The following is a 70831-nucleotide window of genomic DNA, read 5'->3' as shown; positions in this document are numbered from 1 at the left end:
TGCTAAAGTAACAATAGTAACATCATCCCGCACAGCCTGCTGTAGTCTGTGAAATTAAAAAAAGAAAACTGGAAAAAAAATGTAAACAGATTTCATAGGGCCCTGTGTAATTTTTTCACAAAACTCAAGACAGCTGTCTATTGTCAAATGAAATCAACCATAGATTTATTTTTGGCAATAGTACTCTTAATTTATGATCCATCATTGGCAAGCAGTTGCCTTAATGTTTTCTTGCCTTTTTGTCATGTAGCTCCTTTAGAAATTCAGACACTTTAACAGAACAAGCCTCTCGGCTAAAGTTAAATTTGTGCTTTGCACAAAATAAATTAAATTCCTGTTTTGTATCACTATCAACATTAGATGGTTAATGGGTTTGATCTATGAAAGAAAATTGCCCCACATTCTTCCTCAGCAAATTAACTGAAGCGTAAACTTCACGTTTTAAGATGAATTGTAGAACTAAGGTTCACTTTCAATCCTTTATCAACAGCTGTCTCTCGCAGCAGCATGGAGTTGAGCCTTTTCCTAGCATTATTTCTTACTTTAAAATTAAACTATTTCAGGATATATCTTAAAGCAAGTGCAGTGGTCATGATGTCAACATGGTTCATTGTAGGGCATCGTATCAGGTATAGTTTCAAGAGGCCTCCTACTACAAACCTGTATTATTTAGGACATCAGAAGACAGCAGACAATCTGATCAACCTAACAGACTGTTTCAGTGTCCTTTATTAACAGTTTACAAGGACTGGCATTTCAACAAGCAACTCCCAACAATTCTCATCAACCTGACCTGACAAATGACTAATAAGGCTAATTGTGTGTTGCTGATTTTATCAGTATATAGTAAGTAGTGACAGCACCAATACATCACAAATACTGTGGATGTATCAAAAGAAAACAAGGTAAATATACCACATAAAACTTCTTCTCTAACCAGGCAAAGTCTCAATACATCACAAACTCATCTGGAGAAATAAGAAATAAACTATTTGAAGGAGAAATTTTGACCACATTTCATGTTGAAGCAGTTTTAAAATGTCAAAATGTTAGAGCAGATTTAACATGTCCAGACATGTCAAACAGAACAGTGGAAAAAGGTCACACGTTTTTAAGCATTTTCCCTGGTTCTCTATTTTTTAAACCTGAACCATGCAGTCTTCATAACATAAGTAATTCATACAGCGCCATCTAGAGGAATAAATGTGTTATTACAACATGAAATTTAGTATTTTTTTACCCATGCACATGCATTGAAGAAAAAAATAATTAATTATGAAAAAATTAATTAATCTAAATCTGACATGATATCTTTCTGACATGATATCTTGTCTTGTACATAGCAAATAATGTAATAATGCCAGTTCAAACATCATTTAGCTGTGTTTAGGGATTGGAGGCATTGAGCATTATCAATCAAATAGACACAACCAACTCAAAACTGTGTGGTTCCTTAAATCCAGATGTTGGTCATGTGGAACATCAGATATAGTTACCAGTCCCAGATATGAAGGCACTGGTTCAGATGCCTCTTTTTATTCTTATTATAATTTATAAATATGCTGAACTTTTATTGTGATTTTTCTAAATTATTGTAACTACCTTTCTGTCTTTCTACATGTTCTGTTGTTTTTTGTTTTAGACCTCGAGTCGGTAATAGAGTTTGAATTGAGCTGAATTGAACTGAGAGCCTCAACAGTAACTTTGTCTGTTTTACTTTGTGGTTACTTAAAGGCTTTATATCACTATATTATTTTTTTGATCCAGCAGATGTCGCCCTTGAGCACCAGCATGAAACCAAAACAACTCACGCTGCATTGTTGTGTTAGCATCTTTTTTATTATGCTCGTATCTTCACACTGCATGTAAATTTACCTGAAATGAGCGTGATCTAGAAACACAGTTAAGCAGTGAGTACAGTATGTTATTCTTCTTTTCTCTAGTCCCTCAATTAAACAACTTTTATACGAGAGGGGAGGAGTCAGCCGGCCGTCCAGGCGATGTAAACAAACTGAAAATAGGACTCGGAAAACTCAGAAAACATCACAGACTGTGGGACTCGGGTGTTACACCCATTGTAGACAGTCATGACTCACAGTTATTTTCAGAGGAGATACTTGATTTCTATTACATTTAAGTGTGAAAAATCACATATAAAGCCTTTAACCTTAACACCATGTGTTGTAGTGTGTTATTTCTGTCTGGAGAGGAAATTTGTAGTCTGTATAGGATATTTAGAACTAGACAGAAATCAGATCAGGGCTTGCAAGAAGTAATACATGTCCCAAAACAAATAATTCATAAATATCAGTATTTCTTTGGAGTTACTTCGTAACCTGCAGCTTTACCATTCATCCTCAGAAGCTTGCATAATACTGACCTTATCTGGTTAAAGGGGTGATTCAATTCTCTCACAGTCATTTGATTTATTTAATCATCCTTCATGAGGAAGGTTTCTATTTTCTCTGCTTCAGGTTTATTGCTCTCTTCTTTCAAAACTATTGAAACTAAAGCTCTTTCAGAAAGGATGTTTGCCTTCTTATGTGGTTTCAACTACAAAAGGAAGAATGTTGACCATCAGAATGAGCTGAGAAAATAACATGAGAAAAATAATCTGCTGCAGCAATACAGAATTATTCAGAAACTGAAAGATCTGAGTATATAAATATTCATAAGTCAGAACCCAAACTTCAAGCACTTCACTGCACTCACAACTTATTCAATATCTTTAAAATAAAGAACAAATCAGTAGGCTACTCTCTCTTTGAGATAGCACATCAAACAGCTGATTTAAAAAAAATTATAGCCCACATTAATCAGACTGTCTGATAAACAATAATCTAAGCTCTCATCAAGCCTCTGAATATACAGCAATTATTATTAATACTGTAACATAATCATATGTGACAATTCACACAATGTTTAATATTTAAAACATAATCAATCATTTGAAGACAACCAGGAGAGCTTAACCATACACAGCAAAAGCAAGAGGCAATGTGACAAACTAAACTTGAGGAAACATCTGCTTCATGCAATGAGAGCATGTAAACCCTCTGAAATATGTGAAACATTCAACACCATGAAGCAATTACATGTATACCCCATGAGACGTGTAGTACAAGAAAACATTTTATGTCTGCAATGTTCATACACAAAAAAGAAAAAAGAAAAATGCAATTGTGCATCGTATCATAATCTTTCTTTACCATAAGAGGTTATTTTCCTTTTTCCCCCTCTTCTTTAATTTGTCTCTTTCTTGTTTTGCTTTCTTTTACACCTTATTGAGTATGTGTTCTTGTTAGCTTTATTGTTTTTGCTTGGACTACATTAATAATATGTCTCTGTGTTACATGTTTCTCTTTAGGAGGGCCACTCGACGAGCCCCTCTGGGTTTATTCGGCTCCTCCAGCACATTTCTTTCAAAATGTATAGTTTGTTAATTAACAAATCATTGTTTTTCCATTGATGTATTATGTTGATGGGTTGTTTTTTTGTGCAATAAATAAATAAATAAATAAAACAGTTGCAGATACACATCAAAGGAAACACAGTAATTTCATCCATGCTCAGCATAAAACAACTGTAGGTATATGACATACATGTCCTCAGTCTATCAAAAACCATGTGTCCACCTTTTAAAATATGAATTAGTCAAACTGGCACTTCAAACTCATCACATATCATAACCAGCATAGGATGGACGACACAAAACTTTTAGACAACTCTTTAAACCAACAACAAAACATATTACAACGAGCGGTCTTACCTTACACCAGGTGTTTGTTCTTTGCCTTACTTCATTTACAGATGCCTCCGTCACCATTAGGTATGCTAGTTCATTCTCAAAGTGCACACTTTAAATGGTCGGTGCACTTGCTAGTTAGCCAAGTGGTTGGAAATGCGGCTAGTATGTTCACACTGCATGTAAATTTACAAAGAGTCAATATGAAACTGCAGAGCTAACGTAATAAAGTCAGCTAATGTTTCTCCATCTTTACTCCTGTTATGGTTCGCCCAAGTGTTCATAAATTCTGCATTTATCAGCCAGCGAAAAGTGCCGAAATCTTATTTTCGTGTCTTGTTCGTTACTCCGCGTACTTGCTGCTGTGCCCACCTGTGGCGGAAATGGAAAGCGTATGCGCATGATGTCATGTTTTTCTAATGGACGTTTTAAATAGATATTAAGCCTGTAATAATAGGACAATATTGTTATGCTAAAATGCATGCTGACTCGCTTGCATGCATGGCTGGGGATGTATCAAAGAATGGTGTCCTCATTAATTTCATTAGCAACACCTGTTGTTGTTTTTTTCTCAGATAATACAAGTCAAAGTGGCTGCTTGAAAATAATTCTCATGCATGAATAGAAGAAATATAGTCTTGCAGAAATACATAAAAAGACCACAACATCTTGTCAAAGTAACTCATTATGTCTCTGCACCAAAATTACAATGCCTATACAGAGTTCTTGAAAGACATTAAAGGTGCAATATGTAGACATGGTTGTGAAATTTGAACGTTGGAGAAGTGAAACAATTCTATGCTTTATTTTCTGAACTAAATACACAAAATGTATTCAAAGGAAAAATGGGTCCCTGGATCACAGTTCGGAGTTAAAAAAAAAAAAAAAAAAGCTACCAGGAGAGTTACGGTTTCATTGTTGCGGGCCCCCCTCTATAACTTCTCGTTTAGCATTAATCTTCAAACAGTGTTACAGGGACCAAATTTTCCTCTGAGGACAGTTTGTGTATAGAGTTATGAACATATAGAACCTGTACATTTCTCCAACTTTCACATTTCACGTTTTCTCTACCAAAACTCCAGTGCACCTTTAAAAACTAGCCTTCCTAACCTAACTTTACAAATAAATTAGGCTTGGTTTAGAAAAGAGGTTATGGCCATATTATTAATTGTGGAAGCCAACCTGATAAGTTTTCACTGTAGCAGTAAATTAAAATCCATTATAATTGGTACTTAATTCTAAACTCAGTCAAAACATTCCAAAATAAAATTAGTTTGGATTCTGCTTTGAGCTATGTTTTCAACTTTAGGACCTAGTGATGAAATAAAAACTTTTCAAATAACTTTTTGTTTTCTTGAAAAAATATCCATCAATTCACAGGCAGCTTACTCTTTTTGGTCGGTGGGCCTAACGTGACAAACACACAGTTGTACTTACAAGATTAACCCAATATGTCAAACTGACTTTAGCATCATATGCACTTTATGGGGGCTTGACTAAGAGGGGCAACAAATATACTGTTTATTTTCATGCAGTAAATACAGTGCAGCAAACATAGTTTTGTGCTGATAAAAACAGAATGTCACCATACATTGAGAATAAATAGGCCCAGTATACAGGTACAGTAAATGGTTGTGTCACAGGATTATTAGACAGAGATTGTTTCTGATATGACTGGTGTTCATAAGGTAACATCCTGTGAAAAGAACCCGCTCTTGGGTCTGGTTGTTTTGGTGCACAGATCTCTGAACTACCAACCAGAGGAGAGAAGTTTGAACAGGTCGAGTCCAGGTTGTTATGATAAGGTAAGACAATAAATCACTAGAACATGTCATGGTGTTCAGTCAGTGGAAATGGCTGCTGTATATAACTTACTTTATGTTACTATAGAAATCAATACTTGTTGTGTTTTTTTACTGCTACAGGTGTGATAAATTGAATAAGGCAATCCTTGAATTTATATGAATGTTTGATAAATGAAGACCCCAACAGACAAAATAGTTTGTTGCTTGCTTACGTGAGGTACTGAAAGAGGCCTGGATGGTTATTTGATTTGTTGGATTGAGCAGCATGCAGCTGGAGGTAGCATGCTAGATGGCATGCTTGATGCCATCACAGTTTGAGCTGCATTGTTTTGGCTGTCTTGCAAGATGATTAAGATAGTCAGATGTGTGGCATTTGTGCTTGCAGGGGTGAGCAGAATGCTGCTAGAAATGGTGGCCTTCTTTGATAGCAAGCTCAATGGCAGCTAAGAGTTATTACATAGACCATGAATCTACATAGATTTGTATGCTGCATTGTTCTTTAAAGTTAGGTAACCAAAGAGAATTGTTTCGTATTGTGACCGAGGATAACTGTCTGCCGCTTGCAGGATTGAGTCAAATGCCAGCCATTCATAGGGTGACCATCCAATGACCTTGTAGAAATAACTTCAATTTGACATGCTATATTAAAAATGTTTATCTTTCTTTGTGAGACAGGTCAAAGGGATGACTCATGAAAGTTTTTTCATACACGAGGTGTTGACCATGAGTGGCTCTAAGTAAGACTAGCTAAACAGTGATGACTGTTGAGTGAGTCATTCATCAAGCTGTCTATTCAAGCCTGTTAGGCCACATATTGAACTGCAGCCAATGCACAAACAATGTAAGGCCAGGTCATGGCACTGAGTCTCTTCCTTTCGCGTCAGTGAGGATGTGATTTGAGTAAGCATCCCTTTCAGAACAGTATTGACACTCATCTGACACAACTAGCTGTTATTTTTGTAAGAGTGGTGACGCTAGACAAGCAGGGATCACAAAGGTCATAGTTGATCAAGTGAACAGGCTTTGGCCCTCGATTGAAACTTCCTTCAAACAACCTATGCAGTCTGAAATCACTGTCAATTTCAAAGGACTTTTCCCTTCAAGACTCTACATCTGTTTTTAAGAAAGTCATTGAAAATTGTTCCTTAAAGTCCAGCACATTTGTGCATGCTAAGGCCAGTCTTGTTAAAAGATGAAGGTAAAGGGAACAGTATGCAAGAGTCCTTCATGGGGAAGAAGCATTTTTTCCTTCCAGTGCTGGGTTAAAAATGGTGAAGATGTAAAATCCACATTTAAATAGGCACATTGCATGCTGAGGAAGGTTTCACATCTGATTCAGTTCATGTGCAAATGAGTGGGAATCCCCTGGATCAACACTCTTACTGTCACTGGTACAAGATTCTAGGTCAGGGATGATAAAATCAGCACAACTTAAAAAACAGCTAAGAGATCACAACCAAGACTACATTTTAGGTATAACTGTGCCCACAGAACAATTTTTTACACTATGGAGAGAAAGGTTAGCAGCATGGGAGGTAAACCACAGGAGTCCAGATGTCCTCCTTACCAACTATGGTGTGCAAGAGAATTTAAAGATGACAACATATGAGAAAAATAGCAGATGAAGCAGAGTGAGGAACTACAGAGCTTAAAATTTGGACTGTCTGAGTGTCAAGTAGAGACAGTCAAGGTTTATTGAGAGATGATATCAAAAAAGCAATGCCAATGGCCTTATGTTACATTGTAATAATGTAATTTCTGAAAAGGATACACTAGAATCTTTTCATGACTTAAAAATCTAAATTTCTTGACAGTAAGTTGGTTTGTTTTTCTGCCAGTAAGTGACACACAATGTTGAGTTGTTTGTTGTTAATTCATGGAGTCATTCAATGTTATTTCCAATTTGTTTCTTTATACTTACCCTTGTCTCTGTCTCCTAGTTCTAGCTGCCTGTGATTCCTGTCCTATGTGTCTTGTTGTCCTCTGATTGTCTGTGTATTTAATCCCTGTGTGTCCTCCCTCATGTTGCCAGTTAGTTGTGTATTCCTTGGTTTTACCCCGTTTTATCATTTTTTTGAGTTAGTTCTAGTTCCTATATTTTGACCCTGTCTTTGCCTGCTCCTCTAGCTTTGTTTGCTGAATACTGGATTTTTTTTGTGTATCAAACCGAGTAAAGACCTGCCTGCTTTAACTTCATCCTTGTCAAGTCCTTCATTTTAATCCATTGTGTTGAGTTTGTGATGTCAGTTCACAGGATATCAGAAACACTGCTTGGTTGATTTTGAACAAAATTGTTAAACACTTTTTCAAGGACTAGGTGATTATGTTCTGTTCCAGCCCTCCATGGCAATTCATATCTTACTTCACATTTTGGCTTACAACCATGAAGTTGTTTGGTACATGATTGGATGAGCACAAAATGTAAATAATTATTTTGGCATATTTATTTGCACCCTGTGGATTGCTGTGGATTTTCAGTTTATTGAAGATTTTGAATAGCCAGTGTCATATTGCTGTCACCAAAAATATTTTTACTACTAGCAGTTAAAGTAAATATACGACTGCTTATTAGAAACCAAAGTGAAAGTAAGGTGACATTATAATGAGCCCCAAAGCCTGCTGCATGGATTGATTAGTCAACAAAATGTGTGTCTTTCTTTTCTTTTCTTTTCTTTTCTTTTCTTTTTTCATGCTCATGATGTTTTTCTATCCTTAACCCAAAGTTTAATATTGAAAACATGTTAAAGAATGTCTCCTTAAATAAGCCAAGTACCAAAACCACAATGTTAATCCTGGACCTAACCAAATCCTGTTCACACCTAAACTCAAAGAAACCTTGACCATAGTGATAGTTATTTGAAGCAGCTTTGAAATAAAAGGTTAAATCACTCACCCACTATTGAAACTGGCCCCAGTAAAAACACGTGTTTCATTCTAGAGGGGTGTATCAATAAACATATTTGTGATTTAATTAGGAGGACTCTTTGTATGACTTTAATTGAACTTAATTTAATTGATTTATTTTATAGAGACAATTCAATTACACACAGTTTCAATAAAAAACATGAAACTAATGTGCTTACTGAGTTTATAGCTATTGCTAATTTCCATTTCTTATCCGTAGTTTGGCCTTTGATTAAATCATGTATAAAATATACAACATCCAGTTACATAAAACCACATAACGCAATGTTATAAACATTTGGGTGTAATGATTAACCACCTGTTGTCCTGGAAAGCTCACATTGAATATATCTGTTAAAAGACAAAACAAATAATTTATTTCCACAAACTAAACACAGAATATGAACTATTACAATCAAACCGGAGATACAGGATCCCAGGTTTGAATAAGGTCAGACTGAAACACTCTTTTGTTCACCAGTCAATTTTAAAATTGAAAATGGAGCTGAGCCCAGATCAAAGCAAGTTCAAATGCCACAGAATATTTGTTTGGTGTTTGAATGTTGTGTCTTTGTATCTCTTCTTAATTCTTATGTTGCAAATGGAGCAGGTGTGACGCAAGACAAATTTCAGACCATGTCTGATAATAAAGGTTCAAAAACACTATTGATATGAGGATATCATAAAATACATATACCATAATATCACAATAATAAAACATTATAAACCAGAATGTAAAATACAACACTCGACTTGTCATGGAAAACCAAGTCTTACACACCCTTGGGCGTGACATTCTGACCCACAAGGTGTCAAGTTTGTTGTTTGGCCCAACCAATCGCCAAACTGCCACCACACACCAAAATCTACTGTCTTTATACTCATAGTTTTTGTTAGCTTTTCTTAGTGTATAATATAACCTTGAATAGTCTTACACCTGACATGTAGACTGTAACATAACACGAGTAAATTTAATAATCAACATTGATCACGTAAAACATTTTTAAAAAGCTCAAAGGAGCAAATGTTCGTCAGTCTATGCACTGAGCATGTTTACATCACCAGACAAGTCACAGTCTCACCTGTCACAAAAGAAAATAGAAACAGGGTCAACATTGATGACAGAGGGAATAACATCACTGTCACTATAGGAAGCATCCATTACACTTTTTCACACATGAACATTACCTGTATCATTTGACAGCACACTGTTTTGTATGGCTAATGGCTGCATTTTATCTATAAAGTGAAATATGCTCTCAGAAACTTCTATCCAACTGTGATGTTTTAAGATATTTTCCCAATAACCAACTATCTCCTGAACTTCAGCTTACTGCAATCTATCCAAACAACACTTCCTGTTTTGTCATTTCCTCATCCTTCCCACATATCAACAGAATAAACAGCTCTTCAATTACGAAACAGGACAAAGGTGCTTTTAGTGGCAATGCAACAGCTTGCTTTCAAATTGCCTGGAGCTGGTTGATTTCCTCCTCTGTTACTATACAAGTCTGACTCCATTAGAAAGGAAAGTCCTTTTGTCCTTTCCTCTCATTCAAGAACATTTCCCTCCTTGACTTAATAGGGCACATGATCAAATCTCCAGTAGCTCTTGAAGAAGGATTTATCAGGAGAATTGAATTGTACTGTAACAGATGCCTCGCTTGCCACATAAATGTTATCACAGCATCCTGCATCAAAACACTGTTATAGTCTAGATCTCCCTTCTGGTGGGGAAATCGACCACTTTACTTGGACAAAAAATCTGTTTAAAAAAATAAAATTTTACATTTTTTGTTTTTTTTAATCCAGACTCTAATTAAAAATACACTGTTTGATCAATGTGAGGTTCTGATGAGGGGCTTTAAGCAATCCAGCTTACAAATTAACTTGTTTTATTCTGTAGAGAGATTTGCCAATGTCAGCCAACATTCTCCTAAAAAGTTACTGAATAGTAAAAATAACCTGTAAGCATTATTCTTCTGCATTAATGGCCTTCTGCAACATCTGGCAAATAAAAAAAATCAGATTGTTGTTTCTATATTTGGGCTTTTATAGCTGCTGAAAAACAGCTCAGTGTAACATTTCAGAATCCGTCTAACCAAGCACAATTCACATTGTATCAAATAAAGGGCAGATAAAGGCAACATTGCACACCTCTGCTGGGATGTCAGAGTGGTATGTCAGAGTTTTCAACAACCAAAAAGTGCTAAATTGTCTTTGTTTTAGCTCTAATGTCCTCTAGTGTGGACTGGAGAACAGTTGGGCATCAAAAGCACTAAGCTCCTTTCCCTCTAGATCTTAGTATCCAAATTATGAAACAGGATTCATGCTCCAAACTCAGTAATGGTTGCCAGAATGACATCACAATGTTGTGTAGTTTTCTTGAAATGTGTGTTTTTTTCAAAATTACATTTAAGATATCCATTTCAGTGTGTGGTGTTAAATCATGGCTGCTTAGTTTGAATTTGTATCTGATCAACTGTTTGGTGTAGTGTGTTTTTAGTTTTTTTTAAAATAATGAGGGAAAGAAAGAAATATTATCTTAAATATCATTCAGTCTATTTTTAAGTACATCACCACAAAGTTATATCAACCCCTTACACATAAAAAAACTGTTCTTTGTTATTTCAATATGGGAAATTGTTTAAGGTTTTTGATAATTTGTGCACATTAAATTATTAATATTGTGCATTGCAATACAAAAAGAACTAAGAAAACGAGACAAATACCACAGTGAATCAGCTTACACTAGTGTATAGTAGACTATATTTACTTATCACTCTTTACATAATTCCTAAGTGATTGGTGACCTCCAGCACACGAAATATAAAAATCAATGGTGCCTTGTGTTATGAATATTTACCACACGGGCTATAGTATGCAACACTGTTGTGTTTTTGAATGGCCTAACGGTGTCCTTATTGCTTGAGATCTAACAGGGCGCATCAGTGTGACTTATTATAAAATAACATATTAAGATAACATCATTTCATAACATCATGTCATTTGAATTGTGTATTTTTGCATTGGAAAAAAAACATTGTTTAATTTAATAATGAATACATTTGAACATTCATTTCATAGGTAATTTTGTGTTTACACCTTCAAATGGGCTATTAAGAACATCAATAACTAGCCTATAGTTTTGCAGTTTTCTGCTAGTCATAATTGTAACTTCAGATGATTTGCTTTGGGTGATTAACTTTACATGCAGGTTAAATAAGATCTAAACTGGCAGTGAAGTGAACACGCAGAGTGGGTCACCGACAGAGAACTGTCTCAGCTGGTGTCTCTGAGCACATCTAGCATATCATCTCCTGTTGAGTAGACCATCAGGCTGTGCATTCTTAGCCCCGGACTCATTTTCAGTCCAGCACTTGGGTCTGAGTAAACAGCACCGCCCCGATGGTTGTTTGTTTTAAGTGTGGAGCGATCCATCGCACAGCGCAGGGCTCGATTGACACTGTCTGCTGATCTGCTACTGCGGATTGCTCAGAATAACAAGGCTGCTCGCTAATTCCCGTCTATCGGGGCTTTCGCCGAAACACCGAGAGAGTAGGGTCCAAAAAAAGCCAACAAGGCAAGGCAAGACCGCCGCGCCGCCGGAGTCCGCACCCCACAATGGCTTCAGGAGACCTTTACGAGGTAGGATAAAAGCGTGTCCACGGAAAAGGCTGTGTAATATTGACGAATAATGGAATTAGGAAGTAAAGGGGAGGGCGTCGCGTATGTAAAAAGCGGTGTACTAAGCCCTTTAACAGGCGAAACTAACCCTTCTTGAAGCTTCGTGAAGACGAGGTTGTGAAATTCATGCGTTTACTTTGTGACGCTTCTGATATACTTTGACACAGGCTATTTCTTCGCAGCTGTCGGGAATAGATAAGATGTATTTTACGGGCTGAACTCGACGAGTTGAAAGTCGTGGTAAAGTGACAGCAGTGCGAGCGGACGGACATGGTGAATAGCTACAGACGGAGTGATGGTCCTGAAGGTGCGCATACATGCCAAACCATATTTTGCCATCACAGCCTTTTACAGCGACGGGACTGTTTCACGGGCTGTTCGGCACTTAACATGAGACAACGGTTTATTTTTTTATTAAGCGGTGTAAACAAGTGTGAGTGAGCGTCTTTCATTTGTGGATTTGGAAAATTAGGACTCCGGACCAGCAGCACTGGGCGTAAAAGTTGCCCAAATGGGGGGGCAGGAAGGTCACGCTACCCTCGTGCGCAACATCACTCTGGAACCGGTGCCAGAATTTGCATGAAGCCTGGTTTCCACATCAGCTTTACTTGCTGTCATTAGCTAATGTGATGCTGACCTGATGTTCTGTGTTTCAGGTCAGGGGGTTGGGTGAGATATGGGGGAGCTTCTAGTGTGATTATGTTTTACTTTCTTTATATTGTTGGGTAAACATTAAACACGAGCCATAAATGTCCATTTGGAGAAAAGAAACCTTGCAGGTAATCTCATGAGTCTGTCATCATATGATCACAGAATAACTATGATGTGTCTTATCAGGGCATCATTTAGAAGACAGTGGATTGTTTATCTGTTTGTTCAGGCTCGTTGACTGTAATATCTGTCCTTTTTCTTTTTATCCCTGCATGATATTCATATGATAAAGTACTGCCAGAAAGAAAAGGTGCAAATCAAATTGAAACAAATCTTCAAATGAACCTCCATCTATCACACTTCTGAATATTTAAACAAAGGAAAATTAACCAATTGCAGAACTTAGAGGTTTAATGAAACAAAAGGAAAAACAAAGCTCTTGTTTTCAGGAGTAAAAGAAAACCCCACAAATGTCCAACAAAACCCCAAGATAAAAAAAACAGAACAAGAAGCAACAGGAAAAATGAAACAAATAAAGAGCATGACAGCATTCAAAAGTACTTAATATGAGGGATGTTTGACATATGGCGACACAGAAGGGAATGAACACAGATTCTAAATAGACATGGGTCATCAAAATCAGGTGTAACAAACAAGACAGGTGAAACTGATGAGGGCAATCAACCTGGAGGGAAACAGACAAGGGGTGCGTTCAAATTGTGCCTCCTGTCTCCTTTTACTATCCACTTTACCTTAACCCCGGAAGCATTTAAGTGGCGGCCATGATAAGAGCCGTTTGAATTCTCTAAAAGTTAAGGAAAGGTGGGTCAATGCTTCCTTTATAACCTCCTTTAGCATAGGATACACTGGACCATCCTTTACCAAAGGAGATGAGATATGACGCCCCACAATTCCTTTCGGTCGCAACATTCAAAGCGAGTCTCGCATCTGACCGTTCATGAACATTAACGATGATCGTAAAGTGACACAGATCATGTAAGAGATAAGAGACATTTTTATCAGATGATGTTTTATTCAACATATTTCATTCTCTTAAGAATGTTTTGTGCAGTTGTACATTTGTATTCTTAAAACATTATGTGTAGGTTATATCTTGCAGAAATGTAACAATTAATTTCATACAATCATATTTATGTTGATGTTGATTTCTGATTGGACAGGAAGCTGATGGTTTCACTTTTGTTACTTGTAGCCTGGTGGTCTATATTTCTTTTATTTCAATCCCAACCTTGTGGTAATTAGGATTATTTCACCGGTAAGAAGGCATAGGGGAAAGTTTTTTTAGATGCGTTTTTTGTAGTCCATTTTCGGAACATTGTAGTTTCATCACAGCAGACTCACGTCATTAACTTCCGCCGGCCCATCACATTTAATGACGTCGCCTAGTGGAAATGTGGTCGGATTGTCAGAGCAACGAGATCGCCTTTCCCTAAGTCCTTTATGAGTTCTCCTAACATCTTTCCTTAACCTCATGACGTTTTCCCCGGGGTTAAGATAAAGAGGATAGTGAAAGGAGATAGGAGGGACAATTCGAACGCACCCATGGGCAGGAGTTAAAACAATGGCCCTTTCCGAATAGTCACAGTTCAGTATGCAGTACGTACTATTCAGTATGGAGTTTCAGTATACTGAACCCTCGTGGTCAGTCAGTATGCATGTTTTGGGTCCACCTCAGTATACTGAACATTTCAGTATGGATACTAACTTCCAGGTTTCATGCAGTATGGATAGGATGCATCCTTTCAGGAAATGAATTGTATTTTACCACCCGGAATGCTGTGCGAAATTAAACGTAAATCATCACCTCACGTCACCTCTCCAAATCAAAACAAACGAGCGTGGATTAATTGAATCAATTTTTAATCTAGAGTTAAAGTTCCGACTGAAATCACTACTTTTAATTAACAACAGAAAATATAACAAATATCTGCATTATTATAAAACCTTTCCCCCTCTATTTAAATTGTACTTTCCTTTATGTACTGTATGTTATTTTATTATTTAATCTTTTACTTGATTTACATTGTGATATTGTTTTTTTTTTTTACCTGACTGTATATGTGCATTACTCTTCATGAATAAAGCTAAACAAAAAATGGGTGGATGCGGCCGGTTCAGGTAACGTAAATGACGCCACTTCCTTACTGAACGAATCAGACGAAGTAGGAACAAATATCTGCCTGCTGTGCGCACCTACTGAATAGTAGGTACTAAACAGTATACAGCACGGATAGTAGGTACTGCCTACTGACAGATTGAGTATGTACTTGGCAATTCGGATGCACCAACTATATGAAACACTGGGGAGAGAGCTACAAAATAAAAAAGGAAACAATGACGACCAACAGGCAACTCAAAGATATAACAGTAACAACCAACACAAGGGAAGGAAAAAACAAAATAAATCACAAAGCAATATCAGATAAATAAAAACACCCAGAAACTCATGGCACCATCCCTCATTCAGTGTTTTTGCTATCATCAGTTTTCTTTTCTTTTTTAAGTACAACTTGAATTTTAACTCAGTGTTTGTACTTAATAGGCCTAGACTGATTTGTTTTAAAGCTAAAGACTGTTGCAGCTGTTTGTGCCACCCAGGTTTAGTTTGATAAGGAATGGGCCTCACACTGCAGCTTCTATTATCACCCTGTGGTCAATGCTAGTCAATTAATTTTCCATGGAGCTTATTGGCTCTCATTGTTAAACAGGTGACTGGTTCAAAATGATTTATCTCGCCAATAACTTAAATTTATTTTTAATAAACGGTTGTCAGTAACAGAGTGATGGCAGGCATGGCTCATTAAGAGTCATATGAGCCTTTGAATTGTTTACCTGTAACATGATAACAGCTCCATGTGACACAAAGCTGGCCTTGTACAGCTTTATTTAAAAACAAATTTAAAACAAAACAACCAAATAAGGATTTGAAATATGAAGAATGGTGTCTCCTATTGTTGGGTTTTTATGGCAAGTAATAACTTTGAGGGGTTTGTGCCAGCACCAATAAACTGGCTCCTATTGTTATGTTGATGTGGTTTGTAGGACACTGTTTGAAAGTGGAGTCAGAATTGTTGGTTGACTGCCACTGTGTAGTGGCAATGTTGCCTATTTTTATGAATCATTGGATGCATGGGCCTGTGATGGTGATTGCGATTTAAATACGGAAAATGGCTTAAGAAATGTTGATCGATGTTCATCTTTGGCTTTTTTTTTTTCGGAAAACATGATTTCTTTGCACAAACCAGGACAACATCCCGAGCTAAAAAAAACCCTGCATATTCTCTCCATCATTCAAATGTCTCCAGAAAGATAGAGTTAAGCCTTGGTGTGAGTCATTAGCCGTATTCAGAGCTTCTGAGTAAGAAATTCAAATTTTTTAAAGAATTTGTTGGGGAATGATAGAGTTGGGCTGAAAGGCTTTGAGATGTGTAGACGGTAACAGGCTAATGCCATGGCTGCGTATGGAAATTCAGTTCTTGTTTGGCGCAGTTAGAAAAGAGTTATCTGTCTGATTTCAGTGTTCAGCCTGTTGTGGTGTTCCTAAACTGCAATGTTACACTGATCTTTTGCTTGCTTTATTTACTAATGAGTAAACCTTGCCATTTTTGTGATTGTTGCTGGCAAATACAAGCTGTGTGGTGCAGATATGATATCTAGAAATCTGTGTTGGATAGCACTTTTGCAAACTCTTTCCTAAAGGTCAGGCTTTCTGCCGACTCTGTAAAATGCAACGAGGCACAAGACACACTTTGAATGAATGAATGGAACTATGTCAGGTCTTTGACTACAGTCAGCTTCTTTTTCTTAAACTGAGGGTTTTTTCACACTAGGGGCCTGTACTCGTACAATACTTGTAGGTACTGTCCAGAGTTCACTTGAAGAGGTGGTCTCGTGCACGATTCATGTGAACTCAAGTACGGTCCGCAGGAGATGTGAACACAACTGAGCTCAAACAATGAAGTAGACCGCTGAATGACATATATCTAAACGGCTCCTGTCGCTTTACAAACGGTACATCTACGCAGCACAGGCTCGTTTCATCCTCTGAGCTGCACGGTAGATGTGGAAGTAGGAAACATAACATACACATCCACTGTTAGCAGGACGGACTCAGCTTGCGAGTGGTTGCCATGGTTGCTTCTCTTTTCTTCTGCGCATACTGCCACCTGCTGTATCAGACTGTGGACATACGCAAGTGTACTCAGGCACGGAACGATGTTACTAATGTGAGCGCAGACCAGGGGGGGAGAGGGGAGCTTGAAGCAATCGTGCCAGGACACTGTATGAAACAATCGGGCCTAATGTGAAAACGACTGTAAATCTCCATCCAGTAAACTCCTTTTGATGATGATAACCTCATGTAGTCTGGAATGTTATTGTCCAAAGTCATGGATTTACAACTGATTCTGCCCTCTGATGTAAAGTAAAATCTGGTTTCAAAATTATAAAGTTGTCATCAGCCCAATATAAGCCTTTCTGACAGGCTGTTAAAAGGCTTTAATTGTATTCGCTAAATGTGAACCTTTAAATAATCAGATGATCCATTGTCATTCATCAAACACTCTGATTATTTTCTTTGAAACCAGCACTTGGAGATTCCTGTTCACATTAACAGGGATGTCTTATAATTTTGCTTATCTCACAGGTACAGGCCAGAGCAGTTGTAGGTGCTCCATCAGAAGGACAGAATAAAACTATACAACAGGAAAGAGACTTGTCTTTAATGTTTTATCAAGGGGCTTCAGAGTGTTTGTTTTTTTTACACAATGCAGTACTGTGGTCTTTTTAACTGGTCCCGAAAGTTCACAGTAATCCTTTAAAGGCCTAAACGTTGTACTTACTCAACTCCTAATGACTGTAATAAAACTATCTTTGGCATCAGCTAATTTTCTTGTGCTAACATAATATTTAATTTTAATTTTCTTTCCAGTTTTGAGCACTAGGGGTTTGTCAACTTTGGGTTCGTTTCTTGCAATATTAAGTTAAACCCCTTTTAGAAGCTTCAAGTGCTTTGGGGCGCACCAGATAGCCGAGCGGTTACATTGGGCACCCCATGTAACGAGGACATAGTCCTTTTAGTGGGTGGTCTGGGTTCAACTTCGACCCACATGACCATCCCCACTGTAGCCCCAGTTTCCTACTCTAACCTCTACAATAAAGGCATAGAGAGTAGAAAATATATATGAAGAAGGTGCCTTGTGACAAATCTAGCAACATATTGTCTCCTCTAAAAGAAGCTTCATGTAGATATCTGGAGTGACCATTTGCTGGATATTGGTACGAACACTTAATCCAGATTTTTAAAGACAATGACATTACGCAAACTGGTTCTGCAATCTGAGTTTGCCACTGCAATTTGCGTTCAATGTCTGACTAACTAAGACAGCAGCTCATTACGTGGTTAGCTCCTGTCTGTTTGCAAAGGAGAGCTCATAGGTGGATTTCAGCAGTGGGATTTCTATGAGATCACTCGGCTCAAAGAAGAAATGATAATGTTGTGTTGCTGTGGTCTGTGGTCTGTCAGTGATGTCATGACGGATGTGTTTTGTTCACCCTGACATCACTTTTGGGTGTGGTTACAGGTGCCACAGAGCTACCTTGTTACTCTAACCATAAGTCCCCCATGTATACATTATACTGTTTTGAAAAGTCTGTGGGGCCATTGTTTTGGGTTGGAGGACTACTGAAAACAGTGTTTTCACTGCGGTAGAATATGCCCTTTTCCACTCTTTCCGCTCATAATACAGCATTAAGTCTTACTAAACCCTTTACTGGTCTATATATTACATAGCCATGTAGATACCTCCTCCCATATCCTTCTCCTTGACTTCTAACTTCTCTCTGCTATACTGTTATATGGTATAGTGTGACATCATCTGGGACTTTAGAAATTCAAATATGCTGGACATTTCAATGACATTGAAAGCACCAAACAAAGGCTGCCCATTCCTGTTAATATGTTCAAGACTTATGAGAAAATGATGAGCATGATATGCCAATACATCTGTTGCATCTTGTTAAAACTTTCACAATCCTCTATTTCTGGCTTAGGTAATGTTTTTTCTCCTGATTTATTTGCATCTTGGGTGTGTGTTGTTCTTATTATGTATTTAGTGAAGCTTCTTATCCTGCTTTGTCGGTGTCAAACAGGCCAAGACGCTAAGGGTGGGAAATCCATCTCAAAAATATTCCTTGACCGAAACATTTCTGTTTTAATATACATGCCATCTTTTCCTTGGCTTCTCTTTAAAGCCATTTTTAGATTTTTCATTTGCTAGCCATTTGTTATAAAATGTCATTCCCTGCAGTATATGCACATACGTGCACATTATTAGTGTGGGGCCTGTCAACACTTTCTATGCGTTTCTATGTTCTTATAACCTTGTAATGCTGGGAATATACCATACAATAGATGTATAGTAATATTATGCACTTCATAAACTAACCTTTTGAGTTCCCTTGGTTACAGCACCAGATCAACCAATGGATCCAATCTGCAGACTTCAGGACCAGGGAAAATCAATATTCTCTGAATACAGTTTGCTTAAAATAAAGTGTTTTCAAACTAGTTAGGAAAGAGTGATAGAAGATCATTAAATAGGTTTTAATTAAAAATTTCAGTTAACCTTTTTATATTTACATTTTTCCTTATCTGTGTTACTGACAGGTGTCGAATCTTGCACTTGACATAATGTAGCTAGAAAACAGTGATTTGACGAGCACATCAGGCAGTGTTGACATACTTTGAATCAATTCGACTGGTGCTCTCGACAATCATTTTGAAAACTGACGGCAAAGGTTTCACGTTGGTACGACGTAGAGGTCAAGGTACTTGCTGCCTTGCATTATCAAGCAATCCAAAGAGAGCTGTACGTAATGGAAACAATTCAAAATAAGTCACAAAGTCAGTAAAGTTGCAGTCATGATCCCTGTTCTCCATTATGCTGAGACCACGCTTCTTAGATCTCCATCTACTTCCACCTGACATTTCTGCCATTTACAGAGTGAACTTCATTGTATAATATTACAGCAACTATTCAGAAGTGAAAACAAAAGTTAGCCTGAGCAAAATGTCTATTGCAGCATGACCATCCTTTGCATTGTAAAACTGTGTGTGTTCCCAACTACAGTATGCACTGTTGGTCAAAGGTTAAACGATACGAATGCTGGATATACTGTACTTTTATATTGGGGACTTTGGATTAGCCATATTTGGATTTTAAATACAAAAGAATGTTTTAGTTTAAATCTGGAATGTAATGTAAATCTGAGGTGTCTCAGGTCTAGGGCAGGGGTCATCAACTACATTTGCACAAAGGCCAGCTTTTTTCTTGATAGACACCGTGGGGTCTGGTCTAGGGCCTGCTGTCATTTTGCAGTGTTTTAAAGCATGATGCATTTTAACTGAAGTGCATTTGGAGTATGACAATCATACTGTGATGCAGATAGTCGTTGTATTAGGCAGAATGTTTTACCTGTTTTTGGTTGGACTGCTTGTAACTCTAGCTTTTGATGTTGTCATTTCAATTGACTTCAGTGCTGCAATTTTTCAAAACTTGTTGTACTATTCTAGCCTGTGGGAGTGGGTGGATGAGTATGTCCACACAGAGCTTTTCTCTCTATATCACTTTCCTGTCCACTTAAAAAATGTTATCTCAACACAAAAGAGAAACTTTTCAGAATGATTTCCAGTTTATAGATTTGTAAAATGTTGGCTTTTTTTCAGTGTGTAATGAAAAAAATGCCAAATAAGGGTCAGGCTTGTATTGTAGTAATTTAGGAAACATAGCTTTAATGCATTGATCATTTTAAAATGGCTATAGAGACGAAAGCAAAAACAAGGAAGACAAGATGAGATTTGGACCTTTTTCATTTGTTGTGAGACATTTACCTGGAACAAGTTATTTCACACAAATATAGCGCTTTGCAGATCATTGTTTGGTCCTAATCTCAAAATTTCTGTTGATGGTTTGTCAGAATTTGCACACGTGACAACTACTACCTTATGGTTGGTGTTGGAGGATTTGAATGCCTCACATTTTCTCAGTCTGTGCCAGGTTGTACTTGAGCATCAAGTGTTTCTAAACTTTACCCAAAGTGTTCGTTCCCCTTCACTTCTTTTCTTTGCTTCTTTTCCCTGCTTCTCTCTCTCTCTCTCTCTCTCTCTCTCTCTCTCTCTCTCTCTATTTCTCTGCGATGCTGTTAAGTGTGACATTGTTTGGAACTGTAGGCAACCTGATCGTTTCTCAATTTTTGACACCCTTGCGGCTCTCCCATCAAAGGCTGTTTATTCCTGTTAATGTGCGCAGCACATCTGAGAACATGATGAGTGGTTATTACCACAGCTGTAAGAGAGCCTCTGATGACAGCTTCCAACCATTTCCATCAGTATCTTTATCTTAATCCATGCTGCCTCCAAATCTCCTATGAGTATTATTTAACATATTTGTACTTAAACTTTCAGTATTTTCAGTGTATTTGTAACAGACTGCTGTGAATCAGAAGAGCCTTTGCGTGTTAAAGGTCCCATATTATGCTTTTTCTGGTGCAAGTGTCCTGTGCATGTTTAGGCACATCTATTTGCAAAAAGTCTGTGGAAACACGGCTTCTCCTACGTCCTCCTGTTAGCTGTAGCATTAGCCACATGTAACGCTCGGTTCTAGCCCCCCTTGATAAAAATTTGTCAGTCCGACGTCATTGTCAGTGTGAGATCACTGATCTAAGCCCATTGGCTCGTTGTGGCAAGCCCTGCAGCTCATGTTGAAATTTCTGAGACGCGTGCTGAGCAACTGACCAATAACGACAGAGCGGATCAGCAGACCAATCAGAGCAGACTTGGACCACGTGGGTTCTAACAGTGTGGGCTCAGCAGAGTGTAGCTGACAGACTCAGAGCGTAGAGGGAGCAAGGAGGAGCAGTACATGAAAACAGACATGTTTTTCGGACTTTAGCTATTGTGAACGTACTCAAGTAGATACATAGATTAAATATACGAAACCCAAAAAGGGCATAATATGGGCTCTTTAAATTTACAGCGCTAGGCAACATTTTTGGCATTAATGCAACCCAATGTCAGGCAACTATCCTTCCTAAGCCTGCATTTGAACTTTTTTAAGAGTGTTTTCACACATGGACTGTTTGGAGAAGTTGTCCTGAAACAAGGGGTGTTTTCCCCTTTGCCTGGTTCTTTTGGACATGTGTGAACACAGCAATCGCACGCTAATGTTTCATTTTTAAAATAAAAGATACCCGCAGTCGAGTCCACATCCACACATCGGAGAACAACATGGAGAACATGACAGTTACTTTGTGGCTTATTTTGAGCCATTTTAGTCAGATACAGCCAGAACACTCTGGATTTCTCCATAATAAAGGCTTTCAACGTTGTATACCTGCTTGCTTGTGCCTACGTATGAACTGCACCGTGCTGAAGCACACCTCTCCAAAGTGTGCCAAAGCCAAAGAAGTGTACTGTACTTGAGCATGGTTCGGCTCGCTCACACTGGTGAAGTGTGCTTAGGCACGGTACGGATTGCCAGTGTGACCGCGCCCTAAGTGATTCCAAAAGTGAGCTCCGGGACCGGGGGCTTTGTTCATGACGGGGGGGGGGCGGCAAGGCTTGACAAAAACAATGCACACTGTGTCTTTACTGCTAACAAAGCATGGCAAACTTTGTAAGAGCACTTGCATGTAAATGTAAAACTGAAAATAAACTTCATAATCCCCAATTTAGTTTCATGTTTCAGTATTACTTTTAATTGCTTTCTCTTTAAAAACTGCTTGTTTGTTTTTTTCAGTCTGTTCAGTGCTTTTAGTTGCCTATGTCTGAGAGAAATTCTGAAAATATATACATTTGTTATCAGAGAGCGTGAACGGCAGTGTGTTCAGTGTATGTCAGTATATGTTGCTGTGTATGGTGAGGGGTGGGTGGCGGCTTGAAAATATTTTCCAGGGCAAGTGGGGGCTGGCAGAAGAGGTTTGGAAACCACTGGGTTGACTAATCACTCTTCAATAGAAGTAGCAGGCTATAAGCAGCAGCAGTAGTAGTAGTGGTATTAGTGGTAATAAAGCGTCAACCTCAGGTGTTGAAAAATGAAGCGAATGCGGAAGTGCAAAATCGTGCATGTCGTCGAAGGTTATCTTGAGGCTGGCTCCAAGAGCATACTCACATACTCACCCTGTTAACAATGCCAGTCTTTACAGTAGAGATAATATCTTTACAGCGTGGTACAAAAAACAATATTGGTCTGATGAATTATTGTCCTCAGTGGCACACACTGTACGAGGGCTGGATCTTTTTATAACACATCTTATGTCTGATTTAATGAATGACAAGAGTTATCCATAGTTAGGTGCATAGCTGACCTGATTGAATGGACTAAACGATACATCCATCCTTATCTCCAGCTCTCAGCCTGTCGTTAGGTTGACTGAAAGTTAGGCTGAGACAGGATTTCCAGCAGGGCGGCTGCCACTGTAAAACCGGCAGGGCAATGAAACCCCCCCTCTTGTTCATGTGCTGATTTACAAGTTTGTTAAATTCTGTATTTTTGTGAATGGTGTCAAACATTTTAATTGTGTAATTGTGTTGGTATTTTATCTACAGAAGGAGGCCTAAAGTGCGAGTGGTACGCATGGCATTTGTTTACCTATGCAGTGGCAAAAGGAGGCTGTGACTTAATGGAGTATAGACAGCCCCGTGTTAATGTGTGCTTTGGCTCACTTTAAAATATTGCAGTGTGAACACAAAGCGACCCCAGGGAAAAATGCAATGATCTATCAATTTATCATCTGAATCGAAACAAAGCACATGAGAGGTACTGTGGGTGTGAAAACTTACCTTAGATTGAAAGTGGTGGTTGAGAGTAGTGCAGTGTTAAGTTTTCATTTTCAGTATGGACGATGCTTACATATTCTAGAGTTATGTTTTATTGTGGTTTGCATGCATGACTGTTTCTGACATATTTAGTTGTGATGATCACAGTTAAAAAACTTTTTTTTTTATGCTGTCATTTACTGCTGAGCAACGTGGTGCTTCCCTGTTTGTGCCGCTCATGCCCAACTCTAAAAAGAAAGGAGGGGGAATCCAGGTGGCTCGCTCATTATCTCCTCTCTTCATTAACTCCAGTAAGTAATTGTGCATTTATTTTCAGCAGCCATATAAGCCTGTGTCAGTCTGACAACTTCGGGGCAAGGAACAATGATTGGAGTTACTTTATTTATTATATTGTACTTTCAATCGTTGTTGACTTGCGAAGTGTGAACTGGACACAAGTCTACAGTTATCTGAGGATGTAATTAGAAGACCCACCACCTCCACAAGTAACCCTGTGTTCGTGAAAAAGTGTGAATGAGCATTTGTACTTCAGCACTAATGTGTTTGCATCAATCTGCAATGACTTATTGGCCAATACTTTTGGCTGTGGTGTTTCTGAGCAACTGTTGCTATTTTTGATATTGTTGGAACAAAGATTATATGCATGAACAACATGACATTGAGAGTAGCACCACCTATCAAGTTTTAGCTTGAGGAAGCCGACAGGTTTAAGCTACAACTTGTTAATCAAGTGTTAAGCACACTGTCAAGTTTTTCTGAATATTATCTTTAAATCACAGAAATCTGAGAATCTGGAAAGCAGCAGAAGTTAGATTTAAGTTAAGAAGATACAAGTTAAGATACCAAGTCACAGTATTCTGTACAGTTTTTACCACTTTTTCAAACCCTCTGTGGAGTTTATCTCCAGTCCTGCTGTTGTATGAACAGTATTTGGTGGCATTAAAGTCAATGTATGAAAGCATTCGTATCAGATATTAAAGGGATACTTCACCCGTTGAAACATGAATCTGTAACATTGGGTCATATATGTAGCAGAAATGTTAAATACATTTTGAAGTTGGTGCCTTCTTGGCCGAGAAAAGTCAGAAAGTGTCTTTTTGGCTCATGTGGATGAAAGGTACCAAATCCCAGAATACACAGCATCGCCGGCAATATAGCCGCGAGTTGCTGCTGACAGGCCGGTTTTGTTTCTCGGCTGCTGTGGCCAGCGACAGTCCCGTCTCGCTGCTATATTTATATTTTTTCGCCATTATCAGCTTTCTCCATAGAGCCTGTTAGCATAGCTTCCAAGCAATATGGCGGACGTTAAGTTTTGATTCTGGGAGTGAGTTCCCACCCACTGATCTGTGATTGGTCTGTAGCTTCAGTGGTCAAAAATATGAGGAACTAGCGTTGTAGTTTCACCCCGCTAACCACAACAGTTTCCAATGATGCAAAATGATGATTTTTGCGTCACTGGAAGTTCCTTTTCAGACTCAGAAATACAAAGATTTCCCATCTCAGGGGAAAATGAGGGCGAGATGCACGACCATTCAAAAATACTACCAGGTTTCTAATGATACAAAGATTAATGCAAATGATTGAAGTATCCCTTTAAGTATGTATTTTAACCTTTAAAATTATTATAATTTTGAACAACTTCCGGCTCAGACATTTAACCTCAGGTCCTTTCAGCAACATCTGAATTACAAATCAAGATGAATGCAATTAAAATGACTAATGATGCAATCTCATTACTGGGTTATTCACACAAACAATGTGTCTTCAGTCAACTTTATAAGTGTAAGACTTGTAAGATGTGTAAGACAATATCCTATCATAACTAGAGATCTCTGGTTAAACCTCTGTTTTAAATCCCTTTAATCATTTAATGGGACACTTTTTTTTTTCTTCATCAGACCCTGCAGCTCACCTTAGCTCTCTCTGGCGTCTTATCTTTCTTCTGCAGGGAATAAGCCCTTATCATAAACCTGACATATGTCTCAAAATGTAATTTTTGAAAGATTTGACAGTCCTTAGCAATGTCTCACATAATGATCCGACACGAACATTTTTTTGCAGTATGTTTAAATATATGTTAAGATCAGGAGCTCATCTGTTGGGAAACATGTGCTTAGTCAGTCTTTTGGAGATCTGTTTTAAAACAGTTTGGCATGTGTACACCATGAACATTCTGACTAAAGGATGCCATCCCATAGTAGAGAGAAAAACTTGAGATTTGAAACTTATCCTCTGGGGATCATGATATTCACTGCAAATATCAGTGGTATCAGCATAAGTTTTATCAGTAATAATAAAGGCAGGTATGTAATCTGCAGTTTTGACATCTGCATGACTGGCATTATTTGTTAATCCAAAAGTGATTGCTTAATTTCTGTAATTGTAACTTAAATCTGACGAGATAAATCTGTGCTACTTTAAGTATAACTAGGAAGCAAACATGCCTTGAGTTGCTCAACTATAAGGCATGTTTTTTTTAAATTGCCTAAGGCCCTTCAAATTTCAACCAGAATGTGAAGAATTTGAAATGTTTTAACTCTGTTGGTGTTTTCATACATGTAGCTCCTGAATAGTTTCTGAGAATTGTCAGAGTGGGCTGCATGTGTGAAAGCAAACAGCCACATTTTTCACCTTGACTTTATCTGGACTTTTTCCTGTCAGTCTATTAGTAAAATGGTTGTGTGTAGTCTGGCTGAGCTTATGTGTGAACACAGCAGGAAATATTCAGGGTAAATCATTGCGAGCAAACAGGCAGCAATAATGACGTGTATCACGACACGAGTGTGCGACTGGTGCGATTGTCGTGCATGTAAATGAAACTACTTCATACTCTTTTCTGCTCATCAGTTTTTTCTTCTTCACTCGTTAGTTGATATTGTGAAAACATCCAATTACATGTAGCATTCATACAAAGGCAGAATAGTGTCAAACTCTGTCGCTTCATCTGCCATGTCATGTCTTACCTTCTGAGACCCGTCAGAGAAAACTTCATGCCGTGAAGGACACATGCAATAAGTAACTAAAGAAGATTTAAGGGACAGCTTTTTTTAATAGTCACAGTTAACTTTTTTGCCGTTCAAATTTATTATAAAGTTAACTTTAACTTGTACTATAGTATAGAAAAACAAATACATTTGTATGTACAGCATGTGTCTTCTTTTTGTCTAATTGCATGTCTCCCTGTGTGCTTCCCTCAGGTGGAGCGGATTGTGGACAAGAGGCGGAACAAGAAGGGTAAGTGGGAATACCTGATCAGGTGGAAAGGTTATGGAAGTAAGGAGGATACATGGGAGCCAGAGCACCACCTTCTGCACTGCGAGGAATTTATTGACCAGTTCAACAGCTTGAAACTGCACTCACACAAACAACCCAAAGTTTCGACCAAAAGTCGTCAGGAACCCATCATTGACAGCCACCAACCAGCCACAGAAAACTCCAGAGCTCGGTCTGAGGCCAGAAAGAAAAGGACTTTTGGCCCAGCTGTTGGGGTCAGAGTAGGATCTGTTCTAGGGATCAGTGGTGCCGGTTCAGGACCCACTCAGAGGCATAAGAAAGTGGCTGCAGGACCTGGGAAACATACTTTAGGAGACAGAATAAGCAAAGCCATGACGTACAAAGCTCCTTCTCAGGCTGGACCTCACTATGTCCCTCCATTAAGGGTTTCTCATAACGGTCTCCAGAATGGACAGATGGAGCCTCTCATTTACAGACCAGCAGCAAGGTCACATCGACTGCCCATGGACAGAGTGGATGGAGAACTAGGAGACATGGATAAGAATGGACAACAGTTCACCACTGAGCTAGGTAAGTTGAAAATTGAAGGAAGATGATCATTGGAAGATATGGATACCATTGTTTGATAGCTAAGGTTCTGGGTTGCTAACAGAAGTAAGAAAACTCTTACAAAATTTTACGTTGACATAATTGAGTAAATAACTACCCTTCTTTTGGAGCAAAACCAAATCTTCTGAAAGAGCCTCAGTCTATTGCTAATCTTGCAGCTGAATACGGTTTATGACAAAAGGACCATTCCATCCCATTCATATAATAATAATAATAATAATAATAATAATAATAATAATAATGATAATAATAATTTTACAGTGATGTGTCTGTTTTCTCAAAATAAATCTCGACATATCTTGGCTACATTATCAAACTTTTGATGTAATTCGGAAGGCTTATCATCCTTCTAATTGGTCACCTAAGTGGGTGCGTGAAGAATTCACCCCAAGCACCATATCCTCTTGTACAGAATTGTGTTGGATACAAGAAATAACAATGATTTGCAGAGTTGGCCCGAACAGAACAGTAGCAGGCACCTCTTTTCAACTCAGGCTCTTATTGGCTATTAAAGGCTGGGATTGGGAACAATGAATAAAACGTCAGAGTTACACTGGCAGTTTGATCCATTGCAGTTGAAAACAAATAAATCATTACAGAAAATACAGAAAATAGAGCGTTGGCAGATACAGTGGTGGCAAAGTTAAAGAAATGTGTGGAACTTTGTGGATGTAATGTGGTTAAATCTTTCATTGGATTTGGATCATGTGGACCCATGCTGATACAGCAGGACCGTTTTTGTTGAATTTTATGATTAGGGACAGGACGGTAAATCTTCAAAAGTCAGAAGACAGTAAAAATCTTTGTTTCTTTGCTAGCTGTTTGATGGCTTACCATTTTGTCTTACTTGAAAGTAACCAGTGTTTGATTCAAACCTTGGCCCTTGGACCTTTGCTCTGGCAGACCAATCACTGCTTTATGATGGAAAATGTATAATTGTGCTTGTATTTTAGCTTGTAATTTTTCCATGAAATGTCATCGTTTTCAGCAAGTGTGTGATATTGCAAAAGTAAAGACTTTTTTAATGTGAATTCACATGCTCAACCAGCATTACGTTACTTCATTTGGGGTTAAAAATAAATTTGGGGACTTAAAAAAATATGAAATTCTGCTGCCAGATTTTTTAAATGTATCAAGATAAATTATCTTCCTGTAACCTTCACTGGCTACTTGTGAGTTTTAGAATCTATTTAAGATCTGAGTAATTTTTTTTAAACCTTTAAACGGCCAGGCCAGACCCACAACTGTGATTTGCTAACTCCCTTTGGGCCTGACCGCTGTCTGAGATCCTACAGCAGGGGCTTACATGTGGTTCCTTAAACTCGTCTGGTGACAAAAGGGGACCTTGCCTTTGCAGTACGGGCCCCACAGCTGTAGAACTCCTCGCTTGGAGAATCTATAGACAGCGACTCTGTATCCTCTCTTTTAAAACACTTTTTATCTTTGGAAGATAAAGTTAGGGGAAACAAAATGCCATTCCAGGCTGATCATCAGATGATGAACCATCTATGTGTACTTAAACTGTTTCCAAATGACTCTGGCTGGTTGTGCTGCATTTGTTTTATTAGGCATGCTTTCATACAGGCCCATGATAGATCTGTGATAAGCTAAAAATTGCTAATGGATTTATTCAGCAGTGCAGCTGTATCTGCTTGTGTCTAATTGAAAAAGAACTGGAGTGTGACTTCCTCTTCATGAATATGAATTATACAGGTACTAGAAAGTTCCAAATATACAAGGAAGCTATGCACATAGAGGTGTTTCTGTTTAGGTATCCTGTCCTTATCTTTATTATGGGGTTTATAAAATCCCTTTTCCATTATGAGTATTTCCTCTTATATGATAGAGTATGTGTCTTATAAAGATAAATATAGTAAATAAGCAGGCAGACTTTTATACTGTAGAGACTTGTGCTGACACACAGCTCTTTAACACAGCTCTTTTTGTGTGGCTCTTTACTACAGGAGTAGCTGATAACACCTTTGAGTTTCAATCCGGGGTCACAGTCCAGGGCTTGCACCACTGTAGTTAATTATTACATGTGTATTCAAAATGGCATATCAACAACCTAGAATTTTATTTTATTTTATATTAATGACACATACATATAAGGATTAAATGTACATTTTGTTTGTCCTTTCTTGTCATTCATCGTACCTGTTATAAGATTGCAGATTACAGCGCTGTAGAGAGAGAGTTTACAAAATATGCACATATTGGTATGTATGTCATAAATGTGTTGTGCTTACTTTCTGTGTACGTTATTGATCAGCTCCCCTCTTAGTCAGTCATGCTATACAATGTATTTAACTAATATTGGTCGGTTGGTTATTGGTTGGTAACTAAAGTTCAGCATAAAATCAGGTCTTCAGACATTCAAAACTGCATAAAAATGGATGAGGCCTCTATGGAAGAATTATCAGAAACAACAAATCTGAGCTCACTTTTGTTGATGTGATGCCGTTTTGGATCCTAGACTGATTTAAATAAGACTACCTAGCTCACCTCTTTTTTTTCACTGCTACCTTCATCCAAAGCAATGAAAGAGGCTGTCTTTTTTGTATTTGATTGGAACAGGAAAGGTTCACTCAAGGGTATGTAATTTAAAAATGAAAAGACCTAGCTGTTTAGAAGAAAGTTGTAGGTAAATAAGTGCTTGTATAGCAACATCAAGAAGGTGTCAGGGGTATTTAAATGCCTGTTTGATTGACATTTTCTGTATTATAATATTCCTTTCAAGTCTTTTTCAGTGTAGAAAAGAATTACCAACAAACCATTTTTTCTATTGCATATGATCCAACTTTCTTGAGCATTGGAAAACCTGCAGCAGCATGAAAAAAAGTATTTCCATTTATTTTTGGAGCAAATACAGGAGGTTGAAGATGATTTTCACCATATTGATTGAGGTGTAAGCATTTTTGTTCAATTCAGCTGCTAATGCAGACAGCACATCTTTCCAAAAACCTGAACCACTGTCAGTGAGGTTAAAGCTTTAACTCCCTGTCCTTCAAAAACTGTTAGAAATCCAATCTACCAGGCCAATGTCTTTCTTCAACCTTAGAATTGAATAAGAACAGACCATATTTTACATTGCATATACAATTCTGTTGGATCGAAGAACTAGCCCAGAAGTATCAACTGTTGGGTCTTAGAGACAACGAGGCATGATGCATTGTAAACTAAACAAGCATAGAGAGAAGGAAACAAATACAAGCATGAACTTAAGTTTAAGTTTCACAAAAACTCAACATTTATCAGATCCTGTCAAAAATTGGTGAGATTGTCATAGCAACAATGGATTACCTTTTTAGTGTTCTTCTTAAAATGAGATTAGTAAAAAAACACACCCAGGTTCCTGGTTTTTTTGTCTGATATTTATTGACCAAGGACCAGAAAATGAGTAAATACAAGGATTATGACTTTCTTTTTCAGTTCCTGTGCCAAAATTTAAGTATTGTCGGTAATTAAGTTCAGAAGATTGGCTGACACAGTTTTTGATACCATTTATACAACTATTGCGGCTGGAGAGGTTTGGGGCTTTAGAGTTTTCTAGCAGATAAAGCTGTTTGTTGTCAGTGTATTGCAGGGATAGAATAAAATTGATCCCAGTATGAAGCCCTGAGGGACTCCAAAATTTACTGTGGAGTGATGCCTGTTCCCCAATAAAAAACAAAACAGATTTTGTTCAATTGGAGCGAACCCCCTTCCCAATCAGAATTTGGTGGTCAACTGTATCGAATGAAATTCGGTAGTACAAGGATGCAGCATAAAGCAGTATCAACCATTCTCAGAAAGTCATTTGTCACAACGAGGAGTATCAGGAAGTGTTTTTGTCTAAAACCAGATTTAAATTGTTCATTAATTCTATTTTGCTAAAAGAAGAAAAAGAGTTGTATGGATGTAGGCTTATTAAGAAGGAGTTTAAAACAAAAGAAGATCTGATAATTATTGAGAATAACCAAGAGACAGTCACATCCCTTACTTTACAGAAAGATTCAAGCGTCAGTTGATCTACAGGAATATCTTTAAAACAGATACAGGGCCTGTGGGGCAATTAGGATGCAGAATGGTCATAATAATTTTTAAAGACTTGCTTAGACTTATTAAAAAACCATAGTTTTCTTAGCACTGATAAATGTACAGGATTTAAAAGGTTCACAGTGTTGAATAGAGCTTTTGGCCTGTGCTAATATGTAGGAATTAAAAGAAAGAAAAGTTGGCCCTCACGTTTCTCATCTGTGATTCAAAGACGTCATCAACTCTTTCATTGGGTGATTTGTGCCTGAAGGCTAATTTTCCTCCACCTCCATTCCACCTTTCTGCTTTTTATATAGTGACGAATGTAATGATTCATGCAGGGTCAGAATCCTCTACTAAGTTAAATGTTTGTGTTAGGTACAACAGAATCAATAGTGGATGTGCAGATTAAGTTAAAGGCATTCATCAATATGTCTGTGGGGCATGACCTCACACTGAATGAAAATGATGAATCAGTTTCTACATTGTACATACAAGAGTTTATTCTGTAAGACAGGAAATGACAGAAATTAGTCAATACGTGCATTGATTTATTTTTTTAATCAATTAGAACTCCCTGTGCTTCAAGCGGTGCTGTTAGCCTGAGCTCACAACCAATAAGACATTACACTCCAGACAGACTGTCCACTTTTCCTCATCAGATATGCAAATATATATTTAACTACATCAAATTAAGCTATATATAGTATGTTATCATAAGCCTGTTTCAAGAATAGCAAGTCATTCCCAGGGTCTTTAAAATGCCTCTGGTTTAACCATATCATCGAAACCTCTGGTTTGGATAATTCACTGATCAAATGATGAACATGAAAATCAGTGTTTATTTGTCCATTTCAAAGTGAAATTACATTTATTAGAGACGCTTTAAAAGGTCCTTCTGAAGCACTGAATGTGAGAGCGATTTCTTCTTCCAATTTCGTTTTAGTTGTGCAATGACAATAAAGATATTCTGATTTGGATTCTGAGTTCCAAACAGACATTACTTTGAATACCATGTAATACCAGGCAGCTGTGGCTCAGTGGTAGAGTTGGTCGTCTCTTATTCTGAAGGTTGGTGATCGATCCCCAGCTGCTTCAGTCCACATGGAAGTCTCCCTGGGTGAGACACTGAACCCAAAATTACTCCCAGCATTATCATTGGCATGTTAATGCATATGGATGGGATTAATTATTACTATATGTATTTAACACTTTATTTAAGTTTTCTTTAAATGTTGTTTCTATCATGGATGTGATTTAATTACCAGTCTAAATAGCAGGTGTCTAATATCTACCTAAGCAAAAGAAAACAGACTGACATGTTTTGTCATCCCGCTCTGTGTCAGGATCCCCTCTGGCCAATGGAAAGATGCATCTTCACAGCTCAGTGAAGAGGAAGTTGGCTGAGGAGAAAGGCTACGTGTTTGACAAGCGGCTAAGGTACAATGTACGACAGAACGAGAGCAACTGTCGATTCAGAGACATTGTGGTCAGGAAGGAGGAAGGCTTCACGCACGTCCTGCTGTCCAGCCAAACGACAGACAACAACGCTCTGACACCAGAGGTTAGAATGAAAATGTCCACACAACCCTGTTTAAATGCATACAAACGGCAAGTATTTACTTTTCATTTGTGGCTGTCCTTTTGTCCTTTATGTTTCAGGTGTATATCGATAGATTGAGACCTACATTTAATTATGTAACTCTGTGTCCCAGTAGACATGGAGCTGTGTTTGGGGAAGAATGAAATAGAAAAGTTTCCTCATTAACTGATGCCCTGGAGCTATGCACTAACTCCAGAGCTGCTCCAGGGGAGCTTTTCAGGAGACAACTTTCAAAAACTGTGGTTTTATATGACAACCGGCAGGTTTGACTATGTTTAGTTTTAGCTTCATTAATCTTACAAAGGGCAATGCTGAAAAAGTCCTTGTATACTCAAGCATTAAAGGTTAGGAAATAGCTCTCGGGCTCTGTCTTTAACGAGTTTTTTTTAAAACTTCCACCTGCCAGACCAGGTTTCAACAAGTAGATTAATTAGGGGTATACATATAATCCAGCGTTTTGCCATCTGTTGTTATAGCAGCAAAATGTCAGCTGAACTATGCAGCAGGTTTGTAAAAGAGAGCATTACATATTTATACTCAGAGAGACTTTAGGATTATTTCAAAGAAATCAATGTGGCAACTGTGGAAAAGCTATATGAAGAACATTTTCTACTTTTTTTAATCATTTATTTTCTTCAGTTTACACGTGTTTATACTAGATCAGCTTTTTATTGATCATGTGTTCTTACATAAAACCAGTTTGAGCCACATAATTAGACTCTATTTTTAGGGCAAGCTTTTTTGATTGCTCTGTGATACTTTAACAGAGTCTCTGTACTGGCATGTAGGGTAAACTACATAATCTGTCATGCCGTGTTTGATGGCTTTTCACAGTTTTTCTTCACTCTTCCTAGCAATTTGGTGATCACTTGATATCTTGATGACAGTCACATTCCACTATATAATCAGCCTTCTATAGTGGCAGAAAAAAACTAAAATGATTGTAATCCCTCACACTGATTGGCAGATGTATGGTGTCTATCAAAATCTTTAACTTTAACATCTGTCACTAAACATTTTATGCAGAAGCATTGTGTTGGTGTTAATGTTTCCTCTGTCATAATGATGCTACCTTTCATGAGCCAAAATGACAGTTATGATAGTTTGATAGTATGGGGATGTGTCCGTCTGCAGCACTGAACGTGGTTTAATGGTTCTCTGCTTTAATGCTGCAGCCTCTTGCATTGTGATGATCCACTTGTAGAATTGACCACCTGCAGGAAAGAACCAGCCTGTGATTGGTTGCTCATTTTCACACTCCAATCAACAACAAGCTGCTCCTCTCAAAGTTCCCCCCTGGATGCAGTCAGCAGCTTGCCTTCACAGATCAGTAGATGCTTTTCCCAGCCGCATCTTTGAATGTCACTTTTGGACTCTTTGGACAGGCTTTTGTGACATTTTGTAGCATTCAGTTTTATTTTCTGAAGACGTATTCATGAACTAGAATGTTTCTGTTTAAACTATTTGTTTTTTAAGATTTCTGAAAGTCAATTTGTTAAGGGGATTATCCCTTAATGCAGAAGAAAAAAGACGAGAAATCATCAAGATTATCCTGCATATTTACTTTCCACAAATGATGTTGACTCTGCAAATAAACTGCAGAGGCCATATCACATTTGTTCTACTTTTATAGAAAAATTAAAAGGTCTGATCAAACTTTTTCAGTTGTGACCTTTAGTGAGTTGATCAGTTGTGAATAAATGAAAAAGAGTTTCTTCTGTACTCTTATTACAGCTTCTTCATTAATATACTCTAAAAGCGAGTTAAGCCTCAGATAATGTCACAATGATAGTCATCCACCTCTGGCCCATGAATCTAAGCAAACAGGTTTTTCCTCCCCTCAGATTGAAGGATTGTGGGATGTGTCTCAGATCTTCCACAGAGGGAGGTTCTGGCTTTGATACATCGCCCTCATGTGAACGGCAGCCTGCACTTCACAGACACTGAAGTAGCCTTAACTGTGTGCGCACATGTGTGCGTACTTTCATGTGTGACAGTAAGCCCGTAAGCTGTGGGCTTATCAAACAGCTGTGATAGCTCATTTTCTGTCTCTGAGTCTTTGAAGCTACAGTACAGGAACAAGAGAGTCTGCCCATGTGCTTGCTGAATGGCTTTGGCTGAGAAAATCTTCGAAAATATCCCTGCGCATTTTTCATCCAAACACTCAGAGCCTGATTTAAGTGAGAAAGTCCCCGAGCTGTTAGCTGCTACTGCCTCTGTCACCTTTCTTCTCATCACTGTAGCTTTCTGTGTCTGTTCTTTTCAAATCAACATCCTGTGTTCTTTTCAAGCAACACAATGAATACAAAATCCTATATCATGTTATGTCAACAAAGAAGCCCCTACATTTTTACTTTATGGGGAAAGACTGCAGAAGATGCCTAGATCTTTATCACGCTCATTAGCATCTGTACAGTAGAGCTCTGTAGAGAAACACTTATGTAGGCCTGATGCAACCCAGCACATGTGGTAATGGAATTAACATAAAACGAGACGTTTTAAGTCATTTTCTCACTCAAAGCGACAGTGAGGAACTTCATTTTGTGTCTTTATTTTAGCGACCCTTGTGGACAAAGCAGGATGTCTTATCTATTTGCTGATCTGGTCCTTCTGGTAAAAAAAAAAATCTCATCCTGCTTTCTTGTAACTGTAACTGCTAAGCTCTGCAGAAGAAAATGTAAACAAAGCCTGTATCCGCAGTGTGCTGTGAATCCCTTTATCTTGACACTGGCCTGGTGACAAAGGTGACAGGCATTGGAAATACTTGCATAGAATTTGTCAATCTTCTTGCTAGTTCCCCGGTTGCTATATATTAATTTTAATCTGTTACATAGTCAGTTACAAACTCTTTAAATCAGCTTTAAACCGAACCAAAAAAAATGTGACATAAAAAGTGTCAAGGGGAATCAGTATATAAAATATCCAAAAGCTACTAACCCAACTTACATAAAGGCTACTAAAAAGGAAGTCGAACCTAAAGTTCCTGCCTCCATCCCCCAAAAAATAAAATGTAACTGCACCCTTGCATCTCTAGCTGATACAGAAATACAAAGTTGAACGTTGTGTGCCTGATTAAAACTAACCCAGGCCAAGTCCCAGCTAAGTCACCAGTACCTCAGCCTAATTCAGAAACTGTTGGACTGACAAACTAATAGTTGTGCTCAAAAACTACAGCATTTAAACCATAGCACACACTGTCAATACCAGAGGCACCACAACTGTGGAGCTAGCCTTCTTGAACAGATTGTGTCCTTGTGATTGGTTGGGTTGATACATTGCCACAACAATCAGAAGCATTGATCTGGCAGCTACTGGTGGGCGTGCCCTGACCTGGAGGGACACATAAGCTTGTCCTCATTTTAAGGGCTGCATCCTTTTGAGTGTGCATTTGAAGGCCGATTAGGTCACAGCGGTGCATTGAAGGCTGTCCAATTTCGAAGCCTCCTTCATATGCAGTCTGCAAATTCGTCCTCCCCCCCCCTCCCTTGGCCAACAAAGGATCACAAAGGCTTGTTTATTTTGAACATATTCCAGTGTTTAAAGTCTAGAAATTAAGAACAGTGGCCTGGTCTTCATAATTCTACATGTGGATGAATTGTTTGGTGATAATAATCAAGCTATTTTCTACCAGTTAGTTCCGGTGCAGCTTCTGAGGTTGCTAGGCGACAGGGGCGGCACATAGAAATGACAGGTTAAGGGTGGGGGGGCAGCTGGTGACCCAAACGGGAACTCCGACCGAACTATTTAAGTTTGGTCTGAGTGGTTGAAGGTTGGGTCCTTCATAGGCTGCTTGCTTCAAAGGATGCTACACCATGCTGTCAATAAAAGCACAGGCAAAAAAAAAAAAAAAGATTACATTTAAAATTGATAGAAAGTGTAAGTGGATCAAAAATGTTTGTGTTTGCATTTTCTGAATTCAAACTTGACAGTAATGTGACTTCGATTGTCAAAGATCTTTCCAGAAATCTAGATTGAATGTCTTTTAGAGTAACTACTGAGAGTCTGTGGAGCAGTGAGTGGGTGTACGAGGAAGTGTTTTGAAGTATAGCCTCAGAAAAGGGGAATTTCCATACTGCTTTCAGAAATCAAAAAATGCCTACAGGAAAATACAAAATAGATAAAAATAAAAAAATTATGTTTAGCTCACAACATCAAAAGGCATCTAGAAACTGAGGCGAACTGAAAACAGCCTGTCAAACCTGTTCGATTTTCAAAATGATTGATTGACTTTTACCCACACCTACAGGCGGTGTTTTCATTTCCAGGGAGCTGATGCTGCCTGTTACCGGTCTCTTTGTTGTGGATACCACCTGTGTTTGTCTGCAAATGTCCTCGAGGCCTCTGCTCGCTGCACATGAATGTCACTTAGACGGCACTCTTCTTCCTCCCTGTTTCACAGACTGGAACCAGCATCTGCCCGTCTCTGCTTCCTGCTTCTAATAATAATAATAATAATAATAAATAATTGGCTGGTGAGGAAACACACCACCAAGCATCATGTCATAATAATCTAGTCTAGACTTTTTGGGACATACGTTCTACAAACTAGAGGTCAATGCCACATACTTACTATTTGAATCTATCACTGCTTCATGATTTCAATAATACAACCTCACTGACACGTTCAAAGGACAAGTTTCTGTTGACCCTTTGAAAGTTTGCATTGACCTTAAGGTAGTATGCATGAAAGGATTGAATGCTCTTACAGCTTTAACAAATTAAAACATAGCAGACTGAAGATATCAACTGTTTCTGTAAAGTTGCTTGTCTAGTGTTGTCAGCATTGTACATATATAAGTAAATATTCCTGTCTTCCCAGTGTATGTCTTTATCTCTAAGCAAAAAAATCACTCAGGATGTCAAGCCTTTCTCCAAGGATTCAGAATCTATTTATCTTCTTCAATCTCTCCTCATGTGTCAGGTGAGTTATAATGTAATAAATGTCTCTTTCTCTTCTTCAGATTATGAAGGAAGTGTGTCGAGCTCTCGGTAATGCAGCTGCAGATGACAGCAAATTATTGTTGCTCAGCTCCGTGGGGACTGTTTTCTGCAGCGGCCTGGAGCCGTCGTACCTGATAGGGCGTCTGTCTACCGACCGCAGGAAAGAGAGCAGCCGCATCGCAGATGCCGTACGGTAAAGAGAAATCTGTCCTCTTTAAACATGAATCTCTTCTCACTTGTTGTCAGAGTTGACTGAGTTGGGACTAATCGTTCTGTGACCCCTTCAGGGACTTTGTGTTGGCATTCATCCACTTCAAGAAACCCATTGTGGTGGCAATAAACGGGCCTGCTCTGGGCTTGGGGGCCTCCATCCTGCCTCTGTGTGACGTGGTGTGGGCCAGTGAGAGGGCCTGGTTCCAAACTCCATGTGCAGCCCTCCATCTCACCCCCTCTGGATGCTCCTCTTACACCTTTCCTCAGATCCTTGGTGTAGCTCTGGTGTGTACCAGATATCAAAGCAGATATTACTTGATTTGATCCGTTTTCTTGATGAGTGCTTGATAACTCTACTGCATGACTTCTTTGCACTTGTACTTTGTCATTTTACTTATTTTTCTCCACAATGGCAGGCAAACGAGATGCTGTTCTGTGGAAGAAAACTCACAGCACAGGAAGCATGCAGTCGAGGTCTGGTGTCACAGGTCTTCTGGCCAACCACATTTAACCAAGAGGTGATGCTGCGTGTGAAGGAAATGGCGTCATGCAATGCAGTGGTAGGTTCTCATCTAGAACACAAAGAGAGTAAAAATCTAAGTTGTACAATAATTAAACTGGATAAAAACACAATACTTGACCCTACCACTCAGTGATTGTTGGGGATTCTTTCTTTAAAAATTAAAAGTGATGAAGACAATGTGAAGGTACGAATAATTGTGAAAATAAGATTAAAGAAGTTGCCGAAAGATAATGGTAGAGAGAAATGTTTGTATGATGTATTTCTCTTAGATATTTATGACATATACTTGAAGCTCGTTTTGGGAGTAAAATAATTGCTCAAATAATATTACCATAAATCAAATAGGTTTAAATAATGTACTGATACTCGGCTTACAAAAAGTGATATTTATTGAGCTTTGTAGTTAACTGATTTTCCCTGTGTCTTCACATTCATTTTCCATATGGATATAGTGTATAAGATACCGGCCAATAATATTTGTATGACCCATCCAAGATGCTGGTCTGCATGGCCTACGTTGAGGAAAAAACATAAATTTCAAATCAGCTGGCAGAATCTCAGGATTAACAGCCATGTTTTACAAAAAGTACAAATGTACACTTGTAGATTCATCCTTTCTTAATACTTGTTGATATTCTTACAACTTGATATAACATTACCAAATAATGATTTGACATTTGTGTTTGTGTGTTTGAAAGGTTTTGGAAGAATCCAAATGCCTGGTGAGGAGTATCGTCATGTCAGTGTTGGAGGATGTGAATGAGAAAGAGTGCCAGATGTTGAAGCAGCTCTGGTGCTCAACCAAAGGACTAGAGGCGCTCTTTAGTTACCTGCATAACAAAACGTCTGAGAAGTAACCATTGATGCCCAGAAAAAGAATGTCCACAAGGGTTATCCACAGAAGGACATCCAGGATGAATGTGCTGTGATCTTAAACTGAAGAAAAAGGTTAATTTAAGGTCTTTGTTTCCATCCATCAGCAGAGGAATTATCTGAGATTCTGTTTGATTACACGCATACCAACAATTCCTTCATGATCATATTTGCAACGTTTTTTTTCAGACCCTTAACTGTCCATTTGTGTATTCTCTTGGAGACAAAAAGCAAAGGTCCAAGTGTGCATTGCTTAAATGATCACTGAAGAAGGTTATTCAGGGAGGTACAGAGAGTTTCTGTACATGTAAGACATGTATGTGTCTATGAAATCAATGTATGAGTCTATGAAATCAATGTATGAGTCTATGAAATCAATGTATGTATGATAGAACATGATAACTCCACAATAATATATCAGATATATTTATTTCAAGAGTCTATAGGGGAGTTTCTGTCTGTATATAAGATGCATTTATTCAGGACTTTCTTGGGTTGCTTATTGTTTGAAGTGTAAGCCAAAGTTTGCATGAGGACACAGTTTCCTGCTCTTTACATGCACGTTCATTCCTCTAGCCATAAACTCGTATATGTGCTCATGTGATTCTATGGTTTCCCAGAAAATACAAGAAATCTCTGGAAAAGTCAGAGGGAATGGATTCATTTTTCCTACTGTGAAGCCTTTATTCGACAGTGTATCATCAGTACCTATCATTATTATAATCACCATACATTAGCTTCTGGGCCATGAAATTAAGATGAATGCTCTTGTACTAGGGTACTAATGAGTCCGTCTGGTGGATAAGTAAATTAAATATCATCCTCATACTGTCCACATCCATCTGTCTTTACTTAATCTCACATGCAGAAACAAGTTTAATTAGATTTTTATTTATACAAATTAAGTCTGATTGAGGTCAGGGTTTTTCCTTCAATTGGGATGGGGGGCTGAGTAAAATGCACTTGTTTTTTTTTTTCTTACAAATCTGATAAGTGGAAATGAAAAACACTGGAAGTCTCATGCACATGTTAGCACTAAATATACATGAATACAAAATGACTGTAGAAGATTGAATGAACGGGCGTCATGTATCACATGGAAGGATTAGCGATGGATTTTTTTATTTTTTTTTATCCAGTTTAGCTTGAGCTAAATGTAGTCGCGTTACATGCAGTACTATAGGGGTTATGACAAACATGGCTTCCACTTATAACCGCAGATCGTTATTGTGCGACATGGGTGATTGTTTTGTTGATTTAAAAAAAAGTTGATTGTGACTACAAAATGTGTAAATGATCTATATTGTGGATATGCAACATGTCATGTAGCTGGAGTCAACTTTGTCCTTTTACTGCATGTGACGATTTAAGATTTCAAGACCTATTTTTAATGCCATGTGTAGATAATATTAAGGCTTCTATTTTGGTTTACCAACAAAAAAAAATGTAGGTGTGTGAAAACTGTTCGTAAACAGATATTTGTCCGGTTTTGCAGTCGTACACATGCAGTACAGTATGATATACTAATGATGTAGACTGTTTGTGACACAGCTTGCATGTAATATACTGTACAGATAAATGTGTCGCCTGTCCGGATACCTTGTACTGCCGGGTATGTTTTTGTACCAACATTGTAAGTATTGTTAGAAATTGTGCAGTTTATTTTTGTATTTATTTTGAGATAACTGTTTGGATGTGCAGTGCCATGTGTGGTTTCTTTTGCTCCAGAAGCACCGACTCTCTAAATGTGATGTCTATATTATCCCAATTTAAACTTGCATAAAAAGAAACACTGATCATTTATCAATTCATAATTTAAAAAACAGAATATCCAAACACTGTTTCCACTTGAATATTTAATTTCAATTGAAATAATTCTATTATTATTTCAACCATTTTAGACTTAATGCTCTACTGGTGTGCTTAATTATTATCAGTTATCAATTTTATTTATAGCCATAGCAGATTAATTTCTGATACTGATAAATGATTTGATTAAGCAGACCAGTCACTTTGTCTGAGGCTGGTGAAATAAAACATTTAAAGCCTCACACTGCATCAGAATTTTCCCACAACCTTAAATCAAAAAGGGTCCCTACATTGACCTTTCTGTTATTCTCCCTCACCTGCAGGATGATAATCATTTATTTTCACACGTCTTGCTTGGCTAAAGGGCCCCATGCAGTGTGGAGAACTACCTGTTTGATGTGGTCACTGTGCAGAATCACTGAATGCAGATCATTTATGTTCACTGAGCATAATCACACAGATACCTTGTATATTTATTAATTAATTTATTCTAAAGGTTAACATAGTTTGCTTTAATTTTCAGTGTGTCGTCGTGTGTGAGATATAAAATTATTTACCTAAAATTAAATGTTTTGAACTCCTTTCTCTCTGAGGCATCTGATCAAAATTCCCAACAAAGCATGAATTTAAATGTGTCATTAGTTATTCGTTAATAACAAAGAAAGTACCCCCATTTCTATATTTATAAGAATATAATACAAATGACTGTTTTTTGACACTTTATTTTGGAGGTTTTTTTTCTTTTCATCAAATTCATCCCTTGTGTGTATTTCATTATTTGTTTTTTTTCTTTCCCCATATGGTCTCATAGCCCACCTTAGGGTGCCTTACTGTTTAAATATCTGTCGGAGATGGATCCATGTGTTGTGATGGGTAGAGTAAGCTGCTACAATAAACAAACTGTACTTCCAAAATGTATGTTGTCTTGAACATTTCTTGTTACTCCGTTTTGTCTCTAGTGTTCTATTAATTACAGTTCAGATTCCCAACATGGGGCACGTTATTTTTACTGCTAGCAAACATGGCAAGTGATGTGAGAGGACTTCCAGGTAAATGTTAGGCTGATAATGTCTACACCAGACCTCATAAATCAGAAAGTTTCATGTTACAGTATCACTTTTAATTGATTCCTCTATGAAACAGGGATGTTTGAGACGAATTCTTCAACAAATGTAGGATTGTTTGAGCATGGAGCCTTACTGGCCGTGTGTTGAGTGTATCTAGATGTGTCTGGCAAGGGAGGGGGGGCTTGAAATGATTTTCATCTGCCAAAAGGGGGCTCGTGGGAAAAGTTTGGGAATCACTGATGTAGGTTTGCAAAGCGAGGAGCAATACTTGAAATGAGAAGCTGTAGCCCTCCACTGTTGTTGTTGTTGTGTTGAAGATGGCATGCAAATGCTGCCGGGAAATCAAGAGATGATTCAGTGATGTAATGACGTGGCTCTTTTGCTGCCCATGGGAAAGCAAGCCGGTTCTTAGAGGGTTGGCAAGGTGAACCAGCATTAGAACTAGCACCAGCCCCTGGTTCACTTTGGTTGAAAAGAGGTATGAGATAACTACATTTGGAACTAGGAAGCAAACATTTACTAAATTATTTTTATCTAAAGGAATACAATCAGAAAAGTATAAGAGCACATGTTTAATTCACATCTTTTTACAAGGAGCTCTGAAAACCTACAGCAATGTTATAAAAGGATTATTTAGATATTTAAGAACTGAACTTCAGGGTAAATTCTGATTCATTTGTCGGTCACATCTCTCAGTGCTGTTGACTTTGTTGACAGACTAGCGAGATCTAGAGAGATACTCATGTTAGTCTGAGGAACTAAGGATACTTGTGCATAGGTAAAATAGGCCTGCAACAAGCAACGACTGGTGTTGAAACATGAAAAAAAAGTCCAAAAAAAAGTGACAAACTACTTTTAGAAAAAACACCCTCTATGCTAAAGAGAATCAAAAACTTGAATGTCCAGCCAACACTGATTCTGAGCCTGCATTTCATAGTTTTTCACAAGGCAAACAAAGGCTCAGGTGTCGTTCCCTGAGCTCAATGTGAACTTTCAGTCACGAGTGTGAGGTTATCAACTTATAGAAGCCAGTGGTCAGCCAATGAAATATCCAGAGGGTCAACCAGAGACCAAAGAGAGAGAGGTTGCATTACCAATTGTTAACATGTGAAAGAAGCTTCCCATTCAGGCCACATGATGAAACCTTAACCAGCTCTCGTCACTTAACGTAAACCATGAGAAGCTGTTAGGTCTGAATTATTAATGGACCTCTGAGCTTATATTCTCTTTACATCGTGATACGGGTTTCTATAGGAATCTACATCATATACTGTCGACTTATTCAATACCTCTTTGATGCCTACAACACACTGAAAGTGTTATTTTTGTTGAAGTTTACAGACTGCCATCAGCAGGCAGGGTTCAATAAATGTGAATTAAGTGTGTGACTTATTGACTACAATGAAAGGCCTTTTGAAGACCTGCACAACTCATGATAGAAACTTGACTCTTTTACAGTCTTTAACACATGCTTAATTAAAGAGGAGTCTACTTTTTTTCCCACACTTTATTTCAATGAACTTCACAAATCAATATGATTGCCCATTCACATAAACTTTCAAACAACAATGAGTCTTCTCACAGCGAGAGTTTCCAAAACCGCTGGTCAGGCTTTGGATCTTTTTCTTTTTTTTTTTTAAATCCTCGTCTTTGTCATGCATCCCTGAAACGGACTCTCCCTGCCTGTCATGAATTATTCAGGTGCCACAATATTCCTGAGGAGTCCTGCTGAATAAAATAATGGTTTGATGAAAGGGGTTCAGACATCATCTTCACTTCTCTCTTTGATAGAGCTGTGGTGTTCTGCTAACTACAGGGGGAATGAATAGTAAGCAGCATTCTTTAATCCAAAGTGCTAGTTGGTTTCTGTGTCGAGCTAAAATGTTCTGGCAACGCAGCAAGTTCTAATCAGTGCAGATTATATCAAGTATGTTATGGAGGTACATGCCAGAGGACATTTACTGAGTATGGTGGGCATGAAAACCAAATCACTGCAGGTATATGATCTCAATATTCTCATCAAACAGTCATGTTCCTGTTGAATAAAATAATAGAATCTTAATATTAATGTCAATAATATGTAATAAGAGGTCCATTTACTTGTTGATGTTAACATTCAAATGATACTAAGACCAGGTGAATAAAAAAAACCCACATGGCTCTGAATTTGCAACTAACAGAAGTTTCTATCATTCTTCTGTCTTGATATCAAAAGAGCAAAAGGAGTGTTAAACACTGACGCTTCACTCAATGTCCCATAAGTTCTGATTTATTGATTGTGCTGTGGAGGCGGCTGAATGTGTGCCACACTTGAGTCCATGACAAATTCTCCCCCAAGGGGACAATCAGATGTATCGTAACTGAATACTTTCAGCTTGTGGTGCCGTCTGTCTGGAAAGTATCCTTCAGAGATGCTCTTTATGTCCTTCTTTCAGCCTCTTTTTCATGTCCAGTGCATGCTGCTTACTGCGCTCCCGCTTATCCAGTCTCTGTTGAGTGGAGACGCAAAAACAACAACATGTAACATTACTTGTGGTGTCTGATTTGGCATGTCAACAAAGGGCAAAAATAAAACAAAACAATAATTAACAAACCTCTTTCTTCAGGCACTCACGCATGGCTCGGTCCACATCATTACACGTGCCGAAGAACTTCAGGAAATTGTGCTGCAGGTCAAATGAAACAAAGTTAAATCATTTGGTTTTCTGTGTGTGTCAAGGTTCCAGATAGACTTAGGAGCAGGACCTACCTCGGTGTGGCACTGCCTCAGCTGAGATATCAGTACATTACACTCATCTGTGTGCAGGTGAGGAGACAGGTCAGGGTGCATGCTGAGTTAAGGGCTTACTGTACCACTGCAGCAAGACTGAAAAACCACAAACAAGAGGAGCACAGACTGAGGAGCGCTGAGTTGACAGTTATTGTTACATATAACTGCAAGAGATACGATTTTGGTGGGAACAATTTTTGAGTTTGCCTTTAACCACGGTTTTACATTGCTACCTTTTTTCATGACATAGGGATATGCTTGACATCACATACACATTCTATGACTATGATGGGCGTATATTCATTTTCAAACAATGTTTTAGTTCAAGGAACTCGAAGAAACCCACTCTCAGTATCCCAGAGTTCAAGGTTAATCTACGGCGATAAAGATTCACACTTACAATTTAATACACCTTAATGGTTTCTCCCACAAAATATATACTTATCCATAACTCAAAACCTGGAACATGTGCCTTGTTGGCATTTTAGCAGGATAAATAATTAGCTTAATTGTAATATACTTGTTAAATTTACAAATTATCCCTGCACTCATGTTCACTTCATTTGTCTGTCTACTCGCTGTTATTGTATAGTTTCTGCTTATAATATGTCTGCACTTTAACTTATGTCAATACTGTCCATTTACAACTCTGTTTTTGCACATTTACATTTAATCTTTCATATTTAAGACTAGTAATGCTTAGTTAAATCCTGGTTGTATATATTCACATTCTTAGTTTTGATATTTTTAGTGCTTATTTACTTTGTATTTAATATTATATTGTGTTTAGATTTGCTAATATTGTATTTTTTACTCATATTGTGTGTTTGGATAACCTGCTGCTGTAACGCCACAATTTCCCAGTTTGGGATCAATAAAGTAATTCTATTCTATTCTATTCTATTCTATTCTATTCTATTCTATTCTATTGCTGTTAGAAGTACTCTTAATGCTCTTGGTTGTCAAAATAAGATTAGCACATATCAACTTAAATCAAGATAACACACTTACTGGATAATTATTAATACATGTTTTGGTAAGAATTCATGTGCTTAGGCCTATTTTTTATGTTGGGATGTTAATAGAAAAATTTCAAGCTTACGCCAGAAAAGAGACATGTTCGTGTGGGTCCAGCATTTCTTAAATACAAGTAGGGAAGGCTCCAGTGAAATATGTTGGGAATCACTGCTCTACCTGAACACACACACACTATAAGTCAACCCAGAATGATTTCAGCTCTGCACTGGAGAAATCTTCTGAAGGATACTAATGCCTCCCCATCCCTCTCCTTCCTGAGCTGTCATAGTGATGATGGTGTTTGTTTCCCTTGGTCACTTACCTGCAGACACAGAGAGAGGCAGAGAGTTACACAAAGCTGTGAAAATGTACTTTATTGTAAACATTTCCCCTTCAATTCTCTTGACCCATGTAAACAGTGCAGACTTGACTAGAATAATCTCATTCAAAAAACATGCAGAGTTGTGTTTTCACACAGGAGTGTAAATGAAAGGTTAGCTTGTCTTACTCGTACTATATATCTTCCAGGTTATATATTTAGTTTAATTTACTGAGATATTCTACAAGTCAGATACCAGTAGGCTTTGGGTTTGATAACTGAATTACCCTTACCAGTGGTGAGGATGTATGATGTTAAGTTTTCTTGAAACCCACGGTCAAATGTTAGCTCGCTGCTAATTAGGCCTCCAATGTCTTCACTGTGTTTCATAAATCCATTAAATCACTGAAGTGCGGACAAAGGTTTCGTCTTTCTCCTCGTGTAGTAACGACACCGGTTTCTATAATGTCTCTACCACTTGATCTACTGGTGTTGTACAGACAAAACATGTAACCTACAAATGCAGAACGAACCTGTAGGACATGCCTGCGAAACAATTCTTCTTCTTCTCTCTGTTTATTGCGTTTGACAAACAACTTGCAGGTGCACTACTGCCACCCTCTGGACTGGAGGGTAGGCCAGAAAAGCTTTTCTACACTAATAGAATAGAATAGAATAGAATAGAATAGAATAGAATTACTTTATTGATCCCAAACTGGGAAATTGTGGCGTTACAGCAGCAGGTTATCCAGCACACAATATGAGTAAAAAACACAATATTAGCAAATCTAAACATAATATGATATTAAATACAAAGTACATAAGCACTAAAAATATCAAAACTAAGAATGTGAATATATACAACCAGGATTTAACTAAGCATTACTAGTCTAAGATATGAAAGATTAAATGTAAATGTGCAAAAACAAAGTTGTAAATGGACAGTGTTGACATAAGTTAAAGTGCATGAGTGTAGACATGTTATCAGCAGAAACTATTCAATATAAGGGTGAGTAGACAGACAAATGAAGTGAACATGAGTGCAGGGATAATTTGTCAATTTAAACATGTGCAGAATAGATGACAGTATGGAGACAGATATTATCATGATGACAGTTCTCTGCTCACATGAGGTGAGCTGTTGTACAGAGTTATGGCCTTCGGTAAGAAAGATTTCTTGTATCTGTCCTTGTGACAGCGGAGTTGTATCAGTCTGTTGGAGAAGCTGCTCCGCTGTTTGTCCAGTAGGGTGTGCAGAGGGTGATCAGGATTATCCATAATGGATAATAGTTTGTTCAGAGTCCTCCTCCCTGTCACCACTACAAAAGAGTCCAGCTTGCAGCCTATCACAGAGCAGGCCTTCTTGATGAGAGCCCTAACTTCTTGTAACAATTCCTGTACGCTCTAAAAATCTAAATACCATTTCCCCCTGAGTTCCTCTGCAGTATGTAGTGTTGTCTAACATCTCTAAAGTGTCTGTTCCACAACATGTCTTTCCAGTAACTTTCTGGTGCAACTCACAAATACATGTTCCACTGTTTCCTGAGGACCGCAATGATCACATCTCCCTGTTGCAGAGTTATTCATCACTTTTGAGTACTGTTCATACTCATTTTCATCAATAATTTCCTTCATGTGCTGTAGTAATGTCTGCCCTTATTTACTTTGTCCGACTCTTTCTGCCATTTTTTTTTTATTTCTGAATTTACTTTTTATTTCAGCTTTTCTATAAAAAATATATCTCTGTCTTCATAGCTGCATCTTTTACAACTTCATCTATATATATCATATAAATATATGGCTAATCGTTCCCCTGTATAGACTGCCAGGTTATCACAACTAAACCACTTCTTATCCTTCGAGGCATTTCTGCCACCTACTTGCATGGAGTATAGTCTATGGCATGAAGTGTAGAGCAGAATATGGTTTGTTACTTTTCTATAAAAATAATTTAAATAAATAAATAAATACAGTTAGTTTGTCTAAATTACTGTTATAGGATCATAAAGCACTTTTTAGAGATCTTTAGATTTCTATTATATTATTGTTATTATACTTCTCTCAAATGAATGAGAGTGTAGAATATTATGTTCCATTGTTTTTTGCTCTTGTCCATACTGGTCACATAAGTCTGTGTTATTTTAAGTTACTTTAAATATCATATCAAATATCTATTTATGTTTGAAACTCCTCAGTTCAGCAATCCTCCACTGGATTCTGTAAAACCATCCACCTTTCCTTTCTTCTATTTCTTTTCCTTCAGTCTCTGCTTTACAATGACTTTCTTCTGACTGATGCTAACTGACTAACTAGTCATCTGTGGCCTCCTTTGCCACCTTACTGATTCTTTCTTAACAGTCACATGACGCTCTGAAAGTCAGTATATGGCTGTAGCGCTGATACTGTTGGGCTAAAGTTTAACTGATCTGCTCTATATTTTGTTGCTTTCTGTATCACTGTCCACCCAAAGCCATTTATTTCATTCTCCTTTTTCCAACAAGGTTTTTTAGGGATCCTGTGTTGGATGATCTTGACTATGGCCCTGTGAATTAACCCAATGAGAGCTATATCCTCTTTATTTTTTACAGGCATTTATCCCATCTCAAACTGTATTCCTTTTTATGTATCCTTGTATAATCTCAATGATGTTAATGTTATCTCATGTCGTATGAGTTGTTCTAGCTGTTGACCCATAAACCACACAACCATAACCTAATACTACGGTAATCTTGTTAATCCAGTGCATATGGCCTTCAGTGCAGTTCTGACAGCTCCCCTCTCACTTCCAACTAATTACCTCAAAACATTTAAGACGTTTTTTTTTTACACTGAGAATTTTCTGAACATATACAGCTCATGTAATTCTCTCATCCAAACCTAATAACGTAAAGTGTTTAACTCTTTGCAGTTGATTGTATAGTTTTAATTTCTCGCCACTCTCAATTCTCTTATTTGTAAAAGAAAAATTGCCCAAGTTTTATCCACTGAAAACTTCATTTATAGGACCACTCCTCTAATTTTCTCATTGCCTCCTGAAGTTTCTTTGCAATGAAATCCAAGTTTCTCCTCCACTTCCAAATTGCCCAATCATCTGCAAAAAGAAAGAAACCCCATCCCATTCTCGATTTCTTAAAATACACAATTTATTGAAAAAACACTCAGCTTTTTTTGTAACTGTTTAATGATATCAAATTGATTGACAGCAGTCAACAGTAAATTGTGGTTCTTTGACAAACCACCAATGATTTGCTCCTTTCCCAAAAGGCAGGACCTTTGATAACGTACAGTATCAGTACAATGTTTGGACACACCTGGTTGAAATGCATGTTATTATCTTAAAGACCTTTTGATCTTAAGGCTTATGCTTAAATATTTGACGTGTTTCATATATAAATAGAAATATTGAAGTTGATGCCTACATATGCATACATTTATTTCCAAAATTAAACTGAAATGAAATGTTGAATTGTTGTTGTTTTAATATCTACTATAATTCTAAAATGTGGAAAATAGTAAAAATAAAGAAAACTCTTTAACTATTAGTTGGTGTGCCCTAGGTACAGCTTACATTAGCTATATTATAATAATATAGTATACTATAGTTTAAAATGTTGAAAACCTCAAAATATATAATTAAGTTATTAATGGCTCCACCCCATCTCCTTCTCTCATTGGATGCATATTTGTGTATTGGAGGTGTGAACATAGCAGTATTGAAGTGCTAGCTGAGACTGTGATGGGGGATCCCCATTGTGATATCTTTTCATGGGGCCCCGAAATCCTGGCAACGCCCCTGCTTCTTCCACCGCTGTACAGATGTTACTAATGATCCTGTAGTACTATCAGGGTACTTACTATCCACAGCGGAACTATGTTGTAGCATTAACACTCCAACACAGCAGAGGGCGCTAAAGGGAAAGAACGTGAATTCAAGTCGACAGCTGATTGGTTGATTCGTGTGCTCCGTGGTAGGCGGGATGTTTTATAAATATTGGACTGTACTGTTGCCACCGTGATCAACCGTGAAAACAAACCAAACTATCCTCCAAATCATAGACTGACACTGAAAACACAGTTTACATAATTATCGGGTTCTGTCTGAGGCAGAATGGGCGAGTCTGTGAAAACTCTGCTGCAACGACTGGTCAGACGGATACCGAGTGAAGTGTTAAAAACAACTCTGGACAAGTGGGGCCGTCTGACCGCACAGCAGCAGCGAGCCTTAGACCTCACCCAGCCCAAATGGACCCTAATGGAAAACCTATGGGCCATTTGCGAGGTAGGAGAAAACCTTCTTTTTGAAAACTTGATCGTTCATGTTAAACCCGTCCAACTTGATAAGAAGCTAAGTTCATGCATTTAACAAAATATACTACTTGATGACATGGGGCGTAACACTTACCTACAACAAGTTACCTCGTGTCATGTGATCTTTTGTGTTTCCAGGAAAATGAGTGGACACTCAAACGCATCACAGAGCTCGAGATGATATGTAAGTTAAATTAAATTATTTTGTCATAACACTAAGATATGATGGTAATTCATCATGCTGTCAAGTCTACATTGTGTCATGTGTTGTTGTGCTTTCATTGTCTCTCAGACGTCATTGAAAATCCAGACCAGGGAATGTGGTACGCTTACCAACTCTTGGACCCTGAAGGTATGTGAAAACATCAATATGCATCTTGTACTGTGAAGGTGAAAGTCTGCAGCTTTTCTTTTGTTCTTTTTATTGGACAACAAACTACACATGCTGGTTTGATCAGGATGTTTTTACAAGTGATCAATCGTGAAACAATTCAGCTGGACTCTGTTTTACACTTAAACAGGAATGGTTACCTGTTTTTTTTGTAACGTTGTTGTCGCCAATTTCATGTGTGTTGTGGTGTGTGTGTGTGTGTGTGTGTGGTTGTGTGGACGTTTTCTGCTGCACAGGTAGGTCGAAAGGGGAGACACAGGTGAATGGGAATAGGGAATTAGTGGAAGCCACACAGTTTTTCAACCATAAGTGTGTGAAGATGTTGTCCGGTGCGTTTAGTCTAGTTACGTCTGATGCAGAATAGGCCTACACCTGTCTTTTTGTTGGTGTTTTTAAGATTGTTGATAAATACATACTGCAAACAATTAACGGCGGACGTTCCCTTTTTTTACCCACCATGAGTTGGAAATGACTTAAAATTCCCTCCAGTGGCACTTTTTGTTGTTAGATTGCCACTACAAATGTCTCTGCTATATCCATACCTTATGTTTTGTACTTGTTTATATTTTCTCTTTTTTATTCCAGATGATGCTCACTGTGTAGAGTTGATACAGTTCAAGGAACTATTCAGATATCACCTCAGGGAGCTTGTAAGACATGTAAGCCACATCTTTCTCCTCACATAAACTACAAAATCTAAGTGATGATATAGTTGCATAATTGAAATACTTTCGATGGTCTGCTCCGTGTTAAACATCCTTTTATTTAGAGTCTGCTTTTACATTCAAGGTGTCTGTCAAAGTAAAGAAGCACACAGATGAAGCTGTATGGATTCGGATTGCTTGGGGGGACAGCTTCTCTCGCCCCAACCACCTGAAACCAACATATGTTGTACACTATCTTCAGACCCCATACGTCTTTGTGACCAGCCTGACTTCAAAGCACAGGCCGCTCTTATCCCAGGTGAGGATATATTTAATATTTGTCATTGTTGGTGCATTGGCCAGATAGTTTTTTCTTTTTCTTCGTGTCCCCTTCCCGTCTTAAAGAGTGATGTGTTTTGCAGGCCTTGGTTCTATCAACTAGATATCAAACTCTCAAGGACGCTAATCTCAGTGGACGCAAACTTACTGCCATCAGGGACCTGCTGATGAGACAATACCAACAGGTAGGTCTGTTGTGATGACAACAGAATATAACTGAAAATCAGACATATCCTGATTGGTGGTGGCCAAGGCTTGAATAATATATTGAACATTGATAACTCAAAACCTTTTAAATATAATATAATGTTAAGTGATAAACTGTAGTAACGCATTGTCAAAGGCTCGACTGTATATCTGTAAATAATTCATTATTTTAATAACACAATTAAGTATGTTACAGAAGCACTTCTCTATCACTCAGTTGGAACCTTTTTTTTTGTCACAACATCTCAATAGATAGATTCAGGTAGATGTACTTGTTTTCACCTAATAACATATCAGGAACATATTTTTAACTATATTTTTTTGTTGATTATTTATCTTTGTATTTTGCCTTCATTTTTATGTTGTAAATGGAGCGGCTGTGATGCAAGACAAATCGAATCAATCAATTTTAGACAAGCCTACAGTGGAAGACAGTTGTTCACATTTACAGAATACCAATCTGATTTATTAGATTTTTGGTGTTTTAAATTTCACGTTTTGTTTCTAGGTGTTTCCAACAAAGTGTCCCAGCCCCCTTGCAGAGAAGAATCACCCTGCCTTAAGTATGTTTAAAACTGCATATTTTCTCATATTTGAAAATTGTTTGTTTCGTTGAATGTATTTGGCTGGAAGGTGTGTGTGCACGCCAGACATCGGCCCTGTGATTTATTGTATTTGTTTTTACACACCCACACAGAAAAAGAACAGGATGGTAATGCAGCAAACAGACGTCGGATGGCCACTGAAGCCTTTGGTGATGGGACATTACCTCAGTTACAGACCGCAGTTTACAAGGTACTCTAAGGCATGCTTTGAGGTATTATAATTGACAAGGAGAATAGTCTGAAATTCAGATGAAAGCAACATGGCATTCTTGGTGTTCTTAATATTTCAGTTCAAAAAAGCAAATGACAATGTTTCTCTCTTCATTGAACGTCACATTTTTTTTTTGTGTGTCATGTTTCCTTAGCTGGAAACAAAATTCAAAGATCCGACCAACAGGACCATGTCTGACAGAGAGGAGCCCTTCAGATGTGTAGTCAAATTTTCAAGCACCAACCTCCTGGAGTCACTCAGAGACTGTGCATCTTCAGGTAACTAGAGTCTGTTTAGCCTCAGGCATGGGAAGAAATTAAGAATGAAATAGGAAATGATAGCAACAATGTGCCTCATTTAATCAGTAACCACAACTTGGAATGTTTTACATGACTGCAACTCCCAAAAATGACCACAAGAGGGCACACACATGAAAGGAAATATCCCTCAGACCAACATTCATCATAAGCACCTCATAGTCACAGGGAATTACATTCTGGGGTTGTTTTTTCCACCCTGTCGCTTCATTGTTAAGGACATTGCCAATTAATGGCTTAAAAAATAAAATAAATGTATTCGTTTAACCACCTTCATGTTTTATGTACTTTACAGGATTTGCCTCCACGCCTGTCACCCCTCTGCTCTCATCTATTTCCCTAAAAGGAAAGAATTATTTTGTCGTCACAGACAATGACCCTGGTGCCTTGTCACAAACACGACGACCACAAAACTAATGGATGACAGACCTTTTGATTAATGGACTCATAAATGTGCCAACAGCAGGCTTATTGGGGACGGATCCTTGATTTAAGGGGCTCTCGTTCTGGACCAGCCATGTCAGACCCACCCATGGTTTGTTTTTACAATTTTATCATTGAGCTCCTCATTGAAATGGCTTTGAAAGAGCCAGTGATCTCAGAGGTAACAATGAACTTGTGTTTTATATGTGCTTTCAGATGTAAATAAGTCAATTCTAACTGTCATGTTGTTCACTTTTGTTGGTGTTGAAGTGGCCGATTGACTTCAACTTAATATTAATCTAATATCTGCAGGATTTTTAATACTCTTCTCCATTGTAATAAAAAACAACTTTTAAAATATTTCTGAATTCAGAGTTTTGACATTTTGCAACTTCGCGTTTTATTTGTATTTTATTTATCAATAATGTTTTCCACTTTTTTTATCACGGCATTGTGGTTGTCACGTTTGTCAAATGGTAATGTCCAGGAACGAGATCTTCGCACTTCTAAAAACAGAAATTGTTACTGTCAGACGTTATTTATTTTTATTGTTTCATCCTACTGTGGAGTAGAAGAAGTAGGATTTAGATTTCTTTGGAACTATAATAATATCAAATCTGAAAAAAAAAAAAAAAAAACTATAATGTTTTCAGAACAACTATACTGTTGACTTATCTTGACATGTAACCACGTCTACCTTCTTGTAGCGGGATAATTTACTCCCTGTAGTGGTGATATCTATAGTCTATAAATTACAAAAACTCCAAACAAATTAAAAAACTTAACACAAACTCATAATAAAGCCACTGAGACACCTAGAGGGCGAATCTTACGCATGATAAATGAATAAGTCCATTGTCCAGGTGATGATTGAAGGTTTTAGGGTGGTTTATTTTATCCAGGGACATCAAGCAGGCAACAAACACTGCTGTCTCTCTTGCCCTGTCACCTGCCATTGAGTCCTAGCTTCCTGGTAAAAAAAAAAACATTAACCCATTAGGTGCCTACCTGAGTCTCACCTGGCTATATAGACACACCCATGTACAGACTCCACCCTTATGCCCCAAGTAGAAAAATAAACGAATGTAAACAATAATAATCAAAATACCCCGAACATAATCTAATATTCAAATGTATCCCCAGAATATCCCAAAATAAGAATATAGACTTTCACTTCATTTATAAACTGAATATAATACTCACCCTTACCGAGAAGAGTATTTTTTTTAGCTTTAAAATGTGTTTTGTGTAAAGCGGAAGTGCTGCGATAAAGGAAGTGACGTGTTCTCCTCTAGCCTGAACCAGCGCTTTGTAGGCGGTGTCGATGCAGCCTTTCAGGCAAAGCTGAGGGACGTTATGCCACTTTTCATTCAATGCTGCTTCTGGGGCTTTTTGCCAAACATAGGATGGACTGTCAGCGCAGAAACATGGCTTCATCTGCGATAAGTAAAGCGAGTAACAGAGATGACGTCACTCAAGACAGTCCGAAATGTCACGACGAGTCTCTGTCGCAGTCCGGGGAAATGATCAAACCCACCATCACGGAGCTGACCAAAGGAGTGAGGACGAACATCCTCTGCACCGTGGAGGGATGTGGCAAGATCCTCCCCAACACACCTGCACTGAACATGCATCTTGTGAAGTCACACAGAGTTAAGGTAAACGTTTTTAAAGTCTTGTTTAAATCATCTAGAAGAGCAGCGCATTACCGAGATGCTAAGTTGGCTAACTCGGGTTTTGTGAAAACACTTGTGTCATAAAACTGGAAAAACGCAAGTCATCCAGAACCCACTTCATCCGAGCAAACGCATCAAAGTGACGAACACAAACACAGCGCAATAGTGAAGGTTGTGAAAAATGTTTTCTTTTATCTGAATGGTTCTGCAAAACATGTATCTTGTCTGAGTCAGCTAGCATCATTGTAACTAGCTACTTTGGTGACGTCACCAATCACCGCTATGGACTGATGCTCACGTATCTGTTTTTACAATAGACTAAATAAACAGGGGTTAACCCTTACATTTCCTCCACATGGTTGCAGAAATCTGTGCAACATCTTATTTGGGTTTGTACACAAGGATAAATCTGTTTTAGCAAGTCTTCAGCTCAGGAACCACAACCCTACCAGCAGCTTCATTTAGCTCCACTTTACAGTCCAATACCAATTCTTTACAGTCAGGCAAAGCTGATGGACTCAAGTCTATGTCTGACCCTGGTCAGTCCTCAGTGTACTGGGCCGTTCAGTGGGAGGCTGTGTTTTACTGTTTCCTCTCTATGAATGAAGTTCTTTGCAGAGAAAGGCTTCCCTTTTGTCCAGAGTTAGACTAAGCTCTTTGTCTAAAATAGGTGAATGTTAGAATTTGAATGAGCTCTAAGTAGGAGTTAGCCAGAAGAGTTTGTAAAGGCCCCATCAGGGATTTAACCATGTCACTTTAAAGTACAATATGTTTGATTAAATCAGCTGGTTTAGCAAGTCATCATTTATTTTATTTATTTTTTTTACTTAGGAGCCCTAAAATTACAGTCAGAAACACATCTTCAAGACTTATGAGAAACTTACTTTAGTTGCTCATCATTGTTTATAAGTGTACTTGTATCTGAAACTTTAACCCCGTGTTTCATTGTGCCTTATAATTGACAACATGGCTGACCGACGCCACAACCAAGCTCTTAACTGCTGGAATAGCTTACTGAAGGCATTTAATCATCCTGTTTGGATCTGCTTTAATAAGTCATGTGTGACTGTTAAAGCCATTCTTGCCACTGTTGTGTATGTCTCAAACCGAATGAGACTATTTCACTAACTTTTAACTGCAATGTGTTTTACTGAAAAAGGTTATAATCTCTGCATTGAGAAGTCAGCCTGGTTTAGCAAAGACAGTGAAGCTGGACTTGCTCCTTTTTTTTGGGCTACAACAAGCTACCCCACTGATGACTCAGCTGTCAGCTTACCACCAGAGGATATATCTAAAGCCAAAAGTCAGAACATTCACTGTTGGCTATTCTATTTATTCTAAATCCTCATCATAAACTTGAGTGTGTTTGTCAGCTGCTCTGTTCCCTCCAGTGTTACTGCAGACAGAGATGACCTTGGCCACTGAGAGGCAGTAGTATTTACAGTCTTACTGGGATAGTGGATGATGGTTTTGTCCGTTTTCAGTGTTAGTGTAGTTATTGTTTTCTGCGATGATTATGCTTTTTCATTAGTTTTAAATATATAATGTTCTGATGGTTTCTGTAGAAAGCCTAACCTCATGGCTGAGAGAGAAGCAACAACCTTACGTACTGTCAAGCTTGTTGTTGTTTTTAACTTCAAGGAATGAAAAGCAGAGCCTGCTGCACATGCAGATGTGTAGTTGCCTTGAGTTATACATCATATGATCTACACTGACTAAGAGATGCAAGGCAATGTACAAGCACCACTTCTATTGTTTGTTGTAGTAATATTTCCTTGAATATAAGTGAACCAGGGCATAGAAAGAGAACATTTTGTATTTTTATATACACATGATAATTGACTTTTGGGGCATTTTGCATCAGGTGCTGTTAGAGATATTGTCAGTCAAGTAAAAGTCTTAGATTATCAGACACAATCTGACTTGTCTAGCCAAAACTGCTTGAATGCAAACTTTATTCAAATTCTTAAAAATGACTTGAAAGTACTACAAGCCCTTCTGTGGTGTGTGTGTTTGAGGTTATATAGCAATTTAACAGTCACTGTAAGCTTTTTTAAAGTAGGGTTATTAAATGGCAATGCATTAGTATTTTATATTCAAATATGTTTCTGCTTTGTCTTTCACTTTTGCTGCTGTTCTCATCCTCAGGAAGGTATTGTCAATCCCACGGTCAGAAAAGACATGAAGGGCTCTCACAAACTTTACTGCTGCCCCATTGAAGGTTGTCCCAGGGGGCCAAACAGACCCTTCTCCCAGTTCTCCCTGGTTAAACAAGTAAGCCTTTCCTCCAGTGACATGTAAACCTCTCCAATGCTACTATCCTGCAAATTTGTCACAAAAACATTTCACAGGAGTTAAGTCATACAGTGAAAGTTTATTTGGACCAGAATACAACTTTTTTACTGCCACCTGTCAAAGAATACTTGATATTTAATATTGTATACTTCATGTTTCAGCCTTTTTTCATGATTCTTAGCCTTTAATAAATACACCTTCTATCATTTGTTATGAAACTATTGTTTGGGAAGTTTTTTTTTTACTGGATCTGTTTCATTGTAGCACTTCATGAAGATGCATGCAGAGAAGAAACACAAGTGTGTCAAATGCAACAATGGCTACAGCACAGAGTGGGACCTAAAGAGGCACATAGAAGACTGCGGAAAGACATACCAGTGCACATGTGGCTGCCCCTATGCTAGTCGGGCTGCTCTACTCTCCCATAACTACAGGACGGGTCATGAGATACCCACAGAACACAGGCATGTACCTGAAAAACACAGAATGATTGATTTATAAATTGACTTTAAGTTGCAGAAAATATAACTTCTGAATGGCTTTCTTTGTATCTGTTTTGTTTCTGAACAGAATTCCTCCGGTAAAGAAGCGAAAGATGGAGAAACTGTTGAGTGGTTCTGAAAAGCTTAACATCAGTGAGTCAACTTGTCAGATCTTGTCTGCTACTAAAGAACTAACAGAAACTGCTCTCCCTTCTGACATACCTGGCCATATCCTATACTCAGGAAACCAGAACTCAAACCCCCGTAAGAACCTCCAGAAGTTGCTCTTACCAAAGCCCAAGATGGCTTTGGTCAGTGTTCCTGTGATGCAGTTGGCCCACCTGCCTGTCCTCCTCCCATCTACAGATAGCGGTGCTCTGAGGTCTTTAGTGCTGACAGTGGACAGCCAAGGCTCAGTCAGCACCTTGCACCTCTTGTCACAAGCCACAGGAGCTGTGGTACCCCAACCCCATGCTAAGAGTTTGGGTTTCAAGGACAGCATGCCTAGTTCCCGTTCTAACTTGGGGCCCATAAGCACAGGGGTGCAGGTTAGTCTGGACCTGGCAGGAACAGAGGACTCAGCCAGCAGCCTGGGAGGGCATCGTGGAAAAAGCACATCCACCAACATTCAGACTGACAAGTCGTACTTATCAAAAATACCCACAGGAGTTGGGGTTGGGGATGGAACGGGCTTGTGCTCTGTGGGTGAGTCTTCAGTGTCGTCCTGCTCTCAAACAGACATCAGCGTCAGCGCCCAAGTCCTCCTACCAGTCAGCGTTGAAACACAGACATTCTCCTCTTGGGACAGAGACACGTCCTCTATTGGAGCTCAGACGGACAGCCAGTGCACGAGCCAAATTCCTTGTTCCTTCTCATCTATGCCCCCATACAAAACCAGGCAAACACAGACACGTTTTGCCTCGCCACAGTCAGAGGAGAAGGTTCAGGACCAGGCTATCATGTGCTCCGACTTATTTTGCAGTGACTCCCTCAGTGTTTCCACACAGACAGCTCTGGACATAGATGACACCCTCACAGCTGCAGGAAGCAGTTTATATGTGGACTCAAAGTCAGTTGGTGGTATGTGTTTCGGTGTGCAGACAGATGAGCTCAATTCAAACAACATGGCGGACAACCAGACCCAAACAATGACCTTGTTAAATGACTTAGAGAATATTCTTTCTGATAGCATGTCAGGCCACCAGGTGCTCACAGAGGCCACCGTTCAAGAGCAACATAACGCTATTGACTTTGATTTTGAGGAGTTTCTTAACGCTGTGCACATCCAGACACAGACGGAGGAGAGCGAGCTGGGAGGACTGGCTGGAGACACACCTTTGGAGTCTCTGGACATCCAAACCCAGACAGACTTCCTCCTGTTGGATGAACTGGACCAAAGCGCTGGACCAAGTCGAACCCAAGCCAACGACCTGGAGCTATTTGATACTCAAACTCAGACTGACCTCAATTTCCTGCTGAGCGCTGGCAGCCACATGCCGTTAAGCAGTATCCTGCGACATTCAAGCTTTTCAATGAGCACAGAGTCTTCAGACACAGAAACACAGACAGATCTCCCTTCATTTCCCACAGGCCTCTCTGCTCAGACACCTGTCAGTCAGGGCGAGCACGCAAGGCTGCTGAGCAGCACAGAGACTCAGACTGTGACCAGCCAGGCAGAAGGCCTGGGACACCTCTTCCTGACCAGCAACGAAACACAAACTGTCATGGATGACTTCTTGTCAGCAGACCTGGCCTGGAATATGGAGTCCCATTTCAGCTCTGTGGAAACGCAGACTTGTGAGGAGCTCTGTGCTCTCTTTCAGCACCCTGAGAAACCAAACCGCTGAAGCCCTCACTGAAGAGCTGTCTGAAATTTTCTAGCGCAGGTTTCTCATGTCTGCCTATTCCTTTGAAGGGGAATCAGCCTACACTGTCGTCCAGCGGACCACAGGCTAAGCAGCAAGAAGTCTGCAAAACAGTCTTTAAACATTCCCATGGAGTCGTAATCTACAGAGTCATTCCGGGTTTAAATCCTGACAGCTCTGCTGCACTTTATTAGCTCAACAGGCATGATTTATCAGCTCCTGTGACAGTTTACATATTTATTTGCACATAAATAACACATCGTACGTGTCTTGTCTGAAATGCCAGTTTGCTTCTATATGACGGTGTTTAACTGATGTGACTGGTTTTCACTGCTTGTTCTTATTAGATGTAAGAAAACAACAACTCAATGTTTCATCAATGTTGGATCTGCACTTAATAGAGATGACGGCTTTAGCAGTTCAACAAAAGGTTTCTAAAAGTAACCTGATTGACAGCTTTCAGATTTGCATATTCCGCATGAGAACAGATTCATCTCAGCTACTCTGCAAGCAGTTTACGTATTTCATACGTATGTGACGTACAGTGCATTGTGCAGCTTGTGCAGATGGTTGCTGCCTCATTCATGTTACCTAATCAGTGGCAGCATGTCCATAAGCTAAGAGTTACTGCACACAAGCTTTGCAGTCAGTGGAAAAGCTGACCATTGAGAACGTGTCGGCTTAAGTTTTCCAAAATAAAAGCCTGTGAAGCCTTCAACAGTTGAGTTGTATCCTAAATATACAAATGTGGCACAAGTAAAAAATGAAATGTTTGTCTTGTTAGTTGTTGCACAACATTCATTGAAATGTGTTTTGTGAAGTATTCTGTTGTTGTGTGAAAACGTGTCTGTGTCTTGGCCTCCTATAGCTAAGAAGTCAATTAAAGTCAGTAAGCAGACTAGGCTGTCAGTGTCTTTGACTTATTCATTAGCTGCGTGTAAGTGTATACTGTGCAGCACACAGTGCTGAAGTTATGCAGGTATGTTACTGAGGGGAAACACACATCAGATGAGAGGAAGTATTAGCAAAAAGTTGTTTTATGTGGATTTAACTGGAAGGAGTCATGTTGAATATCTTCTGTTGAAGTCATCAGTTATTTGACGCGTCATAAAACAAAAATCCCACTTCCAGCAACTTAACATAATGTTTTGCTTGTGTCTTTCTTTATACTGTTGCATTGAGTTACCTCATTGTAAGCACAGGTACTACATGTATACTGTGTGTACTGGTTAGAGTCATACGCCTTGATCATTTGTACATTTAGTTTTGTTGGTGCCTTATCCCAAAGTATTAGCTTTAGTTCTGTTACAGACATTTGCTGCTTTTAAATATTTATCAGAGCTATACTAACATATGATTTTGACCAACACTGAACAAAAGTCTGAATCTTTTTCTCACACTTTGCATGATTATTTCATTCTGTATTCGTATTTGCATCATTGTTGCATGAAAGATCGGAATGTCCCTTATCGTAGTTTCTATTTAAAGATTTATGTTCTGTCACATGAAAATAATGCTATGCAGCATTTTTATTTATAGAAATGGAAGAATGTACAGAACATTACCCTTTGCCCAAGTAAAACATTCTCTATTCTTGATTCTAGAAGTTGGTTGATATCCCTGAATTAATAACAGTTTTGAGACTTATACAAATAGAAATTTGTTCACTTCTAGTCTGTTCAAGTATAGCAGCTCTGCTGGTTTAGCAGCACAGTGAAGTGCTTTTCTTGCACAGAAGCCTGCGTCAGTCTTAAAGTGTGTTATAGTGCTTTGTTTTCTCTTCATTGGGAATGCATGCAGATATTTTCCCGGCACAAAATATTTGTTAAACCAGAATTTCTGTTGCCTCTGTGTAATTAATGGTTGCCTTGATTAATTGTGTAAACTTCACTACAGATGTTCTAAATAAACTGCTGGAAAATGTATGATGTCATCCATGTCACTCTGTATTTTGTTCTTTTTCAAAAAAATGTATAGAAAAAAAAGGGATTAGCAAGTAAAAAAAAAAAAAGTTTACAGAAGGTCCACACAAGTTAATGAGATAACTTTAATTAAGGTGTCACTGTCAAAAGCTCATCAATGTAGTCCTAGCAATGAATTTTGTGTTCCTGTGCTTGACTTATTTCTCTCATTTTATGTGTGTGTGTGTGTGTGTGGCTTGGGCTGGAGTTATCAAGTCTTTAAGAATCCATTTTGAAGTTGTCTGTATACGTTCTCATTCCTCCAGTTCATGGTAAATTTCGAAGCTTGATCCAAAGGCAACTGGAGCTAGATCTAGCACCGTCCACCGGATAGTTTCGAACCAAAGAAGCCTTTCAGAGGAGAGGTGAAACGTCTTCAAGATCTTCAACCAGTCCAGTTGCCTTTGGATCAAGCTTTGAAATTTTTACAAGCTTGTTGTTCAAGGTAGTTTTGTTCAATTAACATTGCAGATATAATGACTTAAAAACCATCATTTTGAACAGATTGTCATTTATTTAACAGGTCAGCAAAACTTAAAAGAGGTAGTATAATAAGGCCAAGGTAAAACAATCATCTTGGTTTTAAATTATGCTGCTGCAATTTGGCGGGTTTTTGGAAGACAAACATGACATACTTTATGTTTCAGGATCTCAGCATGACTCTGCCATGAAGACCGAGTAGGTTAAGCATGAGCATCATCCAGAACTCTTCCACAGTAACAAAGCATTACTTTCTGACTGATGTATAACTACACTGGAGTACAAAGACATTACAGAACAGATGCAGTAGTTTGGCATTATGTGTGCTCGCATAACTGCAGCACTTCATTTCTGGACAGAGCTGTGGCTTGTGGTTAAAGTTTAAAAAGAGGAGAGTGTGAGGCGAGTGCACTGCTATGTCTCTGATGAGGTAGATGCACTGTTGCTAGGTAACAAGAACAACTGATAAAACATTGTGGGAACTGGTCAGAACAAAATGAGGCCTAAATGGCATACAGAGCTTAACCTCTAAATGATCTGTGCACTGCATGGGTATTGTTATGGTTAGTGTTTAGTATTTTTCACAAACTGAACTTTCTGGTGGTTGAAAAAAGAAAAAGAAATAACACCTTCAGCGAATATCTCTTCTGAAACATAAAATTTGAATTATTCAACCAAAAGTTTATCCATAGAAATAATGATAAAGTACATTTAAATACAGTTTTGTTTTACTTGGTTGAACCTGAGAGTTTGAAAAAATAGTGTACTTTAGTACCAGCATGAGTTAAACGTTTATTTCACAGCCCTTATACAGCTTGGCGGCACACACTGTCTTGTTTGGTTGTATATGGGCTTGACTTGCAGCAGTGCTGGAGCGGTGTGCGCGTGTGACCATTGAGTAGCTGGTGCGGTGCAGTGTGTCAGGTTTGAAAGACATTGGTACCTGATACCTCTTAGGTATCAAAACACTCACAGCAGAGAACATGTGGGGGTTTTGCTGACATGTCCGGTACTTGGAGGTCAGGCCTGCTGAGTAAGCTGGAAGCTCTGGGTTAGCAACAGTGTCCATTCTTGTTCCTCTTGTTCTGCTTTTATTATCAAACGGGAAAATGTTTTCCTCAGTGGTTTCTCCTTCAGGAGCTCTATTACCACTGTTTCTCTGAGGTGGTTTAATAGGTGGTAAAAATGTGAAGTTTTTAATAGGAACCACTGTGCTAGTCGGTCTATGGCTGTGTTTCTGTGACTTAGAGGGCCCGTTGTCAAACACAGAGTGTTTTGTGGAGAAATGAGGAGTCTTTCTGAGCTCCTCTTTTTCTCTGAATAAGAGATTTGATGTGGTTTCTTGCAATGCATTGATAACAGTCCATTCTGGGGCCTCTTTCTGTAGAACTGCCACAGCAGTGTTACTCCAGGATCCCATGTGCTGGTTTAATTGTGTGGATTTCTGAAAGCTGCCTTTCAAGCCCACATGAGATTCACAGTGGTGCTGTGCTGTGCTGGATGAGTTGTCCGTATTAGAGGGGGTTGCTGGGTTAGCAGATATGGGGGTCGGGGTGGCAGCCTCCTTGTGCTTTGCTTTCCTATATGTCTTTGGAGTCAAAAGTATGCAGCTCATAGGATCCACTCTGGCCCAGCCCCTGACCTGTTTTGAATAATTATAGCTTCATTTGTATAGCATCTTTTCAAATACAAATTAGATTGTACTTGAATGTATATATGTTTAATATGAAACAAAAAAGTAGGAGTAGCAGGAAATACACTGAAAAGAAATCCTACTGAGTGGAACTTAAAGCAATTCCCTGAAACCATGCAAATATATGTGGCATTACATTTAGATTATGTAAATTCAATTATTCTCGATAGTCTGCTACAGAACAGACTTTACTTAGATTTAGCATGTTTGTGTCATTTGGTAGAACTGAAAGGTTTCATTGTCTTAAGCCTACATATACAGACATGCTGTAAAAAAAGATGATACTCATTCACTTACAGCTTCTTCCCATCCATTGTAACAGTGAAACTCAAAGGGCTCCAGCTCTTTCACAAACGCCTCCTCACTGATATCAAGAAGAGCATCAACATGTTTTCTGTCCGGTTTCTCACAGGGCTGCTCCTCAGCTGCGTCCTCCTCTACTGGAAACCCGTTTTCTGCTCCATCGGCAGCAGGAAGATCCACTTCTAGGGTCGCCATTATGTTAACTCGAGTTCTTCATGGTTGCAGGTTATCTAAAAAAAAAAATGACATCGAAAAATATAGAATTAAAAAAACACAAGTGAGAGGAAGCTAAATGTGTATGTTTGTTTGTTTGTGAAACTTTGTAAAGTAGCCTAACGTCAAACCTACACTCCATATTAACAAAAGAAACAACGCTAAACCTCAATAACATTTTAGATGTTTGAATGTCCCCACACTAAAATGCCCCATTCACAAAAAGCTGCTCATACTTATCGTGGTTAGCTCTCTCTTCCTGCTCGACAGTTTTCTCACACATACAGCAGCAGCAGCTGTGAATGCCTTCACAGACGAGCTGCAACGCCGTCGTCATAGCAACCCATAGATACAGGGATGTGACGTGGAGGAATGGGAGGGCTGAGTGCCCAGTCTGCTCCTGATTCATTATTACACCTCTGTCATGCAATAATTCGTCGTTTACCCTGTAATTAAGAGTTTCAAATAGCAATACAACAGATTAGTAGGACAATTGGTAACGGAACGGAGACTGATATCAATCTTTGGCATTAATAGGCCTACAGAAAAGCCAAGAATCAATAACTGTGTAGCCTACAAAATGTGTTCAATAGGCTATACTCTCTGAAGAGCAAGTGGGGTCATTAGGCTAGAGGGTTCGAAAAGGGAAGTTAAGTGGGTTATCACTGATGAAGGAGGAAACAATAGTGGCACGTTGAAACGTTCAGTTCTGCACGTAGGCTTCACGTAGTCAAACTCAGCTCTACGCACTCGGCTGTGAGAGAGGACACTATGTTCACTCGTGTGCGCCAAACCAAACTGAAAATGAGAGAAGAAAGAAGCCTTTTCTCTTTTTGATTTTTATAAATAATGAGAAATGTGTTTTTATTTCCTCATCCTCTGGAAAATGTAAAGTGACCATCTGCAGGATCAAACTCATACTTTGCCTCGCACTCGGCTTGCGCACTTCAACAGCTTGCTTTATTGGTCCCCAGCTCGCAGTGTCAGCTTCTGACGCAGCCCGAGCACCTATCCGCGCTGGGGCACGCTGACACCTGACTGCTCCATCCCTCCACACGCCGGTCTTTTCCATCACGTCCACTCCGGTTCTGCAGTGCAGAGACATCTGTGTTTTATGGAAGCAGAGCCTGTGCATACGGTCGTGATCATGCTGCCTCCTAAGAACTGCCTGCCGAGGAACTACAGCTGCATAGCTGGACTGTTCGGTAGCCTAGCAGCGGCCAACACAAGGCTGGAAGATGGGGATGATTTTGACCTGATGAACGGTACATGTGAGCCCATTGAGGACACCGTTGTGGATGAGAGACCGCGGGGCAGAGAGATCTTCCTGAAGCCTCCACAGAGTCCAAACCTGCGGCGGAGGTGCAAATCGCTCCCCACCCCCACAGACAGAGCAAAGTTAGAGATCTCTCGCAGCAGGAGTCCAACTAGTCAGAAAAAAGTCCGATTCGCTGACTCTCTGGGCCTGGAGCTCATAACAGTGAAGCATTTCGATGATACAGATGAGCCAGAGGTGCCGGAGCGCATTTGGGCAAAACTCCCCAAAGGACCGCTGCCCCTTAATCAGTTGGACACAAAGTTCCCACGGGCTCCTGCGCACTCTGTGTTCATGGAGCTGCAGTTCACCAACCCAGGCACTCTCCCCGGCTTTGAGCAAAAAGTGAGGGAGGTGAAAGTCATGTTGGAGTGTGTGCAGGCAGATGAATTCAGCCTCTCTGGGTTTGTGCGCGTGTTGAATCTGGCTTTTCAGAAGAGCGTCTCTTTGCGCTATTCTCTGAACAACTGGATCACATTTATGGACAGTCTGGCGTCCTATGTGCCCAGTTCGTGTGACGGTGACACTGATAAATTCTGTTTCAAGATCGTCATGCCTACCTCCTTCGACAATGGAGGCACATTGCAGTTTGCAATCAAATACTGTGTCAAGGGAAAGGAGTACTGGGACAATAATAATGGAAACAACTACAAAGTGCGGCGTCACCGGTACAAGATGTCCCCGCCGCGAGAGTGGGAGAACGGATGGATTCATTTTATCTGAGCTTTGTCGTCTGCAGCGGCACGCTGTGTGCGTAATTTACGCGTAACTGATCCCGGGTACCTTAATTATGACTGTAGGCTGTGTAAGACGATTTTTTTTTCTGCCATTTTCAGCTACAGTGAAAACAATAACCTTCAGTAACTTTCATTTTTGCCCTGCTGTGGTTATAGATTGAGTGATGCAGACCACTTTAAAATCCTTTAACAGGTGCCGGGTGTTGGATGCTGTGTGATAATTTGCCTTGATATCTGGGCTCTGTACAGCTGGGTGCCCTTTGGGAGGGCATGTTCACGTTATGTAATGTAGAAACACGTGCCACGGAAAACGTGCCGGGCAACGTCGACTTCAAGCATCACTGCTCCTATCAGGAGATGATGAGCGTTAATTCGGTGGCATGGAGATTTTTGAATCATAAGTTTGTTTTGCATGTATGCAACAAACATCGTCCTAATGAGAAGCAGAAAACATTTCACCTTGGCTAACATGCCAAGTGAACCTACAGCAGAATTCCCTTTTTTGGGCTCCTGCAGGCTCGGGGAAAAATACACATTTATGTTGCAGAGTTAATTGATTGATATCGATGTATAATTTCCCAATATCTCGTCACTGAAAGATGCCTTATTTTTAGACTTGATGGGGGGAAAATGTACATTGAATGTTGTATAGTGTTTTCTCCATTTGGCTGGAAAAAAGTAGTAGATGGTCATCACTTTGAGTTTAAAATAGACTCAAGCCTTCCAGACACTTTAAATTAATCTCTCAGTATCTTTAGGCCCCAAATCTGCTAAATATTACTTCGTCAAAAAGCTACCTTGAAGTCCCATATTCACGACCATTCAAAAACCATGCACTGTAATTAGTTTTTACTGTACTGATGTAAAAATCGAGGCCTGACCAAAGTCTAAAGACAATAAGCTTAAAGTTTCCTTGAGAAATGTAATGTTCCCAGACTTGTCAATATATATTCTATAAAATGATAAAGGCCTGGTTTATAAAGCATGGGCTTGAACACTCTATACTATACTGTGAGGTGATCGTTCTCCTCCCTGGAAACATGATTTTAGTAGCAGTTTTGCCTGAATACATTACCTCAGAATACTTGTGGACACGCTCCTCCTCTTCTTCAGGACTTTTTTAGCAGTCAATTTTATATTATTGTACATTTAAAGACTCAATACACAATCCTTTGTTTTATTTCTAACTTTCTTTATCACATTTAGTTGGTCACAAAGTATTGTCTGCAGAAAAAGTAGCTTTTTCACCACCACCACCAACAACAACAACTGTGTGTTAATGGTCTCCAATGCTGTAAGGGTACATGATATTACCCGCATTAACCACTGTGCAAGAATAGTGCTACTTCACCTAATTGGCTGACAGATGGAAAACTGTTGTCTGATTACTTATTTTTATACCAGTAGCCTGATGTTACACAACCAGCCCGCCCTCTGCAGACTACATGTTGCATCCATAGGTTTAGTCATTGATTTACTGGAAATAAGTATTTTTTTCAGGTGTATTCAAGCTTGCATGCTGTACACAAACAAGATTGATGAAATGCAAAAGGTCCAACACTTCTTGATAATTGTGTGATGTTTATGGGCGAGCAGGAAGTTGAGCCTCAAGTTCAGTAAGAGAGGGTAATAACTGAGGGTGCTTTTCATTCAAATGCTGTGTGCTTTTGTTTACATCATCGTGGCCTAAGAGGGAAGCTCTCCATTTAAAAAGGCCAGCAGGTTGGGATGTGGAAAAGTACCATCACTTTAACCACTTAGTGTTTGGATAGGCTCCACTGTCAATCCATCATACTTGCTTTATGCTAGATTTTTAAATATTATATACAGTTTTGCTTTCCCTAACTGCAGCTTTACGATATGCAGAGATTCATTTATTTTACCTTTTTATTTCAACACTGTGGATATAAGATGTCCAGCCATTGCAGAGCTTACTGTGTGTTAGTTTTGTCTGCTATGGTCTGTGTAAATGTTGTATAAGCATTCATTTATCAAGTCAGAGAATGCTTACACAAGTACACGGGAGAACATCAATACCAATCAGTCAATCAAGGCACTGATATGTAGTTTTTAAATTATGCAATTTGAGCATGAACAATTACTGGCCAGATTTTCTGTCTTTACAAAAATAACGTACAGTCTCGGGAAGCTTTTCTGAATAACATACTGTCTCCATGTACCATCACGTTACTCTTTAGTTTTGGTGTCATGAAAGAAATAGAACTTTACTTTAAAAGCACCAAATGTATCGAAGCACGCTATCTGGTTATATCACCTTACTGTTGTTATTGGTGCATCCCTGCCATAAAGGAAATGTAGGACTTCTGGTCTCATTTACATGCTCATCCTAATGAATGCAAAACATTTTGCATCAGCAGTCACTGATATATATATATGTATGTAAATGTGTAAATGTTTCATATTGAATGTCCGCCTATTACTGTTCTATGTTGTGTGTATTTTGAAACATCTGAAAAGCAGAATTGAGAGATCTGAATGGAGAAAGTTTGTTTTCTGAAGGGGCTGGGAAATTGAAAGAGCCTAAATGTGAAAGAGGACTAAAGCACACTTACTATCAAATTTAATATATTTAAATTATATTCAGATAATATGACTTAAGTCTACTTTTAACTGGTAATATAACTAACAGAGATCATTTGTCTCTTGAAGATATTTTTCAAAAGTGGTTATTGGGAGTTTTCCCTGAAGTATATCTAAAAATGTGAGCCGTGTATCTGAAGTAATTGACTATTTGAAACCCAGTGTGCGAAACTATATGTGCACTCTGCCTTACTAAAATGTTAGTTTTACTCAGAGACATGAAGCGAAGCTGGAAGAATGCAAGTGATTTTTTGTACAGAGATAGCGTAATTGCACGTGGATGATAAGGTGGACAGAGGGAGGTGTCTTGGCAAAAACAATTAAAACAAGAAGCACTTTGGTTTTTGAAAACTTTGGAGATGGGTGACTTATGATTGTAGATGACTCAGTCACAGAATGCACTTCGAGTGAGGACAAGGAAAGGAGCAGGATTGCAAGTTGCCATATATATACTGTATGAAACTTCTCCTGTGAATAGCTACTAACCAAGGTGTTTACCATCCTTTGTCCCATGTTACTGCTTTTGTTCTCTCTCACTGTGACTGTCACTGAAAGCCTAGATCTGTATTATTTATAATCATTATATGGCACTTCATTTATTTCAGTGAGTTTTTTTTATTTTGTAAGCAAAGCCCTGTTAACATCTTCATTCATATGATTGTGTTAATCTGTATTGATGCAGTCTATTTTTTGGCAGTGAATGTTATCCATATTGGCACGTACAGCTGAAACATAACTTTATTTTTTTGTTTAGTTTTTAATGTGACCTTTATTTTGTCAAAACAATGGTCAATAAAAGCATTTGTGATGGAACACAAACTCTCTACCTTTACTGATGATGTTAATCATCCATTATAACCTCTGTACCATTGCCCTTCATATTATTTCTCCCATCTTATTATGTTAACATAACATACAAACTTTGACATAATATTGTTATCAAACCTATCAAATTCTAAAACCACACCTCTCAGACTGACTGGGGATGTGCAGTGTGTGATTACAGAGCTTTTAATGTGATTGTTCCCTTGCTGTCTAATGACTTTTAGCAGCAGATCCCCATACACAAAGCAGCACTCCGCAGTGGGCTGTAGCCATCGCCATTGTAGACAGGGCTGTG

General features: G+C 38.7%; 6 protein-coding genes across 10 annotated transcripts; 4 read left to right on the top strand and 2 right to left on the bottom strand.

Moving 5' to 3' along the window:
• The first annotated feature begins 11807 nt into the window (after positions 1–11807).
• Positions 11808–42390, top strand: LOC110000896 (chromodomain protein, Y-like). Its single transcript, XM_020656301.3, has 7 exons — positions 11808–12102; positions 26848–27454; positions 32857–33074; positions 38075–38247; positions 38342–38552; positions 38684–38827; positions 39489–42390. The coding sequence occupies exons 1-7, from the start codon at positions 12079–12081 to the stop codon at positions 39645–39647; spliced, it is 1536 nt and encodes a 511-aa protein (XP_020511957.1). The 5' UTR covers positions 11808–12078; the 3' UTR covers positions 39648–42390.
• A 1636-nt stretch (positions 42391–44026) lies between these two features.
• cmc2 (C-x(9)-C motif containing 2) lies at positions 44027–47224 on the bottom strand. Of its 5 annotated transcripts, none has more exons than XM_020643755.3 (5): positions 46939–47224; positions 46577–46648; positions 45289–45359; positions 45134–45205; positions 44027–45028 (listed from the first exon to the last, which is right to left on the bottom strand). In XM_020643755.3, the coding sequence occupies exons 2-5, from the start codon at positions 46611–46613 to the stop codon at positions 44945–44947; spliced, it is 264 nt and encodes an 87-aa protein (XP_020499411.1). In that variant the 5' UTR covers positions 46614–46648; positions 46939–47224; the 3' UTR covers positions 44027–44944. The 5 variants fall into 5 exon arrangements, with proteins under 5 accessions (XP_020499411.1, XP_065809187.1, XP_020499483.1 ...); XM_065953115.1 differs by having other exon boundaries at positions 47179–47220; XM_020643827.3 differs by lacking the exon at positions 46577–46648 and having other exon boundaries at positions 45289–45405; positions 46939–47220.
• Positions 47225–50619: 3395 nt separating this feature from the next.
• On the top strand, positions 50620–54450 carry cenpn (centromere protein N). Its single transcript, XM_020654353.3, has 10 exons — positions 50620–50924; positions 51092–51137; positions 51246–51305; positions 51930–52003; positions 52134–52307; positions 52411–52512; positions 53043–53097; positions 53232–53329; positions 53505–53628; positions 53963–54450. Exons 1-10 carry the CDS (start codon positions 50754–50756, stop codon positions 54082–54084), a joined length of 1026 nt encoding a protein of 341 aa, XP_020510009.1. The 5' UTR covers positions 50620–50753; the 3' UTR covers positions 54085–54450.
• Positions 54451–55381: 931 nt separating this feature from the next.
• atmin (ATM interactor) lies at positions 55382–62333 on the top strand. Its single transcript, XM_020648177.3, has 4 exons — positions 55382–55748; positions 57915–58040; positions 58326–58525; positions 58632–62333. Exons 1-4 carry the CDS (start codon positions 55464–55466, stop codon positions 60388–60390), a joined length of 2370 nt encoding a protein of 789 aa, XP_020503833.2. The 5' UTR covers positions 55382–55463; the 3' UTR covers positions 60391–62333.
• A 140-nt stretch (positions 62334–62473) lies between these two features.
• Positions 62474–65800, bottom strand: si:ch73-103b9.2 (uncharacterized protein LOC100150067 homolog). The gene is made up of 3 exons (XM_065953114.1): positions 65295–65800; positions 64840–65075; positions 62474–64491 (listed from the first exon to the last, which is right to left on the bottom strand). Exons 2-3 carry the CDS (start codon positions 65038–65040, stop codon positions 63634–63636), a joined length of 1059 nt encoding a protein of 352 aa, XP_065809186.1. The 5' UTR covers positions 65041–65075; positions 65295–65800; the 3' UTR covers positions 62474–63633.
• A 27-nt stretch (positions 65801–65827) lies between these two features.
• Positions 65828–70530, top strand: LOC110002652 (protein phosphatase 1 regulatory subunit 3E). Its single transcript, XM_020658339.3, has one exon. The coding sequence runs from the start codon at positions 66173–66175 to the stop codon at positions 67094–67096; it is 924 nt and encodes a 307-aa protein (XP_020513995.2). The 5' UTR covers positions 65828–66172; the 3' UTR covers positions 67097–70530.
• The last annotated feature ends 301 nt before the right edge of the window (positions 70531–70831 follow it).

Source organism: Labrus bergylta, chromosome 3, assembly GCF_963930695.1.
Source record: "Labrus bergylta chromosome 3, fLabBer1.1, whole genome shotgun sequence".
Lineage (NCBI taxonomy): Eukaryota > Metazoa > Chordata > Actinopteri > Labriformes > Labridae > Labrus > Labrus bergylta.
The sequence above is the reverse complement of the archived record's forward strand: the minus strand, read 5'-3'. Positions and strand labels throughout refer to the sequence as shown.

Excerpts from the sequence above, each read along its gene's own strand:
- LOC110002652 (XM_020658339.3), top strand. The coding sequence starts at position 66,173 with ATGGAAGCAGAGCCTGTGCATACGGTCGTGATCATGCTGCCTCCTAAG.
- cmc2 (XM_020643755.3), bottom strand. The coding sequence starts at position 46,613 with ATGACAGCTCAGGAAGGAGAGGGATGGGGAGGCATTA. Across the intron at positions 45,360-46,576 it reads AGAGGGATGGGGAGGCATTA|ACCTGTCTCCTCACCTGCAC; the intron begins GTATCCTTCAGA and ends GCATGCACCCTG. Across the intron at positions 45,206-45,288 it reads TGAGGCAGTGCCACACCGAG|CACAATTTCCTGAAGTTCTT; the intron begins GTAGGTCCTGCT and ends TTTGACCTGCAG.
- cenpn (XM_020654353.3), top strand. The coding sequence starts at position 50,754 with ATGGGCGAGTCTGTGAAAACTCTGCTGCAACGACTGGTCAGACGGATA. Across the intron at positions 50,925-51,091 it reads ACCTATGGGCCATTTGCGAG|GAAAATGAGTGGACACTCAA; the intron begins GTAGGAGAAAAC and ends TTGTGTTTCCAG. Across the intron at positions 52,004-52,133 it reads TCAGGGAGCTTGTAAGACAT|GTGTCTGTCAAAGTAAAGAA; the intron begins GTAAGCCACATC and ends TTTACATTCAAG.
- LOC110000896 (XM_020656301.3), top strand. The coding sequence starts at position 12,079 with ATGGCTTCAGGAGACCTTTACGAG. Across the intron at positions 12,103-26,847 it reads CTTCAGGAGACCTTTACGAG|GTGGAGCGGATTGTGGACAA; the intron begins GTAGGATAAAAG and ends TGCTTCCCTCAG. Across the intron at positions 27,455-32,856 it reads ACAGTTCACCACTGAGCTAG|GATCCCCTCTGGCCAATGGA; the intron begins GTAAGTTGAAAA and ends GCTCTGTGTCAG.
- atmin (XM_020648177.3), top strand. The coding sequence starts at position 55,464 with ATGCTGCTTCTGGGGCTTTTTGCCAAACATAGGATGGACTGTCAGCGC. Across the intron at positions 58,041-58,325 it reads AGTTCTCCCTGGTTAAACAA|CACTTCATGAAGATGCATGC; the intron begins GTAAGCCTTTCC and ends GTTTCATTGTAG. Across the intron at positions 58,526-58,631 it reads GAGATACCCACAGAACACAG|AATTCCTCCGGTAAAGAAGC; the intron begins GCATGTACCTGA and ends GTTTCTGAACAG.
- si:ch73-103b9.2 (XM_065953114.1), bottom strand. The coding sequence starts at position 65,040 with ATGGCGACCCTAGAAGTGGATCTTCCTGCTGCCGATGGAGCAGAAAAC. Across the intron at positions 64,492-64,839 it reads ACAATGGATGGGAAGAAGCT|GTCAGGGGCTGGGCCAGAGT; the intron begins GTAAGTGAATGA and ends TATTCAAAACAG.